This window comes from Saccopteryx bilineata, chromosome 9 (assembly GCF_036850765.1).
Source record: "Saccopteryx bilineata isolate mSacBil1 chromosome 9, mSacBil1_pri_phased_curated, whole genome shotgun sequence".
Classification (NCBI taxonomy): domain Eukaryota; kingdom Metazoa; phylum Chordata; class Mammalia; order Chiroptera; family Emballonuridae; genus Saccopteryx; species Saccopteryx bilineata.
The window spans coordinates 52,715,089-52,787,177 of record NC_089498.1 but is presented as its reverse complement, the minus strand read 5'-3'; the positions used below and the strand labels follow the sequence as shown (position 1 = coordinate 52,787,177).

General features: G+C 37.8%; 1 long non-coding RNA gene across 1 annotated transcript; it reads left to right on the top strand.

The window, feature by feature from the left end:
* Window positions 1-12,260: 12,260 nt before the first annotated feature.
* Window positions 12,261-69,392, top strand: LOC136312569 (uncharacterized). The gene is made up of 3 exons (XR_010727014.1): window positions 12,261-12,320; window positions 32,396-32,495; window positions 69,280-69,392. It is a non-coding gene; the product is annotated as an uncharacterized lncRNA (long non-coding RNA).
* The last annotated feature ends 2,697 nt before the right edge of the window (window positions 69,393-72,089 follow it).

Here is a 72,089-nt window from a genome sequence, read left to right as displayed (position 1 = left end):
AAGTTAATGTGGTGTGTGCATATGTATGTCTGTGTGTGTGGAAGGAGGAGCTGGTAGATGACCTTAGATTAGAGGTCATGCATTAGAGGCTATAGATACAATTCAAGATTCTCTTTTATACCTTTCTTAGCTAATGAGTATTATAAATTCACTTCAACATCTTCAGAGACAGAAAATTCACTCCTTTAAAAGCATTCCACTTCCATTTTCAGAAAATAAAATGACAAAATATATTTTCTATAATATCCTCTATTAGTGCCCCAGAACTAAACTAAATTAGTAGACATACACATGTACACAAACAAATTAAATACATAGAACAAGATAAGGTTTTTCCAAAATTTCTTCTGTAATATCAAACCCAACACTTTCATTTTTCTCTCAGCTGTATTTCAGATATAATCCACTTGAATCCTTACACTATTCTGTGTGGGAATGACAATATTACCCAAATCATGGTTGATTGATACAGAAAAAAGTTCAACTCTCTCATAACATTTCTTTCTACTTTTTCTAATGTTAGAGAAGACTAATTAAGATGAACTCAAATGCCACCAAGGAGTCGTGTCTGCTGGAATAAACTATAAGACAAAGAATAAGTGAGAAAAAAGTCAATCAGATATGAAAATTGAATGTAAGATACAATTGAGAGCCACTTTTTTTTTTTTTTTTTACAGAGACAAAGAGAGAGTCAGTGAGCGGGATAGATAGGGACAGACAGACAGGAATGGAGAGAGATGAGAAGCATCAATCATCAGTTTTATGTTGCGACACCTTAGTTGTTCATTGATTGCTTTCTCATATGTGCCTCGACCACAGGCCTTCAGCATACCAAGCAACCGCTTGCTCGAGTCAGAGACCTTGGGTCCAAGCTGGTGAGCTTTTGCTCAAACCAGATGAGCCTGCGCTCAAGCTGGCGACCTCGGGGTCTTGAACCTGTGTCCTCCACATCCCAGTACGATGCTCTATCCACTGTACCACTGCCTGGTCAGGTGAGAGAGCCACTTTTATAACCTGAGAAAGGGAGTCATGTCTACAAAACAATCTGAGATGCTTAACTTCTCTAGTCAAGAGCAACTAACTTCTTTCAGATACATTATTGTTTTGACACTGTTAAGTTTAACCTATAAGGTGAGTTAGTATTGAAGAGGTGGGAGAGGACACAACTTGTTTTCGAAATTCATTATTAAAATACTCATGAATGTTTTAGGATCTCATTCATTCTAGGCCCACCTGTGGGAAAAAAGTACCAACAAAAAGTTTTTATAAATCTCAAAAGGGAAGATTATAAAAAGGGATTTAATAAGAAGGTCTGCTGGGGAAGAAAGACTAGTGGTGAGCCATGTAAAAGTAACAAGACCTGACATGTGGAAAAAGGGAAGAATTTCTTCAAAAGCAGTGGGGTGAAAGTCTGTGAGTGTCTTAAATAGTGGGGACCTATCCACATTCTTCCTGATAGCTGTGTACCTAGAAATGATCATAATATCCCAGTGTAGTCTGTTTGATACAAACAGTTCAGGGTAAGTTTACCATAAACTTTCTGAGCATCTTGTTTCCTGAGCAGAAGGCAAAACCTCAGAAGGTATGCGTGACAGTGCCATACCCTGAGAGCAGTCAGATCTGCCATTCTAGGACTTCCATCCAGAGGAAAAAACTCCTATGCCTAATTCCATCCCAAACAGGCAGATTTGCTGCCTTTAAAGGAATAGCTAGCTTGGACAATGAGCATTTAATCACTTACACTGTGGACAAAGACAAAAGCTTCTCCCTAATGTCCTGAATTATGTAAAAACTCCAGGTTTTGTACACCCTTGAAGGATGAAGCGATGAGGGACCCCCTTTAAGGGTGGTACTTTAATTTCCTTTCTTCCTGATAGAAGGGATTTTGGAATAAATGAAAGTTGATTTAATAAAATAAAAGAATGTGACATTCCACACATCCATATTGTATAGTAAAATCCAAACTATACATATTCTTAGAAGTAGTAATGAAGAAATTGGTATTTTAGAAAAGTAAGGTGCTTACCCAAACTTAGTAGAACTAGGACCCAGCTCCTGATTTCTGATCCAGCATGGTCCACCCTGACTGTATTTGTTCTTAATGTTGACATTAGATATCATTTCTAATGAATTAATATCTTAATGATTCATATTCACTAGATTAAATGTATATGTGGACAAGTCCTGCCGGGGGTGAGGACGACAGAGACCAGGTTCAGTGACGCAGATCCACTTTATTCAGGAAGTAAACTAGCTTATATACATGGGTTCAGCCAATAGGATGTTACAGCGTGTTCTCCATAGCCAATGGCTGAAAAGATCAGGGAGCTGCATGGTTGGTGCTAAGTCACTTCCTTAAAGCGGATGAGCTTCCTTCCTGGGTATGCCTAGGAGGCTTCTGGGAGCTGTAGTATTCTCACAGCATTGCATCAGCCACAGCTGCTAGTAATGTGCTCTGCGCTCCACCCACATCTATACTTGATAAAAATATTATTGTGACAAAGAAGACAGATATATTTATAAAGACACTAAATATACAATAATATCTGAAATAATATTTATGCACAGGAATTTTTACTAGGTCTTCTTATAAGGTAAGGCTTGGAACAAAAAGATGAAAGGGATGGATTTTTATCCTTACAATATGCTTAAAATATGAAGTGGTTAAAGGCAATTAATAAATGAAAAGAAAATAGTGCATGGATACTCTCAGATACATATTTGTTAAACTTAGTTTTGAGATAGATATGACACACATATCTCTAAAACTTTCTAAACCTCATAACTCTTTCTCACAAAATATTCAACAGGACTAGTATAGATGAAGAATAACTTGTCACAGGTTTTTATATCAATCATGTAAAATAATTGAAGACCACTCTTTAATTCCCCAAAAGTAAAATAATAACTTCCTAAAATAATTATTAAGAAAATAGTATCAGAGATAAAATTACTTAAACTTCAACCCATAATAATTTGACATGACAGACTTAATAAAATGTGTCTTTAATATTAGTACCCATAACATATTGCTAAAGCAGTAAACAAGAAAAAAACATTAGCACTATATTTAAAATCTTATTTGATATTCCAAATAAAAAAATTTTAAATCCTATTATTTTAGTTATCGTTAATAATAATAATTGACCTGAGACACCCATTTTAATTAGTTATCAGTGCTTATGGTGATTTCACTGCATTTAAATTTCCAAAAATATGTTTGATTTTAACATATTTTGACAATCATTTCTTATGTTTTATGTTATACGTGGAGTACTCATTCAAACAAACCTTCAACAAGTTGTTATTCAGTTCTTATTAAACACAAAGTATTTTTATAAAGTAAACCAATCATATGTCTGTTTAAACATAGAATAATATTTGTTAGGGAAAACAAAGAAAACTTCTCAGATAACATTTAAGAAGGTTGATAACAAAGTAGAAGGGTGTTAGCCATTTTCTGTATTTTACTTAAACTCTCTTCCTAGGACGCTGAGATCACCTGATCTCAACCAGCCAAAGCTTGGAATTAATGCACTTCATTCTATGGGCTACCACTTTGAAGTAATAAACCTGATAATGAACCAATGCAGATTATCTTTGCAGCAGAAGTTAGAGGATTGGAAAAGATGAGCAATTTTCTGGCAATCTGGCGGCTGCTCAGAGGAGCTAGAAGTTTGGTGGCGATTGGTGTCATTTGCTGGCAGTTGCCAACCAACTGTGCATTACCTTGTAGAAGAAAAGAGTTTGGGATAGTGGGAGAAGGGAGTGGTTTATATATAAAGCAAACTCTTATAACTTCAGAAGATCAAAGCCTGAACCAACTAGGCGAGAAATGTTCACTTAGAGGGTCATCCAAGAAAAGCTATCAAGGGGAGTTACAAAGCTTGCTAATTCCATTTGAGATTTGACACTAACCAAGAAAAAAAAAAATAGAAACCAAGGGGCCTATTTCCAAATAGTTTAAGAGAATGTGTTACATTTGTCTTTCTTCTGTGGCAAGCACCAGCTATGTGGCCACATTGCTCGAAGACATAGGCCTTTTTACACACTGGTTTATCTGAAAGGATGATTTCCTAAGTAGAATAGTGATAATAATTCAGAAAGAAAGTCAGAAAATCATGACTCTGATTACCCAGTGAAGACTCAGAACCATAACAAAAACATTTTTAGTAAAAAAAAAGCACTTTTGTAAGTGTGCGCAGAAGAGAAAAAGAAAACAAAATAGTCCCACTAAAGAACCACTGACATACAGGGATCATATGTAAAGAATAATTCTTATTTTTAAGAGAAAGATGCTTTTCTACAGAATCTGCATATAAAAGTTCCTCAAAGAACATTTGCTGAAGGAATAAATGGCCATGTAAATAAGGAGGAACTACTCCTAAATTCTAGACAATTTGATGTGCTCTGGGAAAAATAAATATACGGAAGGTGATTGACATTGTCAAATTCTCATTGGACCAATGGGCCAATATTGAAATGTGTTGCTTTTCTAAAGCACCTTTCCTGGAAGTAGCAGCTCACAAGAACCACTGTCCATTCCTTTTGGTATAAATGAGAATCGACAATACTACCAGAAGTTTTTGAGAAGACTAGCTAAGAAATTTTTAAATGCTCAACATCATTAAACATTAGAGAAATGCAAAATAAAACTACAATGAGATATCACCTCACACCGGTTAGAATGGCACTCATCAACAAAACAACACAGAATAAGTGCTGGTGAGGATGTGGAGAAAAGGGAACCCTCCTGCATTGCTGGTGGGAATGCAGACTGGTGCAGCCTCTGTGGAAAACAGTATGGATATTCTTCAAAAAAATGAAAATCGAACTGCCTTTTGACCCAGCCATCCCACTTTTAGGAATATACCCCAAGGACACCATAGAACGGTTCCAGAAGGAGAAATGCACCCTCATGTTTATAGCAGCATTGTTCACAATAGCGAAGATCTGGAAATAGCCCAAGTGTCCGTCAGAGGACGAGTGGATTAAAAAGCTTTGGTACATATATACTATGGAATACTACTCAGCCATAAGAAATGATTACATCGGATCATTTACAGTAACATGGATGGAACTTGGTAACATTATACAAAGTGAAATAAGTAAATCAGAAAAAACTAAGAACTATATGAACCCATGCATAGATGGGACATAAAAATGAGACTCAGAGACATGGACAAAAATGTGATGGTAACAGGGAGTGGGGTGGAGGGGTGGGGAGGGGGTGAGGAAGGAGAGGAAGGGAGTGGGGGGAGGGTAGGGACACAAAGAAAACCAGATAGAAGGTGACGGAGGACGATTTGACTTTGAGTGAGGGGTATGCAGCATAATCAAAGTTCAAAATAATCTGGAGATATTTTCTTGGAACATATATACCCTGATTTATCAATGTCACTACATTATAATTAATAAAATAATAATAATAATAATAACGTTAAAAATATGAAAAAAATAAAATAAAATAAAGGGGAAACTCACGCTAAAAAAAAAAAAAAAGTAGTACATACTAATGGCCTGACCTGTGGTGGCACAATGAATAGAGCATTGACCTGGAGTGCTTGCTAAAGTCTCTGGTTTAAGGCCCTGAGCTTGCCTGGTCAAGGCACAATATAAGAAGCAACAACTACGAGTTGATGAGTTGATGATTACTGCTCCTCCCCTCCTTCTCTCTCTTTCTTGCTTTCTCTCTCCCCTCTAAAATCAGTAAAATAAAAATAAAAGTAGCCTGACCAGGCTGTGGCACAGTGGATAGAACGTTAGACTGGGATGCCGAGGACCCAGGTTCGAGACCTTGAGGTTGCCAGTTTGAGCATGGTCTCATCTGGTTTGAGCAAAAGCTCAACAGCTTGGACCCAAAGTCTCTGGCTCAAGCAAAGGGTTACTTGGTCTGCTGAAGGCCTACGGTCAAGGAACATGTAAGAAAGCAATCAATGAACAACTAAGGTATCACAACGAAAAACTGATGATTGATGTTTCTCATCTCTCTCCGTTCCTGTCTCTCTGTCCCTATCTATCCCTCTCTCTGACTGTCTCTGTAAAAAAATAAAAAAATAAAAAAATTAATAAAAGTATTCAGTAATACACATAAGAAACAATTTATTTGGAAGAGGACCAAAAAGAATACAGATACTTCTAATCTCAATTATTTAATGACTATACATAGAGCTTGAAAAAAATAAAGTGAAAGTGAGGTTTTATATACTGACTCTAAGTCTTTAGAAAAAAACTTAAAATTTGTATAAGATAATATAAATGTTTGCATTATATATAGAAACAGATATTTTGGGAGAAAAACAGGTAGATTGGTGCTATATGTCTAAAATTTATCTTATTCCAGGTAAGAGATACATAATCTGACACATTATAGGTAATAAATACATATTTACTGAGTAGAGAAATAAGAAAAAATCAATAAAACAAGTGAGATTTTAAAATATTGAAAAACGAGCTAGTGAAAGACGTTAAACAAAAAAAATTCAAAAAAGTTAATTTAAAAATTAAAATATAAGTGAGAAAATATTTGACAAAATATATCAAAATACTGAAAATCAATATCATTGGGTAGTGGAGCATAAACAGGAACATTAAGAGATATGTTAACATATACTAAATCATCCAAAAGAAAACAAAAGTTTAAAATATAAGATAATTGAAATGAAGAATTTAAAGAAAGAAAAGGAAAAAAATAGCTCCAGACAAGCCATATGTATCCATAGGGAATTTCTAGGGACAGTCAAACTTCCTGGATTAATACTTTGCAGCTGAGGCAGCTGGTGTTTATTCTTCCAGGGTGGGAAACAAAGGGAGAAAGATACATATGTGATCCTTATGCTTTTCACCTTTATATTTGTGCAGAGAGTCTCACATCTGATCCATCATATCTCTGGTGACTTTATCATTTTGTAGGAACCACTGCAGAGGAGCCAGGGGTATTGTTAATTCCTGTGCTTGTACTGCTGAATAGTAGTAAGACAGTAAGGCCACTACCATCACAATGACTATAATAGCATATCCTCAGAAAACTCCTCAGGTCTCTTAGATCCCTAAGAAAATCAATACACAGTGTGTAGAAATTCATGATCAGAAACATTGAAGCATACTGGAGGTTACTGACTACAAAGAAAACAATAGGATTGATACAGGCTATATGACCAAATGAGGAACCTTGATGCTATACTACACTAAGATTGCCAGGGAGTAAAAGGTCTAATAATAAGGAAGGCCTCCAACTCAAGTTGTTAAACCAAAAGCGTCGGCCTGGCGTGCAGGAGTCCCGGGTTCGATTCCCAGCCAGGGCACACAGCAGAAGCGCCCATCTGCTTCTCCACCCCTCCCCTTCTCCTTCCTCTCTGTCTCTCTCTTCCCCTCCCGCAGCCAAGGCTCCATTGGAGCAAAAGTTTGCCCGGGTGCTGAGGATGGCTCTGTGGCCTCTGCCTCAGGCGCTAGAATGGCTCCGATTGTGGCAGAGCGACACCCTGGATGGGCAGAGCATCGCCCCCTGATGGGCGTGCCGGGTGGATCCCAGTCGGGCACATGCGGGAGTCTGTCTGACTGCCTCCCCATTTCCAACTTCAGAAAAATGCAAAAAAAAAAAAATTTAATTAATTAAAAAAAAACAAGCGTATCACACAGGTTCTTATGTTTTCACTTCACTCATGAAGAAGACACAGAAATAATAAGAAAACGTCATGCTGCTGCACAGATGAGAGTTTGTTGTAAAGCTGAATGAGAATGAGTGAGCATGGTAGAAATGGGGCATGTGAACAGAGACAGTTGATTTCAAATTTTGAAGAAAGAATAATCATGACTTTATATCTTGAGATTCTAAAATGAAAGAACTCAAATAGAGTTTAGAATCTTTATAATGCAAGACTAAATTATCTGCAAAAGGAAGAAATCAAGGAAGTACCTAAGAAAAATGGAACCTTAAAAAAATATGTTCAGAAAGAAAGAAAAGAGACAAAACAAAGAATAATTTTTCAAATGCTCATTGTTTTAATAAATGAGTTATGAAAGTCATAGCAAAATGACATGATTTTCCCCAAACCTGCAATTAAAAATAAAATTAAGAGAAAAGCAGAATAATGAATGAAATAAGTCATTTTCAGGAAGAACTCACTTTAATTAATAATCTGTAAATATAAAGGCTGACTAGAGTGGCCTTCAGAAAGGTGTGTCTGAAATGTGATTATAAATAACAAAAGCTTAAACCTACCCAACTAGATGCACTCTAGAGAGCTGAATATGTTAATAGAAGGTGATGACTGCTCCATACAGAGCTAAAACTTTATGGCGCTAGAAACCAGGTGCTTCTCACCCTGGCGATAGCTAAATTGGTGAGTGTCATCTAGAAAGCACAGAGATTACCGTTTGATACCTAGTCAGGGCACATATAGGAACAGAACAATGTACTTGTCTCTCTCTTTCTCTAAAAATTAATTTAAAAAGTTAAAAAACAAGGATTTAAAACATGTTCATCACTCCTAAAAAAAAAAAAATGAAAACAAACACAAAAAAAGAAACCAAGTGCTTTTCAATACATCCGTATGACTCTCCTGCTCAATGCCTTCCTCTGATTCAAGCATTTTACCTCTTTCATTATTGTTTCTTTACAAGTTTCTTACTATTGTTGTCCATAAACATTTTTGTTGTTGTTGTTGTTTTTTGTTTGTTTGTTTTTTTTTTTGTGACAGAGACAGACAGAGTCAGAGAGAGGGACAGATAGGGACAGACAGGGAGGCAGAGAGAGATGAGAAACATTATTTCTTCGTTGCGGCTCCCTAGCTGTTCATTGATTGCTTTCTCATATGTGCCTTGACCCAGGAGTTACAGCAGACCCAGTGACCCCTTGCTCAAGCCAGTGTCCTTGGGCTTAAGTTGATAAGCCTGGCTCAAACCGCACTCAAGCTGGCAACCTCAGGGTCTCGAACCTTGGTCCTCCACATCCCAGTCCGAAGCTCTATCCACTGCGACACTGCTTGGTCAGGCCTTAAACATTTTTTTTTTGAAATGTATTTTATTGATCTAGTACAGTGTTTTTCAACCACCAGTCATAGACCCATCCACCAGAAATTTTGTGCCATAGGCAAGAGTTAATTACCCTGGTTTTGTATAAAGGCTATAGACCAAATGATCTTAGTTGAATTCGGTTATGCTCAGGGTGACTTCTGTCTTAGGGATCCCTGAAATAATTCTCTTATTTTCACCAGTCTCCAAATGTAAAAAAGTTGAAAACCACTGGGCACATGTAGAAGTATCATTGCACTCAACAGACCAAGATGAAAGCCTTTATTTTTCTAATTATCAACTGTGTAGTCTGAGAGTGAGTTACTTAACCTAAGTTAAGTAAGGTTGTTATGAGCAAATGAAAGGGTATGTGTGAAAATATTTTGAAAACTATAAAACACTATCTTGAGATCAAGCATTTTTACTTCAATTTTTGTAATATTCTGAGTTAGATATCTATGATTTTAAAGGATTGTTTTTAACTTTCATAGCTGAAGTAGATAAGAAACATGTTTCTATAATGTGACCAAGCCTTATGCATAATATTAAATATTGGAATTTTGCAGACCTGAGTCAAGCTGGGTATGGTCTATGGCTGCTGTGACAACGTGTTTCTGTGCCCATTTCTGAAAGGAACCTACCTGCAATGTGGGTTGGCCTTCTCCAAAAATTCCTCTCCACTGAACGCTGGCAGAAGCTGAAGAAATGACTCTATGTCACTAAAGGCACACCAAGCATAAGCTACCTAATTAATAATTTTCAGGGTTGTTTTCCTTTTCCTCTTCGCAGATGTTGAATGGAGTGGTTCTGATTAAGCCATACCACATTGTGAGAAATGTCGCTTCACAAGGGTGCTACATTCTGTATTTTCTCCCACTTTGATCCCTGCTCATTGTCCCCTTTGATCTCTGAACAGGATGTACAAGGTTCACTAATCAATGCTTTCCCTCATTTTGGTTTCTTTGTCTATTAACTGTTTATATTTAAATCATTGACTAGAATAGGTGAATATGTATGACCCGTGTCTTTTTCATTTGGTGTTTATGTCTTCAAAAGACAAAAGGAATAAAGAGCCTTCTAATTTTCAACCAAACTTTCATTAAAAGCACAGTGAAGCAGAACTGCAGATAGGATGCTTATTCCTTTCTCTTTGAAAATTTGGATCACTGTCTAGGGAGTATGAGAAGAAGTAGAATGGAAAATTAGTTCTATTGTTAACCCATCCCCAACCTGTGCCAACTAGAACCCAAATCCCTTTCATCTCAGATGCTGATCGAGAGAAGCAGGCTTAGTGATGAAGCTATGCCATTAAGTGTCCACTTTTCTAATCACTGAAAGGTTCCCTCTCAGAGATTCACAATGTGCTTAGACAGGTAAGAAGGCCATCACTGAGAAAAGAACCCAAAAGACAAGAAAAAGAGAAAAGCCTAAATACTCAGTGTCAAATGATGAGCACAGAACCCAGTAAGTGCCATAGAGCTTAGGAAATGGAGAGAGAGCCCTGAGAGCTGGGGGGGGGGGGGGGGGGGGGTCGGGGGAGACTTCTCAGGGGAAACAGGCTTTGTTGGGTCGTCTTTATTCCAGAAACTGTGCAGAGTTCCAGAGATGGGAAAGCAGAAGGTGCAGGGCCAGGCTGGTCAGAGGAACTAAGGGGTTGTTTCAAAGACTGCCAAGCAGACACTTCCAAACAACAAATAATCTTTAGCTATTATTTTTAACTAGATATGAAAAAATAAGCGAGTTACTGTAACCACTGGGAGCTGCAACTTTCTTTAAGAATGGATCGATTACCGATTACTCTCAAATTTGTATATATTAAGTAAAAGAACACATGCTCTTACTGTCTTTTCTTCCTCTATTTTTTTTCTTCTTGATTTTATGAACTTGATGATTTCAATGGTAATGTTCCAGACAATTGTCAAGGACTATTTCCAATACATGCAGATATTTTTATACTATTCCTACTCTTCATTAACATATGAAAAACCAATCCTTGTCTGAAGGTGATAAATCTGTTGCTATCCCCCACCCTCAAATTTTTATTAGAAAAAAAAAAATAAGGGCAGATGTCAGCAGTCTTGAATTACTCTATGAAATATCCTGTTTTCCATATGCCCTCTATCAATAAAAGCTCATCAAATCAGGCATAGCAGGTGGCTGATGATTGGACACTTTCACCTTTGATTCTGCACACCTACATTCAAAGTAGTCCTTGAGGGCCCTGGCCGGTTGGTTCAATGGTAGAGCGTCGGCCTGGCATGCAGAAGTCCCGGGTTTGATTCCCGGCCAAGGCACACAGGAGAAGCGCCCATCTGCTTCTCCACCCCTCCCCCTCTCCTTCCTCTCTGTCTCTCTCTTCCCCTCCCCCAGCTGAGGCTCCATTGGAGCAGGGATGGCCCGGGTGCTGGGGATGGCTCTGTGGCCTCTGCCTCAGGCGCTGGAGTGGCTCTGGTCGCAACAGAGCGACGCCCCAGAGGGTCAGAGCATCGTCCTCTGGTGGGCGCTTAGCCCCTGGTGGGCGTGCCAGGTGGATCCGGTCGGGCGCATGCGGGAGTCTGTCTGACTGTCTCTCCCCGATTCCAGCTTCAGAAAAATACAAAAAATATATACAAAAAAAAAAAGTAGTCCTTGAACCTTAACCAAAAGAAAAAAAAGTCAAACTTTATTGTTCTATATGAATAATTGTAATAAAACTACTTAAATTTTTAACTTTCACAAAATCACAAAAGCATTGTTTGTTGGATATTTTGAATATGAGATATAAGTGACACTTGGACCTTATAATGTTCAATTACATGAATTTTCAGATGAGGAAACTAAGTCTCAGAATGGTTACATGATTTGCCCAGAACCTGTTACTAATTAATTCCTAGGTTCTCTATACTGTGCTCTTTCTTCTGAATCAAGTTGTCCTTCTTTATTAAACAAGAGAGTTATATTGCTACGGGTTTATCCAGCATTTAAATGCTATAATCTCCTTCTTTGTGACTCTTGGATAAATCAAAGCCTAAAAAGCAGATGACAGAATTCTAATTTCAGTTTGTGAAGGACCACACTGGACTGATCCACTGTGGTTCAAATGTTAAGTGCTAAACGGCAGAGCCAGTTAATGCCCTGGTTGTTTGCCTTTGGAAGTAAAAATATATCTGTCGGTCTCGGCCAAGTTCCTGTGGATATTTGTCCACATCCCTAAAATACCACACACATTTGGCAAGAATGACAGATTATGTCAAGCAAGGCCTAGATCTTGAATAGCAAGAGTATTTCGAGTAAAGAACAACATGCAATGGCAAAGCTCTCATTCTTAGGTATGCCATTTACCTTCCTAAATTTCTATAATATTCTCTTCCTCTTTACTTTTTCTGGCTCTCCCTACCCTCATTCCAAACTCTACAAAATTTACTTCCCTCTTATGTTTTATTTGAGATAACAATTCATTGCTTTTTCTTCTTTCTCCTTTTCTGTATCTTCTAAATTTTCTCTAAAATGACAATATATATCAATTGTGCTATTTTTCTTCTTTCCATTATTTCTTTCCCTTTCTCTTCCTCTCCACTAGTTCTCTGTATGAGTATATATGTGTGTGAGCATGTATGTGCATGTATATGTGTATGCCTGTAGATATCTGTTAGGGTTTATTGGATTTTCTCGGTAGTTACTTTGGTTTAGCAAATGCGCAATTCCAGAGCTGCAAATTGTCAAGAAGAAAAAAATATGTGCCTGGTACTATATCTCATTTTGTTGTACCTATTTTTCCTTCTTGCCTGAAAAGCCATAACTTTGTCAGGCCTCCTTGGCTGGCCTTGCTTCAACTCCCCCAATTCATTATTCATTTGATAGTTTGTTATTTAATTCACACTGTGTGTCAGTCTCATGCTAAATGGGTCTTCTTCAGAAATGTTTCTATTCTCCAAGTTCATGATTTTTCAGGTGTCTTCTTCAAAACACTTACTTAAAAATAAGTGCTTTCTGGGCCCTGGCCGGTTGGCTCAGTGGTAGAGCGTCGGCCTGGCATGCAGAGGTCCCGGGTTCGATTTCCGGCCAGGGCACACAGGAGAAGCGCCCATCTGCTTCTCCACCCCTCCCCCTCTCCTTCCTCTCTGTCTCTCTCTTCCCCTCCCCAGGCCAAGGCTCCATTGGAACAAGGATGGCCCGGGCTGGGGATGGCTCCTTGGCCTCTGCCCCAGGCATTAGAGTGGCTCTGGTCGCAGCCGGGCAACGCCCCTGAGGGGCAGAGCATCGCCCCCTGGTGGGCAGAGCGTCGCCCCCTGGTGGGTGTGCCGGGTGGATCCCGGTCGGGCGCATGCGGGAGTCTGTCTGACTGTCTCTCCCCGTTTCTAGCTTCGGAAAAATACAAAAAAAATAATAATAATAATAAGTGCTTTCTGGAGGAGGGGAGACTTGAGTCGTCAAATAAGTTTAAATCAACTGAACCCAGTCTGATTCCTGGTTCCAAACAAAGTAAAAAAACAAAACCTATTAAAAAGTTTTTCTACAACTGGGAAAACTGAGTGAATTGAGTCAAGTGGGTATTAGAACATATTAGAAATTATTGTTATGTTTTTCAGGTGTGATCATTATAATATGGTTATAAAGAAAAATAACCCTATTCTTGGAAAATATAGGCCATGTTTAAAGGTGAAATATTTCAAGTATTATGATGCCTAAAACTTTATTTCAAATGGTTGTAATATAATAAACAAATTTACCTTTTATATCTACAAGTCGTATATTTACATAAACAAAATATGGTTCTGGAAAAATATATTTAAATACTATATACATACTTATATATACTATGAATAATAATATATTATCTATAAATACATATTATACATTAATATAAATACATGTTCATAATATATGTTTATTAATGTAAGTCAGTATGTATATTATACATATAGTATATAAATATATATTTGGCATAATACATACATTTATATATTAGATATGTCTATAATATATGCATATGCTTTATAGCTGCATATAATAGAATACAAGTATTCTATATATGTGTATCTTATATAAAATTAATGCATAAACATAATATCAAAATGTGTAGTTTTTTTAACTGGATTATATATCATTTATAAAAATACATCAGTAAATATATAATATAAACCCACACAAAACATGGCTGTGAAGATTAAGTAAACATTTTTATTTTCTGAAATACATCTACTAATTTTTGCTAAAACATTTGAAAGTAGGTTACATGCTGGATTCTGACTAGCTCTGGGCACATAGCATTTATAGGTACTGGGAAACAGTTTGTGTAGTATGAGGAAGGGAGTGGGGCTAACTATTAAAGAGAGAATCTCTTCATGGATAACTGAATTAATTTTCAAGGAATGAAAATGCTCTTACCCATTAGACTTTTTGATTCAGAAGAGAAAGACCTATTTGTGAGGGGGGGAGGGGCATGTTGTTAGTAGACCCAATTTGGGGACTTCTAGACTTCCACAGGAAGTAACTCTCTCCTTACCGCACCCCTTAAACTACTGCTTACAGGGAACGCACTACTAATTGCAGAGTGGTAAAGGTTGGGATGCATGATGAAAAGGTTTGTTTTTAGAAAGAAAGTTCCTTATGTCACTTACGTTTTTGTGAAAGATATTTCTGATGCGGGCAAATGAGCCAGACAAAGGCTCCAAACATCTAGAATGTAAAGCAGAATTCAAATGTTAAATGGTCATCCGAAACAAAATTCCAACAAAAGCAACCTTACAACATGTCTATGATAGTAAGGTGCTGCAATTTTATTTTACCTTTTTTTTTTTTTTCTTTTTAGTAGAAGGAAGAGGTTGGGAACATACAGCTTTAGGGAAAGCAAGGTCTCCGAGGTAGTTTCTTTTTGAAGACTTAGGCAAATGATATGACTTTAGTTAACTACCTTTGTTTTACTGTTTATGAAATGGAGATAATATCAATTTAACTGAGTCAGTCGTGAATTATAAATTACTTATAAAAGTAATTATAAACTACTTTGTAAATACAAAGTGCTATATAAATGTTTAATAATAGTCCTTTGAATCACATGGGACCCTCTAATAGAAACTTATTAAAGAGTTCCTGTTTAGCTTGGATTAATTCTTTTTTAAAAAAAAAAATTCCCCTCACATGAAGCAAGGCTCTAAGACTCAGAAAACAGCTACACAGTTATAGAATATTTTCATGAATCAGAAAACATGAAATCCATGGATTGTGCTCCATCCTTCCTTGAAATATGTTTTTTTTTTTCCTAAAACAGAACTGAAATTAACTTCAAAATGGGTCCCGCAGTCTTAGGAGGAAAAAGACGATTAGAAGACTTAGCACAGGATCTCCCTGATATTTCTTAGAACCCAAGAAAGGGTGAATTAATGGGATGGAGCTAAAGCACCCTGCTCATTGGCACAGAGAAAGATGACTCAACATTCATATAAGCATGCCTATAAATTCTCTGCTCATGGAGTAGGTGTCAAGAATTTTAGCATTTCCCTTTGTAAGTTATTTGATTTAATCCTCACATCCACCATTTGAGGGAAACATTACGTTTCCCAAATCCTAGAAAAGAAAATTGAGGCTCTGAGTAGCCAAGTAATTTACTCAACTTCACGTGGACAGTACACAGTTGATCTAGGATGAAAACAGGTTTTTTTCTCTGTACAAAATTTCTTTTTTTTTTTTTTTTTTTTTTTCTGAAGCTGGAAACGGGGAGAGACAGTCAGACAGACTACCGCATGCGCCCGACCCGGATTCACACAGCACGCCCACCAGGGGCGACGCTCTGCCCACCAGGGGACGATGCTCTGCCCTGCCGCGACCAGAGCCACTCCAGCGCCTGGGGCAGAGGCCAAGGAGCCATCCCCTGCGCCCGGGGCCATCTTTGCTCCAATGGAGCCTTGGCTGCGGGAGGGGAAGAGAGAGACAGAGAGGAAGGAGGGGGTGGGGGGTGGAGAAGCAAATGGGCGCTTCTCCTATGTGCCCTGGCCGGGAATCGAACCCGGGTCCCCCGCACGCCAGGCCGACGCTCTACCGCTGAGCCAACCGGCCAGGGCCTCTGTACAAAATTTCTTAAGATGAGAACATAATTTAAAAACTAAACCACATAAATCAAACACTAACCCATGGAATGTGCAAGCTTAAGACTCTTCCTTTGGGCATTGTTGATAATGAAATATTTACAATCTTACCTTTCCAAATAAATCTCGGGGGAGGCATAATAAATATCTCTTATGGAATATATGTGAATACACTGGACAAAGAGATAATTCACATCTCAAACAAGACAGTACAAGACAGTGTGAGATTTCATTATGCTACTAAGAATGGTGCACAATTTATTTTTGGAATTTTCGATTTAATATTATCACACTGTGGTTGACCTCAGGTAACGGAAACCTCAGAGAGTAAAACCACAGGTAAGGAGAAGACTACTGTAATGCATATAAGTGGAAGAAAAGACATAATTTTTTATATCCAATTTTCTCTTTTCTATTCAGAAGATAACTCATCAAAGTGAAAAAAAGTTAGGAGAGTATAGAAATCTAAAATGCAAAGAAAGTATAAAGCCCAATAAAATGTGTTTAATTTTATAAACCCAGATGAGTCACACCCAAGATATTGAAATATTTTTGAAATAAAGTAAAATTGGAGAAAAGCCAAAGACTAGTGATGGGCAGGTGTTATGTTTTGTTTTTTTTTAAATGGTACATATCTGAAATTGAAAATATCATAGTTTCATAATTTTCAAGCAATTCTGACAAAGTTACTGCAATTAAAATCTTGGTTTATAAGCTTACTAGAAGCAAATATAGATTTGTTAAACATTATATCATGCAAGGTAGTGATTTTTTTATTAATAGTATTATTACCATAGAACAGTAAATCAAGGAAATAATGTTAATACAATGAATCTTGATTTCAACAATACAATGATCAAAGTTAAACATTTTTTTGTGGAATGCTGAAGATATACCATGACTAAGGAGCCAGAGTATATGATGCCATGTCCCCATATTCACTATATCTGGGCAAGATACAGGTGTAATAGGAGTGCAAGAATTAGTGCACCTTGTGTGCAAGGCTACTCTGCCTTCTACCTCACAAGAAAAGGTGCCCCTTTTACAAGACACTTCAGTGCCATCTGCCTGAAAATAGAATAACTAGAAATCCATGACAACTATGACCTGCTAGAACTGTACAAAGCCTGTTGTGTATAATCATAAGCCGATCCATTGTGTGTTCCTTCAGTCCAAAACTCTAGAAACCAAATGGCAGATACTGTCAATTTATCTCAGTCCTTCAAGCTATTTACTAAATGAAAACATTTGTTTTTTTATCTAACTCAGTAGGCTCCAAACTATTCATTTCTGACACTTTTTCCCTCTTCTTTTCCAAATGAGAGGAGAGGAAATAGAAAGATAGACTTCCACATGCACCCCAACAGGGATCTACCAGGCAACCCCTTCTGGGCCAATGCTCTGCCCACTTGGGGCCATACTTGCAACCTAGCTATTTTTAGTGCCTGAGGCACAGACTCCACAGAGCCATCTTCAGTGGCCTGGGCTGATGTGCTCTAGCTAATCAAGCCATGGTTGCAGGAGGAGAAAACAGACAGAAAGAGAGAGAAGGGGGAGAGGAAGGAGTGAAAAAAAAAAACACCAGATGGTTGCTTCTCCTGTGTGCCCTGGACGGAATCAAACCTGGGACATCCACACACCAGGCTGATGTTCTATTACTGAGCCAACCAGCCAGGTCTTATGCACTTTTTTTTTTTAAATCAAATTTAACAGTGACATTGGTCAACAAGAGTACATAGATTTTGGGTAAACATCTCCACATAATTTGGACAGTTGATTATGTTGTATATCCATCACACAAAGTCAAATCATCCTCTGTCACCTTATATTTGTCCCTTTTCCCCCAATTCCCTTCCCCCTCCCCTTCCCCCATCCTCCTTCCTCTAGTAACTACTGCACTCATATGTATGTCTACGTGTCTCAATTTTGTATCCCACCTATGTTTGGAATCATACAGTTTTTAGCTTTTTCTGATTTACTTATTTCACTCAGTGTAATGTTATCAAGGTCTATCCATGTTGTTGTAAATGATACTATATCATCGTTTCTTATGGCTGAGTAGTATATACGTATGACATCTTTATCCAATCTCTTATCAAAGGGCACATTCGAGAGATATGGTGGTTTTCATATCTTGGTCACTGTGAATAATGCTGTGATGGTGCATGTGTCTTTATGTACCAGTGTTTTTGAGTTTGGGGGGTATATACCCAATACGAGATTGCTGGGTCATGTGGTAATTTTATTCTTAATTTTTTAAGGAACTACCATAGTTTCTTCCATAATAATTGTATTAAGTTACATTCCCACCAACAGTGAATGAGTGTTTCTTTTTCCCCACAGCCTCTCCAACACTTGTTATTACCTGTCTTCTTGATAATAGCTAATCTAACAAGTGTGAGGTAGTATCTCGTAGGTTTGTTTTTTTTTTGGTTTTTGGTTTTTGGGTTTTTTTGTATTTTTTCCCCTAAGTTAGAAGCGGGGAGGCAGAGACACAGACTCCCGCATGCACCCCACCAGGATCCACCCAGCGTGCCCACCAGGGGGCATTGCTCTATTGCCGCAGGAGCCATTTTAGTGCCTTAGGCAGAGGGCATGGAGCCGTCCTCATGGCCCAGTCCAACTTTGCTCTAATGGAGCCTTGATTGCGGGAGCCTGAGAGAGAGAGAGAGAGAGAGAGAGAGAGAGAGAAGGTAGAGGGGGAGGGGCGGAGAAGCATATAGGCACTTCTCCTGTGTGCCCTGAGTGGGAATCAAACCCGGGACTTCCACATCCGGGCCAACTTTCTACCGCTGAGCCAGCAGGCCAGGGCCTCATTGTAGTTTTAATTTGCATTTCTCTAATAGCTAGTGAAGATGAGCATTTTTTCATATATCTGTTGGCCATTTGTATTTATTCTTGGGAGAAATATCTGTTCATGTCCTCTGCCCATTTTTTTAATTGTATTGTTTGTTTGTTGCTGATTTTTGTTAGTTCTTTATATTTATATATTTTGGATATTAACCCCTTATCTGAGCTGTTGTTTGCAAATGTCATCTACCATTTAGTTGGCTGTCTGTTTGTTTTCTTGTCAGTTTCTTTTGCTGTGCAGAAGCTTCTTAGTTTGATACAGTTCCATTCATTTATTTTTGCCTTTACTTCCCTTGCCTTTGGGGTCAAATTCATAAAATGTTCTCTGTGGCCAAGGTCCATGAATTTAGTATCTGTGTTTTTTTCTATGTAATTTATTGTTTCAGATTTTATATTTAGATCTTTGATCCATTTTGAACTAATTTTTTGTGCAAGGGGACAAACTGTAGTCAAGTTTTATTTTTTTTGCATGTGGCTTTCCAATTTTCCTAGCACCATTTATTATAGAGGCTTTCTTTACTCAATTGTGTGTTTTTGTCTGGCTCCTTTGTCAAAAGTGATTTGCCCATATATATGTGGTTTTCTTTTGGGATTTTGATTCTGTTCTATTGGTCTATCTATTTTTCTGCCCATACCATGCTTTTTTTATTATTGTGGCTTTGTAGTATAATTTGAAGTCAGGTATTATAATGCCTCTAACTTCATTTATTTTTCCTCAAGATTACTTTGGCTATTTGGGTTTTTTTGTGGTTCCATACAAACCTGGTGATTTTTTTGTTCCATTTCTTTAAAAAATGACATTGGGTTTTGGTGGGAATTGCATTAATTTTGTATTTTGCTTTGGGTAATATGGTCATTTTAACTATATTTATTCTTCCTATCCAAGAACCTGGGATATTTTTCTATTTCATTGTGTCTTTTTAAATTTTCTTTAGTAATGCTTTGTAGTTGTCAGTATAGAGATCCATTACATTCTTTATTATGTTTATTCCTAGGTATTTTATTTTTTTAGTTGCAACTGTAAAAGAGATTTTTTTTTAGTTTGTTTTCAGAAGTTTCATTGTTGGCGTATATGAAAGCAATAGACTTTTGTATATTAATTTTGTATCCTGTGACCTTACTGTGTTGGTTTATTGTTTCTAGCATTCTTTTTATTGTTTCTATTTTCTATTGTTTCTATTGTGTCTAATATTGTTTCTAATATTCTTTGGGGTTTTCTCTATACAAGATTATGTCAGACACTTTTTAATATGTGTATATTTATTTATAAATAGGAATGTACTACTTACTAATATATTCTTCACTTTAAGAAACATTAAAATGAAAATTATGACAAAAGAGTCCGACCAGGCTGTGGCGCAGTGGATAGAGCATCAGACTGAGACACTGAGGACCAGATTCAAGACCCTGAGGTTGAGCATGGGCTCATCTGGTTTGAGTAAGGCTCACCAGCTTGAGCTCAAGGTTGCTGCTTGAGCATAGAGTCACTCGGTGTCCTGTAACCCCCTGGTCAAGGCACATATAAGAAAGCAATCAATTAACAACTAAGGTGCCGCAACGAAGAATTGATGTTTCTCATCTCTCTCCCTTCCTGCCTGTCTATCCCTATCTGTTTCTCTTTCTATCTCTCTCTGTCTCTGTCACATACACATATACACAAAAAAATGACAAAAGAAATATGAACAGTTCTAGTATTTTATTCTCCCATTCTACTTTGAAGACTACTGATTTGAACTCCCTAGACTTCTAATGGAAGGATGAAGGTAGTCCTTATTCCTTGTCAGAGAAAAGCATTTTCTTTCCCACAACCCTGTCTGAATGCATGTGTGACTGTGTGTGTGTGTGTGTGTGTGTGTATCCACTCATGCACAAGCACTCACCCAAGCAAGAAAATATGGGTGGGGGAGCATGCAGGAGCTATAATAGATTATTTCCTCAGAATAACTACTTTACTAATCTGCAGGTACTTCACAAATGGAGATTCATATTGGTAAACTACAGAGCTGAATGTTTCAGTACACATGCTTAATTTTGTGGGATGGCCTAGTCTCTAAAAATCACGCTATTTTCTCTAGAAGTAAACTACCTACCCAAGACACTGAGTTTGTTACATCAAGGAAAAATAATCCATCACAGTTCATTTACTCACCATAAAAAAAAAGAAACATTTTTTTCATGAGCTATGCTGTCTACCTATTCACAAATGTTCTTACAGCAATCATTCCACCCTAAACATTCCCAGTGTCACAGTTTATAATGTAGCAAACAAAGGGATTATGACCTCTTTCAGCAGGCTTCCTGCTAGATGGAAGCAGGAATGGGAGATGGATTATATGGAGAATAGGCTTTGTTTAAAATATATTAATCTTTAGTAATTAGTAATTAAAGAAGGAAATAAAACCAATACATGAAAGTTAAATCAGCTTCTAAAAAAATAATCAGTTTTGGAAGCTGATTGAGTCTGACAATTTATCTTCTAAGATTAAAAACTGAAAATATAAAAATAAATTTTCTAACAATTATTCAGTCAACCTCAAATAAAACAATCTGAATCAAAAGACTCTGAGGAGCTCTATAAACAATAAATTTATATGTTGTGTGCATGAGTGTTTATTTTTCAATGAATACAGTTAATAAAATTAATATTACTTCAGGTGCCAGGAAAAGAGAAGCAAAAAAGTACCTGAATCCAGTTTACTGCTTATTTTAAATATTTAAAAATATGTTTTGAATAAACCTCCCTTCTTTAATCTTAATGTTGTTTCTTTTCAAAATATATTTCCATGTATCACAAAGGCCCCATACTTATTCCACTCAGCTTTTACTTTTGTCTGTTTTGTAAGTGCATATTCTGAATTTGAGGGAAGATATCTAATTGAATCTGGCAATAACTGAATAATATATATTTTTAAGTAGTTAGCAATACACTCATTAAAAATAGTCTCCTCAAAATGTGAAAATACAGGTGCTGTAAAAGATAAAACCAGTAGCTGCTAAATTTGCAACTTAAAAAGGCAGATTCAAGATGTGTCAGATTTAACTAAGTCACTACTAGGCTACTAATTTTAGAAATAAAAGATAAAAGGCCATCAATCCACTTTACCCCCAGCAGTTTAATGAAAGTTGTGTGATTCTTATTGATTTGTGGGGGACAAAGTAGTTTACTCCCAGTAAGTCTGCTGTTTTGTGGGTTCTAAGTATCTGACTGTGAAATGAAATGGGCCTATTTGAGTGAGAAAAATGAGATCTAAAACTTCTATGCTCAATTCTAGCACATAGCCACTGAAAGACTACCACTACTACTAACACCTGAACTCAAACATCTATAGACCAAGCTTTCCGTAAAGTGCTTGAAAATTTGCATTACACATGAATTTGCTACTTTTCCTGTCTCCCCAGTTTTAGCCAAAGTTTCTTTTTTTGTTACTTGTTTCAATTTATACTATTAGCTGAGCTTTTCAGTTTTTATTTTGTCCTGATGTGTTTAAAATTCAGAATCACATTGTAGTATGCAAAACTAAATGACACTTCTAATCATTCTTCTGGCAGCTGAGAATTATCTTTGTGGATCAATTGAATTGTTCAATTGTCAAAATTAGATGCATCTATGACTTGCTTAGTTAACTTTCATCTTGTTGGGAAGTCCCTGAAATCCTGACTAAAGTATTCATTAAAATTGTGGGCCAGAGTTCAATTTTGTTCCTTTTGACAAAATGAGCTCCACGTTCAAACAACAGATGTAATGTTGAAAGTTTGCATCCTTGGAGACAGTCTAGGAGACAGGTGGAAAAGTTGTAAACAAGCCTGTGAAGTGCTTTGGTGGACACAGATTTACTTTGAAGATTTCACTGAATCTTTTTAACTTGTAAGCCACTCATGGCACAAGAAAGCAAATTTACTGTGCAAACCTTAGCCAGATACTAGCTACAATGGAGGGAACTCAATAAATTTAGATGTGTGGTTCAGATAATTCTCTTGAAAGTTTAGATAATTGCCTAAAGCTTATTTCAATCTATGGAAAGACTTTACCCCCTCTCATCTTTTCTTCTTTTTTCATAATCCTTCCCACCCCACTCTGATCTTTTTGTCATTCTCCAGATCACCCTCCTTTAAACCTCCTTGTTTTATCCTGAATTCCCACCTGACTTTTGAAAAGACCTTCCTGTGCTGGCAAATTCTTGAAGTCAGAACGTAATGGGTTTCCTTGTTAGGCATCTCTAATGCATTCAATGTTTTCTAGAGTCAGATCTTTGGAAACTTTGTTAGTAGGTTTCTAGGAAAAAAAAACATTTATAAAGAAAGATTCTAATAAAGAGGCACGAGTCAGAGTGCCTATCTTCCAAAATTTGTTATGAAAAATATATATATATTGACTGGCTAATGGAAACATTCACAACTACTGTAAATCAAAGACATTTTTGCCTTGCACTGATTCAAATGTCAAATGAGTAACTGTGAATAATGTTTAGGATTCAGATTCAAATAATTTACATTTAAATACAATATTCCTCACATTTAACTTTCTGAAATATCTTATAATTTTGAGGGATTGGGGGGACAAAAGTCTTTGATCTTTATGTTAAAAAACAGTCACTGAGCCCTTCCTTGGAATACAGCAGATAAGAGTCCAATCTTTCTGATAAAAAGAAGCACATTTTAATCAAACTCAGTAACTTTCTCTCGATAAAAGATGGTTAAACTTTCCTCCTGAAGAATTAGCAAAGTTCCTGGGGTTTGGATTCAGATAGTACATTGTGTTTGAATATCCTCAAACTACTTATCTTTAAACATGTAAGGGCAGTAATATTCGTTCACTCATTCATTTAGAAAAATACTGATGTAGGATCAATTATATGCAAATCAAACCCTCTCTCCATAGAACAGTTAAACTCCATAATGGGGATAAAAGCATTTTCAAAAACAATTATAATGCAAAGTATAAAGTGCCACATATCCTAAGAGGAACGAGATGAGAGCCTTGGGTACACAGAGAGGAAAAGATTACATCTAGTAAAGAAGACCTCTAAGAGGTCACTGAGCTGGATTTCAAATGAATGGGTAAGATTTAAATATCGGAATATCTAGGGAGAAAAAATGCTATAAATCAAGTAACCAGCTTGAACTGGCAAGTGCACTACAGGCTAAAAATAAAATAATTTAGGTTAATTTTGTTACTCAGAGTACCGGAAAGAAAGTAGTAGTCAAAGATTGTATTAAGTTTGAATAAGTTGTGATGAGTCCCTGAGTTTTTAGCTTTGGAGAGCTTTAGTGTCCAGTGTGTGAACTGAATGAGTAGGTAGTACGGAACCATCAAAAGCCTCTGAGAGTTCAGTAATTTTCCACAAGTGGAGAAAAACAGGTTTTATTAACAAATAATTCTTGAAACAACTGGATGTCCGCATGCAAAAAGATGAAAATGAATTAAAACCTTTACCTCACGTCTTACACAAAAATTAGCTCGTAGACCTACATGTAAAGGTCAAAGCTATGAAACTTCTAGAAGAAACAAGAGAAAACTGTTATATACCTACTTTAGGCAAATAATTCTTTGACTGGACACAAAATGTATAATAAATACCTAAATGAAAATATTAACAAGTTGGATTAACTAACAAGTTGGACATTATTAAAACTAAAAATTTATTATTTTTTATTATAAATAAATTTTTATTTTAATGGGGTGACATCAATAAATCAGGGTACATATATTCAAAGAAAACATTTCGAGGTTATCTTGTCATTTAGTTCTGTTGCATAACCATCACCCAAAGAGATATCGTCCTCTGTCACCCTCTATCCAGTTTTCTTTGTACCCCTTCCCCTCCCCCTCCCCTAAAAATTTATTATTTAAAGTTAAAAACACCAGCACAAAAATGTACAGCCAAAGCATATTGGAAGAAACTATTTAGAAATCATTAATCCAATGAAGGACTTGTACCCAGAATAATAATAGGCTCTTACAACTTGATAATAAGACAAATGATACATTAGAAAAGGGGGCGGATTTGAATAGACATTTTACTAAAGGAGATACACTAATGGCTATCGCAAGAAAAGATGCTCAACTTCATTAATGATTAGAGAAAATAAAATTAAAACCACAGTGCACTAGAATCTCAACCCATTAGAATGGCTATAATTAAGACTGTACTGTTACAGTCTTAATTATAGCATTGGTAAAGATGGAAAGAAACAAACTCTCATACACTACTGTAGGAAATGCAAAATCACGCAGCCACTCTGGGAAACAGTCTGGCAGTTCTTCAAATGGTTAAATATATCATATGTATGATCCATCAATTCTACTTCTAAGTATATATCCAAAAGAAATAACAACATGTGTCTACATAAAAACTTGTAAATATATTTTTACAGCAGGATTGTTCGTAACAGCCCCAAACTGGAAACAATCCAAACGTCTATCAATTTCTGAATAGATCAACAAAATACAGTATATCTATACAATGGGATATTATCAACTATTGATAAATTCTACCACATGACTAAATCTTAAAAATATCATGCTAAGAAGCCAGAATGAAATTCCACAAACTGTATGATTTTATTTATACAAACTATTCAAAAAAAGTAAATCTATAGAGATAGAATTAGATTTGCCAAGGGCTGCAGGAAGAGAGTGAGGATTAAATACAAACACACGTAAAAGTTTTTTTAGGAATGCTAAGAAGGTTCTAAAGCTGGATTCAGTGATTGTTGCACAACTTCATAAATTACCAAAAATTATCAATTTGTATATTTAAAATAGGTGAATTTTATGGTATATAAATTATACTTTAATAAACTTATTTGGAAAAGTTTATGAGAGAAATAAATAGGCAAAACTGTGTTCTAGGAAATTAATCTGGAAGGAAATGTTTACAGCATTGGTGGGGTTGGGGGAAGCCAGGGGTTTAGAGAGCTATGGAGAAGGCTCTTACAACTGTCCACATAAGAGGAATGGAAATCTGAACTGGGAGAGCCGCAGAACAAGAAAGGAGAGATTAGATTAGAGGTGGGAAGACATCCCAAACAATTAGATGGGTAGGGTCTAAGAAGGAGAGTGGCCAAAGATAGCTCAACAGTTTTAAGACTTAATGATTTTGAATAATCTATTCATTGGGAGAGAAAAATGATATGTGTTCAATGTTATTTATGTTTTACAAGCACCCCTGGCTCCATGAAAGAACTTCTGGCTTACTAATAACTCAATTTTTTTTATATCTAGCCTGCTTCATATTTACTTTAAAATACCCTTTTTGTAAAAAAATAAAACTGTCTTAGTTAGATATATACCAAATTATTACTCTTTGGGAAAAACAAAAGGTTAGAGTAAATGAATGGTGGTGGTGGGGAAGGGGACAGTCTCAATCATCTTTTAATGTCATTTATTTTTTAAAAACGTGCACTATTTTTATAGTAAAATTATTTTTATTTATTTTATATTTACCTACTTTTACATAGCAAGAAAAAGATAATGTCATATGCTAAGGGAACTCTTAAGTACATTTGCAATATTTATTAATATTTACCTTTTTGTCTTCATTAGGGCAGAAATATTTCCTTTACAGAAAAGTTAAGTGAAACCAGCTTGTTCAAAACCAAAAAAAAAAAAAAAAAAAAAAAAAACAAAAAAAAACCCCTGCTTGTTCATTCATAGAACTGTTTGTGAAGATGTTTTTGTCACTGTTCTTTGTCACATCCAAATCTAGTCCGCTCTCCTCCCCTGGTCACTTCTGTAGGCCTAAAATGCTCTACTTCTTTTCTTTTTTTTCTTTTTTTTCCCCCTTCATGATCTTACAGGCCAGGTTCTGACGTCATACACATGTGTGCTGGAGTCATGGATCTCTCACTTTGGGAAAAAGTATTCATTCTCAAAACCTCTCTTTCTCTCTTTGATCAATAGGTGATAACATTTATCCTGCTGAATTATGGTAAAGACTATAGATGATAGAAACATTGGGCTCATAAAAAATGCTTAATGAATATCAGCTGTTATATAGTTTCCTTTTGAACAAAAGAACAAAATCATAAAGAACGTTACATTCTTTAATATTATGGTCAGATGATTTGCAGAGACAAAACTAAGGACCAAATTCCTGACAAGAGCAGAAATCAATTTGGAGCTATTTCTTCTTCCTCTGCTATTTATATTTGTCTACACTCTGAATCTTGTTTAGGAAAAAAGTCCTGGTTAAAGTGACAATATCAGCATTGGGTCGACCTCATCAGGGAGGAATGTGGTTTTGGGGTATATAACTCCTTGCAGAAAAATACATGCTCACAATTTTTTTAAAAAAAACTTTTTAATTTCAATGTTTCAGTCTAATAAATGCATTTTATGGCATTTATTGGTAAAGCTCCAATTATTGTGGAGCAAAGAAAAAACATGAACTTTGATGTCTCACCGACCTTGATTTCACTCCTGACTTTGACACTAGTGTTAGGATCTAGGGCATGATACAGGCATCTCTACTTCTCTATTTTTTTACCTGTAAGATAGAAATAATAATGCTTTAGGGTATTGACTTCATTGACTACATGAGATCAATTTTATAAAAATCTGAATATAGGGCCTGACACTGAATCAAGAATACCATTTCTTCACTCGTCCTTGTTATTCTCCCTTTCCTTAAGTAATAGTAAAAAAAGAGAGAAAGAGAGAGAGAGAGATGATAGATAAAACATCCTAAATTTTTCAAAACAATTTCATTGTATTTTACATTGTCCTTATAAATGAACATTCATATTTATCATTTCTTATGGCTCTATCTTTGATTCTTAAAGCAGTCTTACAATATGAAGCAGTAAGATTTATTTCACTTGTTAAAATGATGCCTGCTTTTCTCTACTTTTATGCCTTCCATATTACAAACAGAACACATGCTTGACATAGTGAAATAATGCAATTCAGAGATTCGTAAACATAACAGTAATTTTTGACACACTCCCTTGTTCCAATTATAGCCTCTTGTGGTAGCCAATGCTATGCATTCCTCTCTCCTTTCTTTTTTTTTCCTTCTTTGTTTCCAAATGAGAGGAGGGAAAATAGACTCCCACAATGCATCCCAACCAGGATCCACCTCTGATGTCCTGTCCATCTAAGGCCATGCTTGCAACCGAGCTATTTTTAACACCTGAGGCATAGGCTCTACAGAGCCTTCCTCAGTGCCCGGGCAATGTGCTCAAATCAGTTGAGCCATGACTGTGGAAGGAAAGAGAGAGAGAGAGAGAGAGAAGAGAGAGTGGGCAGAGTCTGGAAGCAGATGGTTGCTTCTCTTGTGTGCCCTGACCGAAAATCAAACCCAGGACATCCACCCAAGGAGCTACCACCGAGCCAACCGGCCAGGTCCTCCTCTTTCCTTTCATTCACACATAACCCACATATATGTCTTAGGGGGAAACTTTATTTGCTTATTTTTCTGGGGAGAGAATGGTTCAAAACACGTTATTCTATATCTTGCTTTTGTAAGCTTAATATATTATGAAATTATTTACAATCCTCGTTTAGCATATTGTTTAAGATGAAGAGCAATAAACATAGTTATCTTTCTATGCTTCCCTTTCAGTATTGCTCTTTGCTTTTGTTTGCTGCTTATATTTTATGCAAATTGTTTCTAGAGAGTCTTCTAGAGAAGAAAACTTTGGTTAATTTACTTTTGGAGAATGGGGTTGAGGACAAGGTACAGGAAAAAAAATGTCGGTTTGTTTTTTTCAGCCACTTAATAGAGCTAGAACTCTGGGCTAATTTCTCTGCATTAACTTTTTACATAACATAATTTTCTTTCTCTTGTCAACCTCCATTCTTGATCTATAGAATTTTTGAAGTGAAGGATAGCCTCATATCATCTTCTTACCTCAGTAAAACAAAGGAGGATATATAGAAACCTTTATAATAATCAGTTGAGAGTAATGGTTAAGAACTCTAATTTTTGAGGTCAGAGTGAATTAGGTTTAAATTCTCCCTCTTTTATTTTCTACTAATATGTGATCTTAGCCTCTCTAAAACATTTTTATTACATAGTGCCTGACCGGTGGTGCAGCAATGGGTAGAGCATCAACCTGGGATGCTGAAGTCCCAAATTTGAAACCACAAAGTTGCCAGCTTAAAAGCTGGCTCATCGGCTTGAGCACAGGCTCACCAGCTTGAGCGCAGGGTCACTGACTTGAGCATGGGATCAAGGACATGATCCCATGGTCACTGGCTTGAATCCCAAGGAGCTGGCTTAAGCAAAGCATCACTAGTTGGGCTGGGTGGAGTGCCCCACTCTCAGTAAAGGCACATGTGAGAATCAATCAATCAGTGAACAACTAAAGTGCCGCAACTATGAGCTGATGCTTCTTATCCCTCTCCCTTCTTGTCTGTCTGTCTCTCTCTGGCAAAAATAAATAAATAAACCAAAAAGAAAACAACAGCATCAAACTCATGTAATTATAAAGAGTAAATGGAAAATGAATATATATCACTGGGTTTAATAAGTGGTCAATTTAATAATGAAGATGAAAAGGAAAAAAGGGAGGCATTTTTTTTTTTTTTGTACTTTTCTGAAGCTGGAAACGGGGAGAGACAGTCAGACAGACTCCCGCATGCGTCTGTCCGGGATCCACCCGGCACGCCCACCAGGGGTGACGCTCTGCCCACCAGGGGGTGATGCTCTGCCCCTCTGGGGCGTCGCTCTGTCGCGACCAGAGCCACTCTAGTGCCTGGGGCAGAGGCCAAGGAGCCATCCCCAGCATCCGGGCCATCTTTGCTCCAATGGAGCCTCGCTGAGGGAGGGGAAGAGAGAGACAGAGAGGAAGGAGAGGGGGAGGGGTGAAGAAGCAGATGGGCACCTCTCCTGTGTACCCTGGCCGGGAATCGAACCCGGGACTTCTGCACGCCAGTCCGACGCTCTACCACTGAGCCAACCGGCCAGGGCCAAGGGAGGCATTTTAGATATAACAACTTGGGAAGTCAGAAGACCTTTGGGTGCTTCCTAAATCTTCGGCAATTAATGTTTTGCTGTTCTTAAATTTCTGTTACTCCTGAGAGGCCTAGTCAATGCCCTTCTTGTCTTTGGCATTCTCTGGACCTACCTTGCAAGATATGTTCAAATTCTTCTCTGCCTTTTTTCAAAAACTTGTTTTATCTTAAATATTACCTCCTGCCTTTAAATTTGAGGTCACAATTAATCTTTGCTAATAGAAAGTAGCCAAAACTCCACTTTTAATATCTAGCTGAGAGCTCAGACAATGCTAATTTTTCCCATAGTTTAAGCCCAGAGCTTTACTGCAAGGTGTCCAAAAAAAAAAAAAAAAAAAAAGACTACTGAGACAAGAACCATATTTCTGGTCAACTCAGATTCATTAAGAAATCTTGAAGAAAATGAAGCCAGCACAAAGAAATTTATCATGCTACTAAGAGAGAAGAAAGAGCAAAAAGTGAGATAAAAGATAAGTTGCTATTAATAGGAGGCTGTGTGATATGGAACAAATCACAAGTAAATTATCTGCATTCGGTCTCTTCAGTTGATGAGTGGGGTTGGTACTTATGTACACAGTTGTTAGAATTAAACATCATTATTTACATAAAGTGGCTGGTATCTAATAGGCAATCAAAAAGTACAGGTAATATTAAAGTATTTTTTTTAGATAGTAGTATACATTTTATATTACATAACGGCCTTCCTGGGAAATTAATCGGAAGATAAACACATGGTACGTCAAAATGTACACCTTGATTTCTGTCTCCTGGGAACCGCAAGTTTGCTTGTTAGATGGAGTTTTTAAACTTCATTTGGAAAGGGAAAAAATCCTTTTAGTGCTTTAATGAAAACCTCAGAAACAAAATATGATTCTTGCACTGAGAAGGCAAGCAGGGAGAGGGAAATCAAGAAGTTTAAAGCAAACAAAAGAAAACACTAAAAGTAGACCTAATCAGCATATGTGCTTTGGCAAAGACCAAAGAGATAGGGCTTCAGAGACTGCTGGGAAAGAAGTAAAAGGATTTGGTGACAGCCTGGATAAGGAAGAAGAAAGAGATGCTGTGTGTTTAAAGGATATATGTGATAACAAAGTTCATAGTCATGACAGAAAGCTAAGCTGGTAGTGCCTTCTTTACAATGGAAATAAATTGATCTAAATAAAGTGACTATTCAATGCATTTTACTACTGCTCAAGAAAAGGAGGGCACACATTTTAAGTGATATTGAGGAAAAGAGAAAAATGTATTATTTGCTTGTCATCAGTGAAGAAAAAGTACAGTGAAGTATTCAGATTTTGGCTCATTCTAGTAGTTATATACAGTTTGATTAGAATAACAGATTAATTAGTCTAATCTCCACACTATGCTAACTGAAACTATTTCTTTACAAGTACAGGGGGTCCTCAGGATATGACAGTCTTGACACATGACATATCAAATTTATGATGCTCACTCCCATAAAAACTTTAAAAAATTGAAACGTGAGTCTTTCGGCTTACATCGTTAGAGTCATACTAATTTTCACACTCATTTTTTTTTTGTCATTTCTTCTGTTACTACAATACAATGTACAGTACAGTATATTTATGTCCATTTCATTTTTCTGTGGCTTAGTCATGTTTTTATGTTCTAGGTTTTGATTGTACGATTGTGTTAGGATAGGTAAGTGACTTAGACTAGGGTGTGTTTTGCCTTACAAGAAAAATTCAGGTTACATCACTGTCACAGGAAGGGAACTGGATTGTAACCTGAGGACCCCCTGTATTACTTTCTTTAGTTCTTCAGTAATTGCTATTACTTTTTTTGGAGAAGCTAGGAATGTGGGAGGAATTTTGTGGCAAATGAAAGCAGGGATTGACCTCTAGAATTTCATTAGTCTACCTGACCAGGCAGTGGCGCAGTGGATAGAGCGTCGGACTGGGATGCAGAGGACCCAGGTTCAAGACCCTGAGCTCGCCAGCTTAAGCGCGGACTCATTTGTTTGAGCAAAGCTCATCAGCTTGGACCCAAGGTCGCTGGCTTGAGCAAGGGGTTACTTGGTCTGCTGTAGCCCCACGGTCAAGGCACATATGAGAAAGCAATCAATGAACAACTAAGGTGTCGCAATGAAAAACTGATGATTGATGCTTCTCATCTCTCTCCATTCCTGTCTGTCTGTTCCTATCTATCCCTCTCTCTGACTCTCTCTCTGTCTCTGTAAAAAAAAATAAAAATAAAAATAAATAAATAAATAAAATTTTTATGAAAAGAAATTTAAAAAAAGAATTTCATTAGTCTTTCATCTGCATTGTTTTATTTTTTAAGATACTGTATAATCTCAATTCAGCTATGGATTAAGTCAATGTACAACAGAAGAATAAAAAAGTATGGTCAGTATGAATTTACTTGCTTTAAATAACCAAGAAACCTGAAAACTTTTTTATTTATTTTTTTAAATAATAGTGGGTTTATAGATGGTTAAGACACCAGTAAGATATTGCTTACTGAATTTTCTTTTCTATCTAAATAGAAAAAGCGTCTCAAAGGAAAAGCACCATGTTTGCTTAGAGAGCAGCAGAGTAATCCTGGATTGAATCTCAGATTTATTCAGTCTCCAGTCTTTATGAAAGGTAATATAAAAATCATTTAAATCCCACTATTTACCACTCTACAAACATTTTAAAAATTATTCAATTGTTTTGTTTGTATAATGGCAACTGTTTGATTTTACTACCTAACCTCCCACCACCACACACATACACTTATTTATTAATTGTTTTGGATTTCACTGACATGTTGACTGGCAATCAGAACCTTACTATGTCATTCAAAAGAATGCAGCACTGTACCTATTGACTGGCAAGTTATTTGACTTAACTTTATTTGTGTTTTCTCATCTTGATTAGACTTATCCTTATCTCTATACAAGACTGTTTAGAAAAAGAAAGAAAGAAAGAAAAAGAATTAGATAAAATGTGTAAGCTCTAAAGAACCACTTGAAAGTCCTGGATGATGTCATTATTCCTGGCCTTGATGGGATAAAAATATTATCTTAATCCACTAACGACTAATTATTGGTAAATAAATGTCTAATATATTGCTAGTCTCCTTTGTTAAGTAAAAAAGAAAAAAGAAGGCATGCTAAGAGATTAGCAGGACAAGGATCAAACCCAGAAATGTAGGGCACTAAATGCTCGTAAAGGTTATCAAGAGCATACCAAAGATTAAATACAGAAGAGTTTAACTCCTTAATCAGGTATAGAGTAGTTTTCTGGAAAAATATAAATGAACAAAAGGAAGCACAATTAGTGTTCACAGCCCTTTCCTATAAAAGCCCATGATAAATCCTGGCCTTATATGGGATTTACCAATGCTCTTTTATGTTTTAATCAAAACTACATTCCTTATTCTTATCACTTCATTTCTTTTTTGGTGTGATCTGCCACAAGAGAAGACCTTCTCTTTTTCAGCCTTCTCCTGCAGTTAAAACCCAATATTAAAGGATTCATTGGCCTTGTTCCTTGCTTTCAGTGGGTAATTCCATCTATTTTTCTTAGGAGGTAAATATGAAGATAGGAAGGAGTGAAGACTGTGAAACAGATGCCCATACATGGACTAGGGCAAATGTTACCTAAAGACAGAGAAAATTTACACCCTATTTGTGGTAGAAAGTGAATTGTACCTCCCTTATCTCTCTATGAAAAGATTTTTTTTACCTTAGTTAACATGAAAGGTGTGTGTGTGTGTGTGTGTGTGTGTATGTATGTGTGTGTGTGTAACAAGATTTTAGGGTTTAGAGATATTCTGCATAATGTCCCCAGATCAGGAAGTTAATCGGTCCCATCTTTTCCTTCCCATCATGAAATGCCCAAACTTCTTCTCATGTGACCTTCTTTATCTGTGACATCTCCTGAGATAATGCAGACATTAGGTTGGTGGCCTTTGGCAAATTCTAGACTTCTCCTAGGGACAGGATCTGCTAGGTAAAAATGAGCGTGTTACTTACTACTTGTCTCCTTAGGACTTGTCTTGAGGCATTTCCTTTTCTTTTCCCAGCTTTATTGAGATATAATTGAATAATAAAATCATAGAAGTTTAAGAGGTATAATGTGATAATTGATATATGAATATATTGTGAAATTATTATCACAATAAAGTTAATTAACATGTCTATCACCTCACATAATTACCATTGTGTGTGTATGAGAGAGAGAACATTTAAGTTCTACTTTCTTAGCAAATTTCAAGCATAAAATATGGTATTAACTATAACCACCATGTTATACATTACATCCCCAGAACTTTTTATTTGTTTGTCTGTTTACTTATTTATTTGTTTGTTTATTTATTTATACTTGATTTTAGAAATAGGAAAAGAGAAAGAGAGAGAAACATCAATCTATTCTCGTATGCACCTTGACTGGGGATCAAACCCGCCACCTCTGCTTCTGGGGTGATGCTCTAACCAACTGAGCTATCCAGCTAACTGAATGTTTGTGCCCTTTAACCAACTTTTCCCCATTCCCCTGACCTCTCTGTCCCTGTCAACCACCATTCTGATCTCTGTTTCTATTAGTTTGATTTTTTTAGATTCCACATATAAGTGAGATCATATAGTATTTGTCTTTCTCAAACTTATTTCACTTAACATAATGCCCTCAAGATTTAGCCCATGTTGTCTCAAATAGTAGGATTTCCTTCTTTTTTATAGCTGAATAATATTCCATTTTATACCTATACCACAACTTTTTTAACTTATTCATTGATGGAAATTTAGGTTGTGTTCATGTCTTGGATACTAAGAATAATGCTGAGCTCTGGCTGGTGGCTCAGTGGATAGAATGTCAGCCTCACTTATGGATGACTTGGGTTTGATTTCTGTTCAGGACACACAGGAGAAGTGATCATCTGCTTCTCTCCCCTCCCCTCTCTCTCTCTCCCTTTCCCTCTCCTGAAACCAGTGACTCAGTTGGTTTGAACATGGCCTTAGGCATTGAAGATAGCTCGGTTGGTCCCAAGTGCATCAGCCTCAGGCACTAAAAGTAGCTCGATTGATTCAAACATTGGCTCCAAGATGGGGTTGCTGCATGTATCCTGTTCAGGGTACATGCATGAGTTTGCCTCACAGTCTCCCCTTTTTTCACCTAAAAAAATAAATAAAGAGAATGCTGAAATAAAAAGGGGAATGAAGGTCTCTCTTTGAGATAATGCTTTTATTTCCTTCAGATATTTACCTAGAAGTAGGATTACTGGATCATATGATTGTTCTATTTTTCAGTTTGAGGAACCCCTGTACTCTTTTCCAGAGTGGCATCGCCAGCCAATTTACTTTGGTGCCAACAATGAACATTTGATCCCCTTTCTCCATATCTTCAGCAACAATTGTCTCTCTCTTTCTTCTGTATTTTATATATTGGCCATACTAACAGGTGTAAAATGATATCTTATTGTGGTTTTGATTTGCATTTCCCTGATAATTAGTGATGTTGAGAACATTTTCATGTTGTCCATTTGTATGTTATCACTGAAAAAATATCTATGCTGTTTTCTCTAAATCTATGTATTCTGATTGACCAATATCCCCCTGTTAAATTTAATTGTCTAAACTAAAAAATTAAAAAGTATATCTATGCAACTCTTTTGTCTGCTATTAATTTTTTGTTTTATGAGTTCATTATACATTTTTAATATTAACTTCTCATCAGATATATGATTGCAGATAATTTTTCTTACTCCTTAGGTTGCTTTTTTATGTTGTTCATGACTTCCTTTATTGTACAGTAGCTCACTTGTTTGTTTTTGCTTTTATTGTTTGTGTGACACTTAAATGGCTGGGCAATATGACTGATACAAAGCAAGCAGAAAATATAGTATAGTAATTTTTCCTGATTACTTTTGCTCACTTACATTTTTTTATTCAGCAATCTGATTGGCTTTTCAAATCATTCACACTATTTTTCAGGTTCTCACTTAGAAAAAAATGTGTACTGTTTTAAATAAAATAATAAATTTTAGAAATCTGTAACCTCATTGAAAAAAGTTAAAAAAGAAATTAAATATTAACTTAAATAAGATCATGTTACAAAAAATAAGATCATGTTGGTTGAGTAAACAAGAATGAATTACCACAAAAAGTTTGAACCTTCCTTTTTATTCTCCCTGCCTAATTTACCTCTTTTACTGTGGCTGTTGCAATGGCTCTTCAACTAGTCTCCTTTCTTTTGTATAATCTTTCGAATCTAAACTGGCTGCTGAAAGTCATCTTTTAAAAAATGTGGATTTAATCCTGCCATTACCCAACTGTCCCTTAAAAATTTCTGTGACTACTAATTTCCTTCAGGATGAAATTCAACCTCCTAACCCTGGCATACAAAGCTCTTGGCCTGGGCAGATGGCCAGCCTCATTGCACAACAGCCTCATTTCTCCATGTTTTCCCCAACCTCTGACAACTTCTAAACTATTTTGCAGTGCCCCTTTCCATTTCTCTGACACACTAGTCTCTCTCTGATCTCTGGGACTATTCAGTGACTTTCTTCTGTCTTCTTTATTAAATCCTTCAGAATTCATCACCTGTCCTTCACAGTCTTGCCTGATACCATCTTCCTCAATCTCAGATTGAATTAGATCATTGCCCTTAAATCTCTCATAGCATCTACTGATTTGAATCTTGTTTTGTAAGAAATCATGTTACTTCTTATAACATGAGATCATCTCGAGGACAAGAATGACAGTTTTTTTATCTTTAGGCATTATGCAAAATAGATATTTGCTGAATGGCATAATTAAGGCAGTATCTTAAAAATGATAACTACATTTTATAAAGTACTTATTAAATGCCAGGAACTATGTGTGAATTTTTAAATTCTATCCTCTCAAAAACTCTCAAAGGAGTTTACTATTATTATCCTCATTTTAATAAATGAAGAAATTTAAAAATAAGAAAGAAGCAAGAGTAGAATTCTGTTTTGTTGTGCCAGACTATCGTCTCTAAAAAAGGTTGCTAATATGAATACATTGTATACACTGTAATGAATTATTTCCAGAAATATATTACAATCCAAACTTTTCTCAACCATTGTGAATAACCAGTATTGAATGCATCTCATACAAAGAGCTTAGTCCTTATCCTGATCATAGAAGGCCAGTAGGAAAGAGAGTGGGTCGAATAGCAGGTTACAGAATTTTACTCAGAAATTGAAGATGAAAGTGTTTAGGACCAAATGGGAAGGAAGAATTACTAGTTAAATACCTCAATTGGAAGTTTCCTAGTTCTTTTAAGGGTCATCACCATTGTAAATTTAAGAGCTCTTCTTCTCTTTTTCTTCCATTTCATTACCAAGTTGCCTTTTTTATTTGTTGACTATCTAGGGCTTGAAATGTTGACAGGAAGTCCCATGGAAGTATAATGATTTTTGAATTGGTTTTGCTGGTACTCAGTTAAAGAAATATGGTCCCTCCTGAGCACCTTGCCATTTTCTCTGTTAACATCAATTCTGAGCCAGAAATAACACACAGGTCACACTTTCCAATGAGAGCATCCCCTTTCACTGCCCTATTTCATACTTGCATAATACAGGATGTGTCAATGATCAAACAGTCATGGACATCACTGTCTGTTTCCCTAAGTTCCATCAACCAACATGGAATAGGTTACACAACCAAAACATTTACACAGTTATTTGTGTCTCACTATATTTAGTTTTGGATCACAAATTTTAGTACATCAGCTCTCCTGTATTTATAAGAAGAAAACAAGAAAATATTCAAGCAGGTTAGCATTTTTTCTGACAGTTGGCAAGCTTTGGGTACTTATTTCCTGCTCTAATTTTTTCAGCTACTTTTAAATTTGTTTGTTACTGTGGTAGGTTCTTAATAACAGACATTTCCTTGGTTATTTGTGCAGAAAAACCTCTAAGACTGCACAGTGTAGTCATTCTCAGCATGGTAGTATGTGGCCTACTTATTGATAGAGGACAAATTTTCAAGTGATGAATTTTCTAGTCTTTAAACTCAAAGTCAGTAATTATTAAACTTCTGCCATTTATGAAGTATGCATTTTATTTAATTATAAATTTTAATTCATATATTATTTAATATAAGTAATTAAATAGTTACCATTCTTTTTTAATAAAAAGGTACAGGTGAAATTTATTTTAATAAAATATCATTTCAACAATTATTAAAATCAATTATAAAAAATCATGTAATCAATGTAAAAGACTCTTAGATATTTTACATTCTTTTTGTTGTTATTGTATCAAGTCTTGGAAATCTAGTATGTATTTTATCTCTAAACCACATCTTAATTCAGACAATAATTTTTTTTATCTATATATAGAGTTTATAAAATTTAGTTGGAAGTAGCCAAGTTGTTACTATTTATTTTTGTGCCAGCTCTGGATTGATCTCTTTATATACTTTGTTGCATTTTAGTCTCACATAAACCTTCAAGGTGAGTATGTCTTACCTTCCTCCCCATTTTATAAGCAAGCCTATGATTCCGTAAAGTTAAGATACTTGCTTGAGGTCACATAGTAAATAGATTGAGATTAATCCTGCCCTAAAGCTTATGTTCTTCACATTAAAGAAACAATAAAGAGAGAGCAGTTATATGAACAAAGTGTTATGTTGGCTCAAGTGATTAGAGATCCTTTTGACATGGGGAATTAATCAGGATTTACTGGAGATGGATATTTGTAAAATATCTTAAGGATACAGAAATGATTTGAAGCATACTTTAGAGAGTCATGTAAAGAGCCAGAGCAAAGGCATAGATGAGAAATGCTCAAATTATTCTTGAAGACAGTGAGTGGTCAGATTAGTAGTAGTACTAAAATAGTAAGGTAGAGACTAAAAACAGATAGTTAGGACTGGAGTATTAAATTGAAGCCACGTCATCCTGCTTCATGAAGATTGAATCAGTAGTGAAGTAAGATGCATCAAGTAGGAAGAGACTAGAAATAGTTTTAATAGATTAGAAGGATTTTTGCCATAAAACCCCATCCTGAAGTGTAATGAAACACTCTTGTTTTCCTTTACTCACCATTCACTGAATATTCTTTTTATTTTTCTTTTTTTCCAAGTGAGAGAAGGGGATTTGAAGAGAGAGACTCTCACTTGCGCCCCAACTTGATCCACTGGGCAACACCATCTGGGGCCATGCTCACAACTGAGTTATTTTTATCCCTGAGGTGGAGGCTCCACTGAGCCATCATCAGTGCCCCGGGTTAATGCACTCAAACCAATCGAGCCATGGCTCCAGAAAAGAAAAGAGAGTGAGAGAGAGATAGGGGAGGGGAAGGGGTGGAAAAGCAGATGAAGCAGATGTGTGCCCTGACCAGAATCGAACCCTGGACATCCACATGCTGGGCCAACATGCTACTACTGAGCCAACTGACCAGAGCAAATATTCTATACTGCAAATTTATGTGGGATTTTTCCATACCAACAAGTCTATAACATCAGCTGTGTATTCTATGATCAATTTATTTCTGATACTAGCTGGAATTAACTTCAGGTTCCACAAATTAAAAGCTCAGTTCCACAAGACTCCCCTTGACACCTCACTTCAGACACCAATTGCAAAACCAGGTTGTTAACCATGTATGTGATTGACTGACTATAAATGAAACATTTCCACAACACCCTCCTTGGGTTAGGTTAATTTGCTAGAGCAGCTCACAGAACTCAGGAAAACAATGTACACACTAGATTACCAGTTTATTACAAAAGATATTAAAGAGTAAAAGACAAACAGTTTCAGATGAAGAGATACATAACATAAGGTCCAGAAGGATCACAGGCACAGGAGCTTCTGTCTCTGTAGAGTTGGGTGTGCCACTCTCTGACCATGTGGATATGTTCTTGTTCGCCAACCAAGAAGCTCTCCAAACTCTGGAGAGATATGAAGGCCTAGATGTAATCCACATGGAATGAGCAGTAGAGATGTGTATGAGGGATTTTTTTAAATTAAAAAATATAATTATTTAGCACTTGAGTAGGGGGCGGGATGATAGTAGTAATAACAGAAAGAGGCACTTTAGAGTGGTGAGCTCTGGACATCCTGAATTCATAGAATGGGTAAGTGGTTTAACCACAGCCATATAGGTGGTTAGGTCTCCTGACACATACTCCTGTGATGAGCACCATTCTCTTCTTACCAATTCTTGACACTGTCCTTTAAAGGAAGAATTATAAGCCCTGGCCAACTGGCTCAGTGTAGAGTGTCGGCCTGGTGTGTGATGTCTTGGGTTCAATTTCCGGGTCAGGTCATCCAGGAGAAGCAGTTATCTGATTCTCCACCTGTCTTCCTCCCTCTTCTCACTCTCTCTCTTCCCCTCCCATAAGAGGTGGGGAAAAGAGGAAGATCCAAATACTGTATTTTTCGCTCCATAAGACGCACCTGACCATAAGACGCACCTAGAGTTTTAAGAAGGAAAATAATAAAGAAAAAAATATTGTGAACCAAATGGTGTGTTAAAATATGCCACAATAATATTTCAACAATGTAAACTCAATAGCAGAATTAACCATTAGCACTGTTATTAGCAAATGAGAAGAGACTTTAATGTTCAAATACTCTTCTAGTTGTACGGGAACCCGTAGCAGCTAAAAAAAAAATGAACATTTGCTCCATAAAATGCACGGGCATTTTCCCCTCCACTTTTGGGGAAAAAAGTACATCTTATGGACTGAAAAATACAGTAAATAAACTGAGAAGACCCCATCTGTAATATATCTATCTATCTATCTATCTATCTATCTATCTATCTATCTATCTAGATATAGATATAGATAGATATATCATGAAAGTCATGTTGGAAATGAGACTATTCACTTTAGTTGCTTAAAATTCACTTTACAATACCCACTCAATAATCTAGATTTTATTTCAGTGTACTTGGGATTGAGCTGTTAATAATATCTAAATGTCATATAAATCTAAATAACTATGGATTTAAGTTTGGGTGTGGTAAGACTATAAATATATATAATTACATTTTTCTTATATGTGTATATTTATTCTATACTGTTCACATGAATATTTTTAAAATACCCTTTCACCACTATAACATGAAAAATTTTCTACTTGCTTTCATACTGAGTTTTCAAATGATTCAGTGCTTCTTTTCAATTTAATTTTACAAGCCAAGAGAAACACAAGTAGTCAGAATTTGTTTTACATTATAAAGTAACAGTGTGTTTCTAAGTTATAAAAAGGAGTTAGCAAATTATCTAATTAATGTATATGGCATGGAGAATTTTTCACAAATGTAGTGGAAAGTGAGAAAAAATACTTGAACTAAATTTTATTGTATTAAGCACTATTTGCTCTGTCATTCTCAATAAGAAGTGAATATTTTGGTTAAAACACCATTACTAATAAGCAACTTGTTTGCTTTCATCTTCATGACAAGAAGACTATCCCATTTTGAAAAGAGAAAATTCCTAGGTGTGATTTAAGATTCCATATTTTTATTTTAGAGTAGAAATATGATTTTTTTTTCTCATTCTTCTAGAGATCAGGATTTGGGAACACAAAAAATCCACTTTATTTTTTTCTGAGACCTTCAGTCTCCTTTAAACAGAATATGGTCAATTCCTAGTTGTGGAATAACCGCAAGACAATTAGAAGTTAAATTGTTGAGCAGCCCGCATCTAATTAAAGTCTCTCCGTTTTAACTATTTTATTTTTAGCATCTGAAGCAGTTTGTAGCTTTTCTAGGCTATAATCATGTTTATTTAAGAGTAGTGCAGTCCTTGGTGAGAAAATAAAAACCTACCCGAACTGCTATACTGACTAGAAGAAAACAGGGAAATGAATGGTATGTTTAGTGTACTTTTCAGTTTATGATTTCCTTCAATTTACTGTACAAATATTTCAGTTTGAGTTCTGGAACTCTATGTCTGAATAGGTTTTCTTTATATAATGTCATGAACATGTGTGTCTACATTGATTTAAGAAGTTATCCAAGCCCTTTACTTGGCAGAAAGTTAGAGCCCATAACGTTCTGAAAATGCTGAGTAAGTTTCATTTTACAAGTCATTTTAGGGAGTCACCATGTTTAAAATTCTCAGTTTTTAAAAAATATACAGAAAAAAAAGAACGAAGATTTTTTTCCATATTTCCCAGAGAGTAAGGACCATAACCTCTGAGTTTTTGTTTATTCAGAAGGAGAACCTTCTGAATATCACATTAGCAAACATTTCTTAATTGCCTACTTGACAGGGTCCCAGCCTCCGACCTACACCCTTCCTATGGATTTTTCTCTTTAATTGTTAAAACCACTCTATGAAAACTTTTTTTTTTTAACTAAAATGATGTTTTGAATCTAGCAGTTAAACCTTATAATTATACACTTCTAACCACTCAATATTATTTTTAATGTAAAGAGTGCCAAAATAAACATTTTGTCAAGAGAAATAGTTGAAAAATGTCGTTATTGCCAGTAGGTCTATCTAAATGGAAGAAGCATAAAGAAGTTTAGTGCTTGATCTCTTGAGTCAAGTCCCTACCAATGAGCACTGTTTCTTTAGACAAGTCCCATCCCTTTGCTGTTTCATCATCTGTCAAATGGGGATACTGTGAGTACTTTCTTCCTGGGTTGTTGTGAGGACTATAAATGTTCACATAAATTAAACCTAAAGTAAAATTAAACACTTAGCATACTGTCCAGTGCATAAAGAGTTTTCAAATACTTTTTTTTTTTTTTTGTATTTTTCTGAAGCTGGAAACGGGGAGAGACAGACAGACTCCCGCATGTGCCCGACCGGGATCCACCCGGCACGCCCACCAGGGGCCACGCTCGCTCTGCCGCGACCAGAGCCACTCTAGCTCCTGGGACAGAGGCCAAGGAGCCATCCCCAGCGCCCGGGCCATCTTTGCTCCAATGGAGCCTCGGCTGCGGGAGGGGAAGAGAGAGACAGAGAGGAAGGGGGGGGGGTGGAGAAGCAAATGGGCGCTTCTCCTATGTGCCCTGGCCGGGAATCGAACCCGGGTCCCCCGCACGCCAGGTCGACGCTCTACTGCTGAGCCAACTGGCCAGGGCTAAATACTCTTATATTTTGTTGGTATTATTATTATTACCATCATTATATATTTCAAAAAGTAAGCTCATGCCATAATTCAGTTTGGCTCGCCAGGTACTGTGGGATTAATAGTATTCTATTCTGGTTCTAACCCTGGCCAGTTGGCTCAGCAGTAGAGAATCAACTCTGTGTGTGGGTTATCCCAAGTTCAATTCTCAGTCAGGCCACATAGGACAAGCAACCGTCTGCTTTTCCACCCCTCCACCCACACCCCTCTTCCTCTTCCACAGCCATAGCTCTGTTTGAGCGCATTGGCCCAAGTTCTGCGGAAGGCTCCATGGAGCCTCAGCCTCAGGCACTAAAAATGGGGTGGTTGCAAGCATGGCTCCAGATGGCAGAGCTTCAGCCCCAGACTAGGGTTGCCAGGTGGATCCTGGTCAGGGCACATGCAGGAGTCTGTCTAACTTCCCTCTTCTCACTTAGAAAAGAAGGAAAAAAAATATATTGTAGTTCTAGTGATAGATATTTATTAAACATATAAATGTGCTTTTCAGTTTGGAAAAAATGAATATTTAAAAAAATAAAGAGCATTCTAAGGATGGTATTTTAGAAACTGCTAAATTGAACATAAGCTAAATATAGTAAAGGTGGTGAGTGAACAGGAATGAGACTTACAAAAGGTGTTATTGAAGTGATTACTCCTGAGATGGGACAAAAAGACTTCTAACCCCTCAAGTAAAAGTCAAGTGATTAACTTAACCATGAATTTAATCTTTTGTTCTTATAACACAGTGAGGCTATTACAAGCATGGGTTTACTTGCATCAGAATTCTTTAGGGTGCTTCCAAAAAAAACCAACCAGATTTCTGGACTCTATTCCATGCCTACTAAATCAGAATCTCTGGAACTGATCTCTGAGAATTCATAGTTTTAACATGCTCCCTGAATTACTGTTACATACGCCAGAGCTTGAGAACCACTGTTTCCTGGAGATGAGTTCAGAAGAGAAAGGAACCATGCTGTGTACCTACATTAGCCTGTATGCTTTTCAAATATAATCTATCAATTTGCTCTAACCACACAAATTTTGTATTGCTTTAAAGAGCAAATCATTTCTTTTTTATCTTCACGGTGTTGAGGGTATATGAAGGTTTGACAAATCTTGGTTGGGCAGAGCACAGCTTCTGGCTTTTAGTCCAGCTGAGTTGGCTTCATGTGTCTCATTCTGAAATGTTTTATTGCAATTGCAGAAACTCAAGCACATTTCAAGCGTCTGTCTTACTCAAGTCTGCTAACATCCCCTTGGCCAGAGCAAGCCCAAAGTTAAGGAGTGAGGAATTACACCCGACCTGCCATAAAGCCAAGGCAAGGGTGTGAGTTTGTAATTCCAGAGGAAAATGATAACTTGAGACCCATAAATCCATCTACTGCAGTTGGGGACTATGTTTTAATCATGCTTGTCTTCATGCTTTCCTAGTGATTCCTTGGCACCTGGAGGTGATTTTAAAAAGCACTTTGAACTGACCAGCATAGCTGTTATTTCCATCACCTGTGTGGCAAAAAGGAAATGATGAGACATAACATGGAAATGGCATGTGAGCTGGGGGTATTCACTACACACTGTGCATGTTGATACCAGTCTGGGTCTTAGGATTCATGTGTAAAATTTTAAATGATCTTTTTTTTTTTAATTTATCTTTACTAATGGTAAAATACATAGCATAAAATTCACCATCCTAACCATTTTTCAAGTGGACAGTTTAATAGTGTTAAGTACATTCACATTGTTGTGCAAGCAGTCTCAAGAACGCTTTTCATCTTAAAACTGAAACTCTGTACCCATGAAAGGACAAACTCCTCCCTCCCAATCCCCTTTCCCCCAGCGTCCGACAACCACTAGTCTACTTTCTTTGCCTATGAACTTAACTACTCCAGGTAACGTGTACAAATGAAATCATACAGTATTTGCCTTTCTGTTACTGGCTTGTTTTACTTAGCATAATGCAGGGGTCCCCAACTTTTTACACAGGGGGCCAGTTCACTGTCCCTCAGACTGTTGAAGGGCTGGACTATAAAAAAAACTATGAACAAATCCCTATGCACACTGCACATATCTTATTTTAAAGTAAAAAAACAAAACGGGAACAAATACAATATTTAAAATAAAGAACAAGTAAGTTTAAATCGACAAATTGACCAGTATTTCAATGGGAACTATGGGCTTGCTTTTGGCTAATGAGATGGTCAATGTCCGGTTCCATATTTGTCACTGCTAGCCATAACAAGTGATATGATGCGCTTCTGGAGCCCTGACGCGTGAGTCCCGCATCACCGGAAGTAGTACTGTACGTGAGCAACGCTGTGCTTTGCGGCACCGCCACATACAGTACTCCAGAAGCACAAGATGTGAGTGCATCTTGTGCTCCTCTCACTGACCACCAATGAAAGAGGTGCCCCTTCCAGAAGTGTGGCGGGAGCCGGATAAATGGCCTCAGGGGGCCGCATGCAGCCCGTGGCCGTAGTTTGGGGACCCCTGGCATAATGTTTCCAATGCTCATCTATGTTATAAGAAGTCTCAGAATTTCCTTCTTTCTAGAGACTATATAATATTCCATTGTATGTACCTATCACATTTTGTTTATCCATTCATTATTGATGGACACGTGGGTCGTTTTCACCTTTTGGCTGTTATAAACATGGGTATACAAACTATCTTATTTCTTTTTTTATTTTAGTTTTTAATTATAGTCTATGTTCAGTATTATTTTGCATTCATTTCAGTTGTACAGCATAGTGGTTAAATAATCTTATATTTACAAATATTTACTTTATATCCAATACCCACCTGGCACCACACATAGTAATTACAGTATTATTGACTATATTCTCTATGTTGTATTTTACACCCTCGTGTCTATTTTTTAAAAGATTTTATTGATTGATTTTACAGAGAGAGGAGGCGGGGAGTGAAAAGTATCAACTCATAGTTGCTTCACTTTAGTTGTTCATTGATTGCTTGTGCCTTGATGGGGCAAACTCCAGGTTTCAAACTAGATCCTTAGCATTCCAGGTTGACGCTTTATCCACTGCACTATCACAGGTCGGGCTATTCATGACTATTTTGTAACTATCAATTTCTACTTCTTAATCCCTTCACATTTTTACCCAGTCCCCTAACACCTTCCCCCTCTGGCAACATGTTAGATTGTCTGTTCTCTGTGTCTAGAAGCCTATTTCAATTTTGTTTATTTGTCTGTTTTGCTCTTTAGATTCCACATATAAGTGAAATTATATAGTCTTTATCTTTCTCTGACTGATTTATTTCACTTAGCATAATACCCTTTAGGTCCATCCCATCCATGCTTTTGCAAATGGTAACATTTTATTTTTTTATGACTAATACTCCAATGTATATATATGTACCACCACATTTTTATCCACTCATCTATTGATGGGCACTGGATTGCTTTCATATGCTGGCTATTGTAAATAATGCTGTGATAAACTTAAGGGTACATATATTCTTTCAAATTAGTGTTTTGGGTCCCTTCAAATAGATATATATATATACCCAGAAGTGGAATTAGTGGGTCATGAGTCAAGGTGCTTCATTTCTTATACTCACATTGTATACTGTGGCCAGACTCCGCCATTTGCTGCCATTCAGGCAGCTCCCCTTCATATTATTAAAAACAAAACAACAAGAAAAATAATAAAATTTAGAACAGGGGTTGACAACTCATTTTTTTTTTCTGTATTTTTCTGAAGCTGGAAACGGGGAGAGACAGTCAGACAGACTCCCACATGCGCCCGACCGGGATCCACCTGGCACGCCCACCAGGGGCGATGCTCTGCCCACCAGGGGGCGATGCTCTGCCCCTCCAGGGCGTCGCTCTGTTGCAACCAGAGCCACTCTAGCCCCTGGGGCAGAGGCCAAGGAGCCATCCCCAGCGCCCGGGCCAACTTTGCTCCAATGGAGCCTTGGCTGTGGGAGGGGAAGAGAGAGACAGAGAGGAAGGAGGTGGGGAGGGGTGGAGAAGCAGATGGGCACCTCTCCTGTGTGCCCTGGCTGGGAATCAAACCCGGGACTTCTGCACGCTAGGCCGACGCTCTACCACTGAGCCAACCGGCCAGGGCCAACACTCGTTTATTTACATACTATCAAAGGCTGCTTTTGCACTTCAACAGCTGAGTGAACAGACTGAGATAATATGGCCTGTGGAGTCTAAATTCTAGCTGTCCCTTTACAGAAAGTTTGCTAATTCCTGTGTTAGCAATCAGTCAGCAAAGAACAGCTTGCATTCGTTCTTAACGTATCACTGATGTAGCATTTTAGCAAAACATTATTTTGACCGACTTATAGTGAATCTGAGAAAAAGTAGTTCTACTTCTGTGACATTTCATTGAAACCTTTGAAGCTAAGTTACTTGTATAAATGCTTAACATATTTCATTAAATTGTCTTGTGGTATAAGCCGTGTTGAAAAATATTACCGTGGTTCTAGAACATTCATCTAACTGGAACTGTTAGAATGGAAGGGGTACCAGGCCAGTCAGAGCAAGCATGGAGGTAGGAGAGGAGACTTGAACCCGCTTAGAATGAGAAACTCTAGGGCTGGGAGCCCTGACTGTGAACTGGCACTGACAGGAGTGTCACAGCAACAGCTCCCAACTTTATTTTCCACGGGTAATTAAAAATCTTCTCATTCACAATATCCTTGGCACTTTAGGAATTAAAAGAATTAATGATCCTTAACTATGTGGCAGCCACTGCCTAAACCTCTTGCACGTAGGTATTGTTTCACTTTATCCTAGCCCTTATCCCTAAACCCTGTAAAGATAGGTGTCATCTATTATTATTCCCATTTATATTAATGCATAGTGAGGACTCACAGCCAGTCTAAGGTGGGGTTAGGGCTTGATTTGTGTCAGGCTAAGTTGATGCTGGTACTTCAACTACAGGGATCAGGACCTATGCCTAGCCAAGCTCCTTGCAGTGATTCCCACACGGACCCACCTAAGATAGTCTACCAATACAGACAGCAGCTGCAAAACACTGAAGCAGCCCCTAGAAGTGCCACACAGCTGGATCAAAACGTGACAAACTGGTCTCGCCCAGAGATTTCTTCAAACAGTAATAAAGTGAATTTGTGCTTGTGACTAAACTGTCAAAATGCAAATCCGGGAAGAGAATATACTATAAGACAGGCGAGGGTGGGGAGGGCTGAGGCTTTGAGACTATAGCGTTTAATATTCAACGTCAGTGACCATCCTCTGAGATTAGGCTTGAAGGTTTTTTTAGCAACATCATTCTGTGATTCCGAGGCCTCACACTCTTTAACCTGTTTACTTTTTTCTTTCGCCCAGGTCAGCCTTACCAGGAATTTGCTTCACGCAATTCCTGTTGATCTTCTATTGTTGGTCAGTCATTTCACATCTTCCAGTCGCTCTCCACTAAAGCTTCTTGAACAAAACGTTAAGCCCACTGAAGGACAGGCACTTTATTTCCTAAGCTTTTGGAATCTGCTTTCACTCCTTTGCTCATTCCTTCCCCTACAGCCTCCCTCCTCGTACTTTCCAATTTATGGGATATATATATATATATATATATGTATATATATATAAACTAATAAAAATTAGGAAATATTTCAAAATAAATATAAAGTGATAAAAAAAGAAGCATTCCATTTTTTTTATTAAACAAGAACATCAGAAAAGCAAATGACTAGTCAAAGAGAGTTGTTCGATTATGCAAATGAGATGCAAGACTAACTTTTATTTCATTGGTGAAAATGCACTACACAAAAGGCTGAAAGTACTGGACTATCTGCACGTTCCCTGATCCCCTGATTTTTGTGTGTGAGAGAGAGAGAAGTGTCAACTCATTTTTCCACTTAATTATATACCTATTGATTGCTTATCAGATGTGTTCTGACCAGGGTTGAAACCAAAGACTTTGGGGTGGAGCCCATGACCTCAGAACCCCAGGACTATGCTCTATCCATCAAAACACCAACCAGGGCTCCAATTTGGGATATTGATAGGTACAAATGTTTTATAGTATCCTTTGGCCTTGAACACCCATCTACACACAAATAGTTGTCTCTGCAAATTTCTTTGTTACTCTGCTCTCCAGCTCAGGCATGCTCCTCCTAGCATTTGTGATGGCATCCTAAAAGATCTTTCCTCTCTTGGCTAATTTTCACTCTAATTCACTCACCTTAGACACTGTGCCAAAATACCCTCTGAAGCTTACCAGTCAATCAAGCTCTCCCTATCTGCTGTGTTAAATACTTTATTTTATTGTACTTCACAGATGTTGGCATTTTCTAAAAAATGAAAGTAGGACACTTCATCAACAAAAAGATCTTGGCTAGCTTTATTCTTCTTTTTTTTTTAGCGAGGGAGAGAGAGAGAGACAGAGTCAGAGGGACAGACAGGGACAGATTGACAAGAAGGGAGAGAGATGAGAAGCATCAACTTGTGGCAGCACCTTAGTTGTTCATTGATTGCTTTCTCATATGTGCCTTGACCAGGGGCTCCAGCAGAGCCTGTGACCCCTTGCTCAACGGTAACCCTGTACTCTAGCTGGAGAGCCTGTGCTCAAACCAGATAAACCCACGCTCAAGCTGGTGATCTTGGGGGTTTGAATCTGGGTCCTCAGCATCCCAGGTTGACGCTCTATCCACTGTGCCACAGCCTGGTTATGCTGGCTAGTTTTATTCTTATACTTGCTTTATTGTGGTGGCCTGAAACTGAATCTACAATGAATCTGAGGAATGGCTGTACTGTATAAACTTGTAATCTCTACATTAGCATGTGACAGGCAGTGTAGCTGAACTCTTAAGAGTATAGCTCTGCACTCAAAATGCTTATAATTTAATTCTGGTTTTACTATTTACCTGTGAGACTTGAGCGTGTTGCTTTATGTCTTTAAGCTTCAACTTCCTCATTTGTAAAATGGAGCTAATAACTACCTTCCTTATAGGACAGCTATGAGAATTCAATGTGAAAATATCTATTTAGCAATTTAAGCACCATTCTGTGTTACCTTCCTCATAGGAATTGTTAGTGACTAGTGCTCATTATTACTATAAGCATCATTATAGCTTTAACATAGTGACTGAATTTATAGTCTGAGCATCTTATATTCATCTCTGAAATTATCTGAATTTCAGCTCTGAATCCAGTCAAATACAGCCCTATGGTGTTTCCTCAGTAGGTGTTTCTGTGTTTTTTGGTTGCCTGTATCTGGATGCCTTCAAAAGCCCCTATCTGAGTTTGTCTAAGACTTTACCAATTTTATAAGAAGGCCACATCTTCCAAGCAGCCATTTCAGATCTTTCCAAATGGATATGATTCTTTATATCCCTTCTTTAAGCACTTTTTTGGTAACTTCCCTTAATAAAGTAATTTGTAATATCTAGTAATATGTAAGGTTGTATAAACATAATTTATTCCTAATATTTATTGTCAGATCTCTGCAAATAATGGAAAGGGAGACTGAGGTGGTGTTATTCAGAATTTTACTTTTTCTAATTCCACAATAGAGGCACAGCACAAATAGTTTTCTCTAGCACTTAGCATTAATTAGGACTTTTGTTACATGCAATACTTTTTTATTTAAAGAAAGAAGAAATTTTATCATAAGGTTTCAGGACTGAATTACAGAATCTAGTTCTCAAATAAGAGAACCAAAATTTGTAAAATTGTAAGAACTCTCTTTCCTCTCTCTCCATACCTTTTTTTCTCTCCCTCCTTTTCCTCCTCCCTTTCCCTCCCCAACCCTCATACACAGAATTAAACTGCCCCTGCTGATATATTGCATTGTTCCAGTGAATTGCAGAGATTAATCTGCTCCAGCTGAGGCTTAATTGCAAATCTTTGGAAATAGAATCCAATGGGCCAGATTTAGATCAGATGCCCATCCTTAATCCCATTGCAGTGCCAGGTAGTAAGGGTCTCACCCCTTTAGATCAAGGAGCAGTTCCCAGAGGAAGTGACCATCATTGTGAACCGGGCTGATGGTCAAAGGTAACTACTAAATTTTTCAACAACTTTTGTCAAGTAATAGACATCATTAATAACATCTACTATCTTTAGGAATACTGTCATGGTGTTTGTACTGTTTCACACATTTTGGAAGTGGGGAAAAATTATTTCCTAACTATGGGTTTAATATTCATGTTAATAGAGGTTCTGCTTTTCATTTATTATAAAGACAAATGATAGGCTTTAGTAAGATGATACTAAATCAATGATAGTATCCTAAATAAGTCCCAGGGTTTATTTATACTGATGGTTTTATATCATGACCCAGCCCTTTCTTAAACTATGCAAATGGCTCTACACAGGTGGGCTCTACCATAAAAACTAGTTAACTAAAATTTCTTTAAAACATTCAATTACAAAAAGCAGTGATTTGCTACCCACCCCCCCCCAACACAGCATAATAATGCACTCTCCCAAATTGCACCCTAGAATGTCTACAGGTCTGGCATCTTGGGAGCTTCTACACACAGTGATAGTATTTAATTGAGGAATTTAAGTGCTGCGGGAAGGCAGCAGTGGGAACTACAGGAGGCAGCAGGGTATGCTCAGCTGATGCAGAAATACTTAGGAGAAGGAGAAGTCACATTCAGCAAAGGCTTCTGGGCCCTAAGGCAGCCTAAAGAATCAGCATCACAGCCCAGATGGGTATCACATGATAATTGATTCATTTGGAAGTAGACATAAAAAAACTATACTCTGATAACCTTCTGTTATCAGAATTATTTAGGGAAGAAATTGAAGATAAAATAAGCTAAATTTGTGACCCATATGTGCCCATAGAGTGAGGCCTAGGGAAAATTATATTATTATTCATCCTTTCATTCTAAGAAATGGAGCAAATAGAACTTAAAGTTGTAATGAAAACCCCAAATGCTACCTACATAGGGGTAGGCAATCCCAATCTAGACAACCAAACACTTCTAGTGCTTGACATACCACAGTATCTTTAACAGCATTCATTATAATCACCTATATTATCCCAAGACAATTGCTGGTTATATTTGTTGAAATTAAGAGGGTAGATATCAGATCTAGGAACACAGGCTAATACTTAATGCATGCCTTATTGACGATGCATTCCAAAACCTGGTAACCTATTCTTGCAGTCTTTATAAACATCTTGCATTTTTTTATCCCCTTATTTTTTGGGCATTATGAAAACCTAGATCATCTTTTCCCTATTCTTACATTCTAGCATTTGTCACATCAGATTGTCTCTGTTTATCATTTACCTTCCACTAATAGCAAAGTCCTTAAGAACAAAGCTTCTTTTTTACTGTTGTTTTATAACACATACACACATACTCACACCCTAAATTAGTGTTTTCCAAACTTTTATTTCTCTGTGAATATTTTTTCCTCATCTTTGTCCCTGTCTCTGTGCTGCTGGGTACCTCCTGCCCCAAGGATCTGGCTCTCATTGTGCTCTTGCTTGTTTTCAAGGTGAGAAATCACAATGGCCTCCTGCCTTTCTTTCCTACTGAGGGTTATTTCTCAATATTCTTTGGTGATTCCTCACCTCTGCCTGCAACTCTATGACTAGCCCCTTCATTAAATTATTTTCAGTAAAACCCATGAGTGAAATTCTGTTTCCAGCTGTCAATTTATCTGAAGCAGAATGGCTTTGTTATTTTTTCCTACTACGTTGAACATGTGATTCACCTTTCCTCCTAATTTGTAATATATTTTAATATTCAGTATCCTCAAAATTTCTACTATTAGCCCATAAAATTGGTTCCAAGATAAAAAAAAAAAGAGAGATTTTCAACTACCTTACTTTAGAGTTTGAAACATATTTGTGCTCAGTATTATCAGTTTGGAAGTGTTAAGACCACCTGTTAATAAAATTAACATTTTATTTTTTCCTCATAGTGATGAGAAAGACAAGGTAAACCGGAAACCGTCCTACGTTCTCTGTCCTGTATATGCCGCTATTAAATCAGCAGGTCAGATTTCAAAGAGTGGCTAACATAGTTCCTTAAAACCCTAAATTTATTTTTTTCTAATTATTTTCTTTTTTTCTACACATCGTGCCATTATTGAATAATATAGTATTTTTTTATGTTCAAATATGGCCGATAAGAGCCCATCTGAGCTGACTGCTTTATCCTTCTGACATGTCCCATTAGTGTCTTAGCACCTCCTGTTTTTTGGCCCAGCAAAACATCTGTGGCTTACTTTGTCCTTTGCCTGTCCCGGACCTGGAATCAGAAATTTATGTATTTATTATTTATTTATTTATTTTTACCATTTTTATTTATATTTATTTATTTATTATTATTATTTTTTTTTCTGAAGCTGGAAACAGGGAGAGACAGTCAGACAGACTCCCGCATGCGCCCGACAGGGATCCATCCGGCACGCCCACCAGGGGCGACGCTCTCCCCACCAGGGGGCGATGCTCTGCCCCTCCGGGGCGTCGCTCTGACGCGACCAGAGCCACTCCAGCGCCTGGGGCAGAGGCCAAGGAGCCATCCCCAGTGCCCGGGCCATCCTTGCTCCAATGGAGCCTTGGCTGCGGGAGGGAAAGAGAGAGACAGAGAGGAAGGAGGGGGGGTGTGTGGAGAAGCAAATGGGCGCTTCTCCTATGTGCCCTGGCAGGAATCGAACCCGGGTCCCCCGCACGCCAGGCCGACGCTCTACCGCTGAGCCAACCGGCCAGGGCCAAGGAATCAGAAATTTCTTAAAGAGTGTCCTCTTCCCACCAATATTTTTCCAAAGAGGTAGATTATGTTTACAAATCAATATCTGTACACTAGGGTATGCTTGTTGCTACTGGACTGTCACAACTTTTAGATTTTTTTTTTTATACAGAGTGCTAGGAAAAAAATAAGTATTTTTTAAAACATGAACTCATAGTGATATCTCTGATAAAAATCATCAATGGACATTAAGACATTGTTGGGGACAGGAAATTCACATGGTCTCAAATCATCACTCCTCAGGTAACTTATTGATCATAATGGGGAAAGAGACTTATTATAACGGGAAGGAATTAGTGTATACCACCTGCAAGAGGTCATCAGTAATGGAACTGTTCAAGAAGGTAGCTAATCAGACATGAGCCAGGAGAGGGGGCAAGAAAGGGGAAAAGAATATTACCTTAAACATAACCATCATCTGATAACCAGATGGCTAACAGAGGTCCCAAACCCCTGAGCCCAGGGCAGTTACACACCCTGGGAAGCATGTTCAAAGGGATTGACAAACAAGGCAGTGACCTATATATGACCTTCCACTTGGCACACTAGACTGAAGAAGGGCAAAAGTATAGAAAGGAACATGCTTCAAAATGCAAACATTTAAGGCCCTGGCCAGTTGGCTCAGTGGTAGAGCGTCAGCCTGGCGTGCAGAGGTCCCGGGTTCGATTCCTGGCCAGGGCACACAAGAGAAGCGCCCATCTGCTTCTCCACCCCTCCCCCTCTCCTTCCAATCTGTCTCTCTCTTCCCCTCCTGCAGCCGAAGCTCCATTGGAGCAAAGATGGCCCGGGCGCTGGGGATGGCTCCTTGGCCTCTGCCCCAGGCGCTAGAGTGGCTCTGGTCGTGGCAGAGCGACACCCGGGAGGGGCAGAGCATTGCCCCCTGGTGGGCAGAGCGTCGCCCCCTGGTGGGCGTGCCGGGTGGATCCCGGTTGGGCGCATGCGGGAGTCTGTCTGACTGGCTCTCCCCGTTTCTAGCTTCAGAAAAAATACAAAAAAAAAAAAGCAAACATTTCAGACATAGGACTTCCCACTACAGGCAGAGATGTGCACCTGTAATGGTGAGGAGCAAGTTGTCAGGGAGGGTGGGGAGCCAGAGGCAGAGAGGGTGCACAGTTCAGCGTAATAACCGAACTACCAAGTCAGTACTCAGACCGGGCTGAGCTGCCCTCTTGGGAATTCACCAAGTGTACTTTCTCTTTGCTAACTAAGCAGCTAATTGCTTTGCTATCTCTCATCTGAAATATTTCTCTTGAGAAGACATAAGCCAAGGAACCCAGAAAAATATTGCAGAACAAGCAAATCCTATGGGCCTCCTAAAGTGATACAGCTGGGAGTCATACCAGCTATGTAGTAAATTTGCCCAAAATATTTCATCAGAAATCATCACAAGTAAATTCTCAGATTAATACAAAACCATTAACTGGCCTGACTTCTTCTTAAATTTCTCCTTATAGTGTCAAGAAAAAGTTAAAAAGTGGGGCAACTTCACCACTACACAGAGTAAAAAGACATGACAATAAAATGGCAATTATGGTTGTTTTTTCTGTTCAGTTTTATTTTAGAACTAGAATGAAAAGTAAAAGTGGTAAAGGGTATTTGGGGGGGCTGGGGAAATCTGACTACAGGCTGTATATTAGGTAATATTCTTTTTTTTTTTTTTTACAATTTTTTTTTTATTTATTCATTTTAGAGAGGAGAGAAAGAGAAAGGAGAGAGAGACAGGGGGGAGGAGCTGGAAGCATCAACTCCCATATGTGCCTTGACCAGGCAAGCCCAGGGTTTCAAACCAGCGACCTCAGCATTTCCGGGTCGACGCTTTATCCACTGCGCCACCACAGGTCAGGCCTTAGGTAATATTCTTTATCTAGGTGAACTAGATTGGGTTTGATAATGCTATTCTTATTAGGTAGGAGCGTGTTTCCATTCAGAAGAAAGAAATATTTGCTTAAATGTTTAAGGTGGGACATAGCATTATGTTTGTGGATCTACTTTAAATGCTTTAGCAAAATGTGCATAGAAAAGAGAAAAATCAAATGGTAAAATGTTTACAGTTATGAATCTAGGTGATAGATGTTCATTGTAAAACTTTTTCAACTTTCCAAAATAGAAAAAGTTAGAGGAAAAGTGTAGAATCATGCTGAATATTTTCAAAATAGGGGAAATTCAGAAGCATTAGTCAACTTGGAGCATTTGCAACATTTGATTCCGGGGCGGGGGGGAGAAACTCATAGAGCCAAAAGGAAAAAGATTAATATTGTTTTTCAGATTAACATTTTGAAAATCACATATTAAACTAGCTAACATTTACTAAGTACTTATAATGTTCCATAATTACAGAAGGTACTTCATAAGCAGAGTTAGGGTACAGGTTACCTAAACTTTGCAAAAGTCCTATGTCAGGGGTCCCCAAACTTTTTACACAGGGGCCAGTTCACTGTCCCTCAGACTGTTGGAGGGCCAGACTATAAAAAAAACTATGAACAAATTCCTAAGCACACTGCACATATCTTATTTTAAAGTAAAAAAACAAAAGGGGAACAAATACAATATTTAAAATAAAGAACAACTAAATTTAAATCAACAAACTGACCAGTATTTCAATAGGAACTATGGGCCTGCTTTTGGCTAATGAGATGGTCAATGTCCGGTTCCATATTTGTCACTGCTAACCATAACAAGTGATATGACACGCTTCCGGAGCCATGACGCATGTGTCCTGCGTCATCGGAAGTAGTACTGTATGTGAGCAACGCTGCGCTTTTCACTGACCACCAATGAAAGAGATGTCCCTTCCGGAAGTGCAGCGGGGGCCAGATAAATGGCCTCAGGGGGCCACATGCGGCCCACGGGCCGTAGTTTGGGGACCCCTGTCCTATGTGGTAGGTACTATTATTCCTAATATAAGGATGAAGAACATAAAGATTAGTGGATTTGGTAACTTGCCTTAGGTCCAAATCAAGTCTATGATAAAGACAGAGACAGAGCTCAGCCAGAGACTTAAAGTGTTTCTTCATTTTATTCTATTAGATGAGAAAGGCCGGTTAAGGGCCAAGTCCGCGAATTCTCAGTTGAAACTGCTTCAGTCTATCATCAACTATTTTTCTGATCTGGGGAAAATTGCCTAGAATGAGCATAATAATGATAATACCTACACTGTAGATTTGTTTGAAAGAACTAAGTTTATTAAAAATCTTAGGATAGTACTTAGCATGTTGTAAAGGCTTGATAAACAGCCATGAGCATGGACCATGCTCATCATTTTCATATATGTTCTCATTCTTAATGTATTCTGTGCAACAATCATGGAAATAGGTTCTTCACTTCCTTTTTATAGCTACTAAAAGAAGGCAAAATGTACCTACCATAAGTAGAGCCTAAATTTAGACCTCTGTCAAAACAAAGTCCATGTTCTTTCTGCTATAGCACAGGATTCTCCAAGTATATTATCACCCTAGCACATTCCTTTAAGTTTTGACTTTTATTCTTTCATTTAGTGAAATGGGTACTCCAAAAAAGAGTTCATTACTCTTTAAACTTTATATCATCTTTCCTTAATTATATAACAAAGGATTATCCATAAACCCTCTCTTTGTTTTTAGTTCAAGAGAATTAACTTTCACAAGATAGGAGTTAGTATAAGATTTTATAAAGTAAAAATTATAGTGGGAATTAACGATTTTTAGAATAGCTCGTTCTGGTTTAAACTTTAAATCCAGGAATATGCAGCATCCATTAAAGTGCTTTTAACTCAGAAGCATTTGAAGGCAACTTAGCAGCATTTATTTTATAAACGTAATAATGAAGGCCAAATAACAATCATGATTAGAGCCTATAATTAGAAGTTCAAGGTTATATCGCTAAACATACTTATACTTACATCATTGAAATTTAAAATATGGCAACAGAATCAATAAATGTTTTGAAGATACTCTTTTAGCTGTGAAGTGATAAATGCATGAAATTAGAATTAGTGAACTTGCTGGAGCTTATATGCTATGTGGGTCCTGATGCACAAGACCTTTTTGCTGAAATATATGAGTGTTTTATTGTGGTTTTCCTCACACAATCAGTAGAAATTGTTAACCTTTTTTTTCCTCCTGCAGTTTCATGGCAATATTTTTTTATACCTGTTTCTAGTATGCTACATTATGTCTAGGAGCTGTTGCTTTATGTTGGAGAAGAGATAAAGAAGCTTAAAGATGAGAGGATGTAAGAATCAGCACATTATTTATTAAGATGTCAAGTGTCAGTTATTTTTTTTTTAATACTAATTATAGCAATGACCGTCTCCTCGGAGTTCATATTTGGTGACCTGACACTTCATTCAATACGATCAGTTAGCATATATTTTCTATCTAACCCATTCAGGGCATTTATCAGTTTACATTTGGGTCATTGGAAAATCCATATTAAACTAATAAGGGCTGAGATATGAAGATGACGGTAAGATTATGATAGCATAGACAGTAAATCACCCATCAAAAGCCATTCTTGTTTCAATAGCTAACTCCTCCTTTTTAAATTTTCTAGTTTAATTTCTAGGATAATTTATCAGTGAAAATATATGCAATAATAAAAGTACCAATTGGTAATGCTCTGTACAGACTTTCAGCTAAGAAATGGAACAGTGCAAATGAGAATCAGAAGTTAATAAAATGTTAGTCAAAAGTGACAGAAATCAGTCACAATAAAAGGCTTAAAAATATACAATTATTTTCATGAAAACTAACCATTCACCATTAATTAAAAAGAATGTCTGATGTGTTCCTAATAGATTGTTTTTACTACTTTTCCCCATTCCCAGTTTTTGTTTCCTGTCCTCTCCCCCTGGTTCTTGCTCCTCAGTGACATCTCTGCTCTGCAGATGTCCCAGCCCTCCTTTCTTGTCTGTCTGAGCCAGAGCTTGTCATCCCATCACAGGCTTCGTTAGACTCAGAGCTCAGCATCTCTCCCTTCATTCCCAGCACCTCTGCTTCAAATATGAAATTTTGCTAGCAATTAGAATGCTACACAAACAGCTTTTTTTTTAAAGAAGGTTTGTCTCTGAGATTAGAATGTTTCTATTAATTATGGAAATAAAAGCAATAACTTGATCAGTACTCACAGGAAGCAAGCTATTTTACATTTTTAAATGTAAATTTTTAAGTGTCCACTTGGAGAGAACTTATAAATGTTATTAAATTTCATATCTATGTCATTCTCCCTCCCCCATGGCAACGTAAGACTTTGTGTCTTCTTTAATCCTCATATCCTCTACTTTGCTTTTTATAAAAATAAATACAAGTCCAAAGCATGTCTAATGAATTCCTTATGAATATACTATTCATCAGAATTTTCTGGGAGGTTTATTTAAAATGCAGATCTCACATCCTCCTACCTACATACTGTGGTTCATTCAAAAGCTATGTACTTTACATTTAATGTAGGCACCAGGGTGATTCTAATGCAGGCAACTCACTTGGAGAAATTCTCACACTCTTAGTAGGGTCGTGAGATCAAGACAAATATTATCAGAAAATTTGTTGCTTTAGTAAAATAACTGTGTGTTGGTTCCTAATAAAAATTTGAAAATCTTGCCAAAAAGATTAATCTTAATTAGAATGCTGGTATGAAAACCAACAACCATAGAAGGGATTAGAGAATTCAATTCTGTAATAAAGACAAGAGAAATATGAATGGGCAATAAAAAAATCTAAATAATGTTAACTTCATTACTAAATAGTGAAATGTTAATTCAATAATATGTGCGCTATTTCGCATTTGTTTGTAAAAAAAAAAAAAAAAAAAAAGTAAAGCTTGGTGGTATCTACCACTGGAAAATTTGCAAGGAATTGAGTCCCCTTGCAAACATTGATAATATAAATGTAACAAGGCAGAGACTATGGGAAAGCAATTAGCAATATCTATCTAATGTTTAAGACTCATTTAAGCAAAACTTGTAAATATGCACACACAAAAAATATAAGAATGTTTAGCAGTACATTGCTTGAAAGAATGTAAAATAAGAAACATGTGTTCATGATTAGGGAAATGATTAATAACCTAGGAACATCCATGCTATAGAATAGTATGAAACCTTTATAGAAGAATGTGGCAAGCATCCATATATTTTATTTTGAGTACTCTCCAAGACATATTTAGTGAATAAAAAAACTAATCAAAGACAATACAGGACTGTCCCATTTATGCAAGAAGGAGAGATATAAAACACTTAATAGTTCTGACTAGGAAAGTGAAAGGGTTTGGGGGAAGGGAAGGAAATCATGAAGGAAGACTTTCAATCTATATCTTTTACAATATTTCTACCAAAAACATATTCATGTATCATTTTTTGAGTTAAAAGAAAATGAAGTGAAAGACAATAAACACAAAAGCCCCAATATAAGCAGAAATTAAACTATAGCAAGCTACACTAATTCTTAGAAACTGAAAGAGGTTTGCTTATGGGGCAATCTTTTCTTTTTAATATGTTTTATTACTAATTTTTCAAATGTAGTAGTCCTTATAAATTAAGATATAACTATGAATAAATAAGATGAAGCATATCAATAAAAATTTGGTAAGCCCAGTTCTATATAAAAATTATCACTACCACCTGACTAGGTAGTGGTACAGTGGAGAGAGCATTGGACTGGGATGTGGAGGACCCAGGTTCAAAACCCTGAGGTCCCTGGCTTGAGTGTGGGAATATCCAGCTTGAGCGCGGTCTCATCCGGCTTGAGTGTGGGCTCATCCCGTTTGAGTGCAGGTTCACCAGCTTGAGCGTGGGGTTGCTGGCTTGAGTGTGGGATCCTAAACATGATCCCGTGGTCGCTGGCTTGAGCCCAGAGGTTGCTGGCTTGAAGTCCAAGGTCGCTGACTTGAGCCCAAGGTCACTGGCTTGAGCAAGGGGTCATTTGCTCTACTGTAGCTCCCAGGTCAAGGCATATATGAGAAAGCAGTCAATGAACAACTAAGAAGCCACAACAAAGAATTGAAGCTTCTCATCTCTCTCCTTCCTGTCTGTCTGTCCCTATCTGTCTATCTCTCTCACTGTCTCTCTCTCTGTCTCTGTCACACACACACACACACACACACACACACACACACACTAATTATCACTACCAGAAAAAGAATTTTTGCCTGCAGGAATTATTGGTAAGATATTTGACTATAGATCTGAGGATAGCAACAGAACCTACAACTATGAAAATACAATGCTTTGTTGGGATATTATGGCTGACTCAAATCTTTTCATTTTGGTTTATATTGTTATAATAGAGTGTTTATCCAATAACTCTAAAGATATAAATCAACCTAGAATTTTTATTTTATTAAAACCAGTTTAGGCCTGACCTGTGGTGGCGCAGTGGATAAAGCGTCAACCTGGAAATGCTGAGGTCGCCGGTTCGAAACCTGGGCTTGCCTGGTCAAGGCACATATGGGAGTTGATGCTTCCAGCTCCTCCCCCACCTTCTCTCTCTGTCTCTCTCTCCTCTCTGTCTCTCTCTCTCCCTTTCTCTCTCCTCTCTAAAATGAATAAATAAAATTAAAAAAAAGTTTAAAAAAAAAAAAAAAACCAGTTTAAAAACAATGATTTTGTTCTGAATTGTTCTTGCTTCAAGAAATTCCACAGATTATAAAATGTCACTTTAAATTCAGTAAAATATATCTAGACCATTTCAGTATTGCAAAGCATGAATCAGTAAAACCTGGGTTAATATAGTTTTACTATACTTTCCTAATTAAAGGTTTGTCTTTAAGTCGTTGCTCATTCTCAGGATAGAGACAAACTTGTATTCTTACTGTATAATCATTGGTGGTTTTCTGCTTCTAATATTATTTAGAGTCAGAAACAGAAGTAGGTATAGCCCTCTCTGTGTGTGCTTAACATCTCATTTCTTTTTATTTGTTTATATTACCGGATAAGCAGTTGTGTTCTAGAATCTTCTGCACTGTATAAATAAAGATCCTACAGTATTTCTATAACGCAAACCACAAGCCCACTCTATACAAAAATTAAATGCAGTAAGTTTATGTAACACATTTAACAGATTGCCTAAGCTGACAATCCCTTCCTATGATGTGCTCTCATTGAAAAGCAAAACGGACCAAATTTTCACAAATGCTAGTTTTAGATAGGAAAGGTCAGCACTGCAAAATGAAACCAGTATCAGATTCCACTCCTAGAATAGCAGTTCTTGAACTTTGCAGCATGTTGGAATCATCTGGGATGTTTTAAAAACACCCTCTCCTCAGGCTTCATTCTATTTCAGTTATATCAGAATCTCCACGTGTGGCCCTGGACATCAGTACAGGCATACCTCATGTTATTGCACTCGGCTTTATTGCTCTTCACATCCATGTTTTTACAAATTGAAAACAAGACTCCACCAGTGAAAAGATTACAACACATTTTATTGCAATACAGACTTTACTGTAGTGTTCTAGTACCAGACCCACCATATCTCTGAGGTATGCTTGTAGTTTTTAGAGCTGCCCAGGTGATTCAATAATCAGCGAAAGCTGAGAACCAAAGTGCTAGAGAACATTAAAGGCTTTCAAAGCAGCAACACCAGCAGACACAGCAAATGAGAACGTCCAGAGGTAGTATAAGTGATAATGCAAGGTAAAAGGAGCCAGAGACCTTGCTTTGGATTAACAGAGCAGTTGGTGTTGTGTTTGAAAAAAAAAAAAGATTTAGTGCACTAAGAAACATAACCCTTAAGACTTTGACACCTGTGCCTTTTATTGAAAATGAAATAATTAGAAGTTAGGCCACCTGTGTGTATTTTCCCCACCTCAAATGAGATCAAGGTTCAATTATTTAAAGACTAGAGTCCAAGGAATTAGAAGACACTAGAGATCAGCTTAAGCAGGTGGTTTACTGTTTCTCTTTCTTGGATACTTAAACAACTTTCTGCGTTCAACTCTGTGCCTTCTGCAACCGGCCCAAGTCACCTGGTGGCCACTGAGCACCGTTTTCTTGGTGATGGACTATGTGTCTGCACAGTCACAAAAGGCCTCTCTCCCTTTCCTTCCTTCCTTCCTCCCTCCCTTCCTTCCTTCCTTCCTTCCTTCCTTCCTTCCTTCCTTCCTTCCTTCCTTCCTTCCTTCCTTCCTTCCTTCCTTCCTTCCTTCCTTCTTAGCAGGGAGAGAGAGAGATGAGATCATCGAGCTGCTCCTGTATATGCCCTGACTGGGGAATCAACCACCAACCTCTGCTCTTTGGGACGATGGTTCAAACCAACCAAGCTATCTATCTTGACTGATTTTTAGAAAAACAGAGGGAAGAGAGAGAGGGGAGGGGAAGGAAAGCATTCATTTATTGTTCAGCTCAGTTGTGCGTTCTTTGTTGTTGTTGTTGTTGTTTGTTACTTCTCGTGTGAGCCCTGACTGGGAATTGAACCCACAACCTTTTTCTTTGGGGCTAATGCTCTTAATCTACTGAGCTAACTAGCCAGAGCCTATTTTTATATTCCTCAATAAATTTTCAGAAGTGTAATTGCTGGAATATAGGATGTTTCTATTTTTAATTTTTCAGGAAACTCCATACTGTTTTTCACTGTGGCTGGAATTTACATCACACTAACAGTGTATAACTGTTTCCTTTTCTCCACATGTTCACCAGCAGCTTATTTCTTGTCTTTTAAATAATAACTATTCTAACAGGTATAAGGTGATATCCCATTGTGCTTTGGATTTGCATTTCCCACATGACTAGTGATGTTGAGTATCTTTTTCCACAACAGTCTCTTGATATCCTTTGTATTTCTATGGTATCAGTTGTAATGTGTCCTCTTTTATTTCTGATTTTATTAGAGTCTTCTCTCTTTTTCTCTTGGTGAGTCTAACTAAGGTTTGTCAACTTCATTTAATATTTTAAAAAAAAACAGCTCTTGGTTTTTTTGTTGTTTGTTTTTGCCTTTATACTCTCTGGTTTGAAAAACTACTGATCTTCAAATTGCACTCTATGCTCTGGGAAGAACCTCCTTAAAGTCTGTACACAGCAATATTAATAAATGTTAATGTGTGTATTCTCTCTCAGACCATAAATTTCTCTGTTAATAATCATTTAATTAGTACTTCATTAAATCTTGCTAGGATGGATATCTTCAGTCTTCAATGAATAAATCATATCATGCTAAATTCATTTTTGTGTGTGTGTTTTCCTTAAGTGAGAAGTGGGGAGGCATAGAGACAGACTTCCTGCATGCGCCCAACTAGGATCCACCTGGCAAGCCCAGTAGGGGGCATTATTACCCATCTGAGGTTGTTGCTCCCTTGCAATCAGAGCCATTTTAGCACCTGGGGTGAGGCCATGGTGCCATCCTCAGCACCGGGCCAACTTGTTCCACTGGAGCCTTGGCTGAGAGAGGGGAAGAGAGAGATAGAGAAAAGAAAGAGGCAGAAGGGTGGAGAAGCAGATAATTGCTTCTCCTGTGTGTCCTGACCAGGAATCAAACCCAGGACATCTGCATGCTGGGCCAACTCTCTACCACTGAGCCAACTGGCCAGAGTCAAAGGTGGATTTTAAAGTGAATTTAACATGCCCTGGCCAGTTGGCTCAGTGATAGAGCATTGGCCTGATGATGGCCTGGTGGTAGACATCCAAGGTTAGATTCCTGGTCAGGGCACACATGAGAAGTGACAATCTGCTTCTCTTCTCTCTCTCTGTCTTTTCTCTCTCTTACCCTCTCACAGCCAATGACTTGGCTTATTTGAGTGTTGGCTTAGGCACTGAGGATAGCTCTGTTGATCCAAGCATCCTGCCCTAGAAGGGGGTGCCAGGTGGATCTCAGTCAGTGTGCATGTGGAAGTCTGCCTTTCTATCTTCCCTCCTCTCAAAACAAAACAAAACAAACAAAAAACAAGCAACGCCCCCTGCCTACCTTTCAACTAATAGAGATATAATTCATCCTGTCTAATTCAGTTATGTTTTAAGGGATAGGGATTGGATGGGTTTTTAAAAACCTATATATTATTCTTCTTCTTCTTCACTTTTCCCATTCAGTGGTAAACTTGCTATTAGAACTATTGGAATTGGTCCCAGTCTTGACACATAGTTCATAAAAACTTCCCAAGTTAAGAAGTGCCTTAATCATTTCACACCTAGCTGCAATTCTTTGCAGGCAAGCCCAGGAAAATCAGAGTCAACATGGTGTTCCACAAATACACCTCAAGATTGAGGTGGAAACCTCAATACTTCTGCTACTTTGTCTGAAGACAGAAACTGATAGTCATGGTTTCCAAACCTGTCCCCATTAGAAATACCTGTCAAAATTCCTAAGCCAATGCCACAACCATAGAGCAATCGATTAAAATCTCTAGGAATTAGTCACAGTTATTTTCAGTTTCTGAAGCTCCCAGGTGGTCCCAATGTGAGGACAAAATTTGGAAACCACTGATAAATGTCATTCATAGAATTTGTTTCAATTTATTTGGGGCTATTGTTTGAGTTTCTATCCACATGTTGAAAATATTATTCCATTTCTGTTAGTAAAAAGAGATTTCCTAATGATGAAAATATGTTTTATTATCTATCTATGGATACAAGTGACGTGAAATGGGTCTCTGTGGTTACTTTATCTCAATAATGAATTAAAAACTGAAGTGAAATTTCTTTTTCTGAAAGCCAGGAAAAGTCAAATCATCTGTCAAAGTCTTCTTAAAGCCATCTAACCATTATACAAGACAAATAGCAAAATATATAAGATTATTTTACAACAGAAGAAACATTTTAATATATTTTATTATATTAATTTTAATTTTTTCTTCGTGATTCCTGTTTTTGATTTGTTTATATTTATGTAATATAATACTTACCTAAACCCAGAAACAGGCCCTGGTCAGTTGGGTCAGATGTCGGGCATCAGCCCAGTGTGTGGAAATCCCAGGTTTGATCCCTGGTCAGGGCACATAGGAGAAGCAACCATTTGCTTCTCCATCCTTCTCCATACCTCTTCTCTCTCTTCTACTCCCACAGCCATGGCTCAAATGGTTTGAGCAAGTTGGCCCTGGACACTTAGGATAGTTCCATGGCCTCGCCTCAGGCTCTGAAATAGGCGAACAATGGAGCAGCAGCCCCAAATGGGCAGAGCATTGCCCTGTAGGGGGCTTACCAGGTGGATCCCAGTTAGGACACATGCAGTATTCTGTCTCTCTGCCTCCCTGCCTCTAACTTAATAAAAAATAAAAATATAAAAATAAATAAATCCTGAAACAATGACTAAAAATGTACACAAGAGAGTAATTTTGTCCAAATTTTATTTAATTATAATTTTATTAATTACCTAATTCTTTGTAATTAGATAATTAAAAATTATTTAACGCACTAAAATAGTCTTGTTATAGAAAAAATGATGTAGTTACTGAGCCTTATATTTATGTATATTATGAATAATATAGAGGCATATCTATTCAGGGGAAAGAGCACAGGGGTTTACTGACTTGTTCAACAAGTCCTTGATGAGCAAACACTTTAGGTAAACCCAGAACTGGCTATATAATAGAAATGAAAAAGATCATTATACTTAGGTAATTTATAGTTTAATGGGAAATATATCCATTTAACAAATAAACATAAAAATAGCTTATTAGCTTTGGAATAAGAGCTAGATAAAGAACTTATGAGAGTGCCTAAAACATGTTAGCTTGACCTGTAATTAAGGATGGTCAGGGAAGATTATCCTTTAGTAGGTAAACTGAGACTTTGTGAGACAAATTGGTATTAGGTGTAAATGTGGGTGACTTGAGTAAAGTGTTTATCTCTGTTTCAGTTAAGCTCACACAAGTCTGAAATTTAATAAAAAGCTTTTTTTTCAGAAGTATCTGCAAACATATAAACTCTAACACCTTAAAAAATTAAAGTTTCAACTTCTATCAGCATTAACATAAAGTAGGCTTTGGAATCATAAGCATTCAGATCTGTCATCACTCTGCTACTTACTAGCTATGTGACATTGTTTGGCAAACATCTGTCAGGCTTGCTTGCTGTACTTTGCCTGGTTAGTGCATGAGCAGGTAGCTTCACCACGTGTGTATAGTCGATGTAAAGCTATGAGTACTTGCCCTCAGGGCTGATTGCAGACTGCCTGGCCACCACTGTGAGGGGTAGTTTTTTCTGTTCATTCACCTGCTGCTGTGAGAAGTGGTTTTCCTCTGCTGGTTTGCTCGTCCGCCATTGTGAGACTCTATTAAACAGGAATAACTCACCACTTTCTGTCTTCACAATTTCTCTACCATCTGCCCGAATCCAGTGTGGACCTGCCTGACCTTGGCCACTGGCATTACATCTGGCATAGTGGGCAGGATTTTGATCAGATTAGTATGAAACCACCAACACCCTTGAAGGGTAGGGTAGAGGAGTGGTCATTGTTCTCCAGCATATGGTTCCCTGTGGTTATCCTTTTGGGGAATGTGGGCTGGCTGTTTTTTACAGCCCTGGGAGAAGAAACTGAGATCTCTGTGCAAGAGGTTATCCAAGGTCAAAAGCTCCAGGACAAGCTACAGACTAAACACTGACAGTGGCATGAACTGCAACAGTTGCTTGAGAAGGAGGAAGACTGCTCTTGAGAGCTGCAGTGTGATAAGCAGGCTGAACTCCAGTGGTGCCTAGAATTGGAACAGTTTCTTGAGAAGGAATTGCAGTTTTGTGAGCTCCAGCTTGTCCTACAAGCAGAATGTTGGCAGCAACAGTTGTTGGAAAAACAATTGTGTATTCAGGAGCTTGAGTTCCAGCTTCAGGATGAGAAATGGCAGCTGCATGAACTGGAGCTGGCGTTGAAAATGGAGCTGCATTCATGCCAGCAGAGTGGTTCTGAGTTGGCAAAGGAAAGTGTTTCTTCCTTCTCTTCTGAGGAAGAGGTTTGAGCTGAAACTGCCATGCGCAGATTCAGAGCCTGGCCAGTGGTCACCCAGAAGGTAAAAACCTAGCAGCTAAGAGTGCCTCAGGGCACAACCCTCTCCACAGGTAGTTAAGCACTCTGTCATCCAGCGCTACACCCAGGCAGAGCTGATGGTGTTAGGGGTGAAATTTAGGCAGAAACCCACCGAGCCTCTGCCAGCCTGGTTGCTGCAGTTGTGGGACATAGAGGTGAATAGCATCATGCTCTCCAAAACAGAGATAGAGAAATTGGCTGCCATTACCATGCAGTCCTCCTTGAGGAAGCATCTTTAGAATTGCCATGACAACCCAAGAAACCATACCCAATTAGGATGGGTGATGGATGCCATTTGTAAGATCTGGCAGAATGCTGGTGACTGGCTGAGGGCAGTGAGTCAGTGGCAGACATTTATGAAGCTGCAGCAAGTCCTCCAGGAATTAGGTCTCAAGAATGCTTCTTTCAACTCGAGGTTCCATGGGTCAGATGAGGAAGTGATTATGGCAGGGATGAGGGACTTTATTCTCTGTAGCACCCTGTCAGCCCTTTTTGGGTCACTAGTGGCTGTCTTTGACCTCTTTGTGACAGCCTATTAGTGCAGTTACACAGATGGTAGCAGATTTGGGCAAGTTGGAGGCAGCATGGAGTCATAAAGCTGTGCAAGTTGCTGCCTATGCTGTCCCCCGGCTAACAAGAGAAACAGGTAGGTATATTTGATTGTGGCTGGAGCAGATAAAGAGAAATTAGATGGCAGGTCTAATAGAGTTCTGTTAGAGCTTTGATGGCAGCTTAAGCCACAACATAGATCCCAGTCACTGAAAAAGCAGGGGAACTGGGAAGCCCCAGCAGCTGCCAAGAAAATGGCTGGCATTCAGATGGCATGGTTGCAAGATTACTTGTTAGAGACAGCTGAGGAATAAGAAGATCCCCAAGACCTGTTGTTCCAATTTGAATAGGGAGAAGGCCAAAGGACCCATCTAATAAGGATGGGTAGGGGGGCCAGAGACCCCATGTAAAACTGGCAATTCAATTCATTGATCCCCTTCCCCTTCCTTTTTTTTTTTTTTTTTTTTTTTTTTTTGTATTTTTCTGAAGCTGGAGTGGGGAGGTAGTCAGACAGACTCCCGCATGCGCCCGACTGGGATCCACCCGGCATGCCCACCAGGGGGCGATGCTCTGCCCATCCGGGGCGTCGCTCTGTTGCATCCAGAGCCACTCTAGCGCCTGAGGCAGAGGCCATGGAGCCTCCCCAGCGCCCAGGCCATTTTTTTCTCCAATGGAACCTCGGCTGCAGGAGGGGAAGAAAGAGACAGAGAGGAAGGAGAGGGGGAGGGGTGGAGAAGCAGATGGGCGCTTTTCCTGTGTGCCCTGGCCGGGAATCAAACCCGGGACTCCTGCACGCCAGGCCGATGCTCTACCACTGAGCCAACCATTCAGGGTCCATTGATCCCCTTCTGATGTGCTGCAGATGTTGGCATTAGAAGATAATACAGGAAGTCCTTGGGTTATAACAATGTTCTGTTCCTACAACAGCAATGTAACCCAAATTTTGGTGTAAGTCAAAACACACCCTAGCCTAAGTCATTTACCTATCCTAACACAGTTTTAAAATCATAATCTAGAACATAGAAACACAACTAAGCCACAGAAAAAAGAAAAGAATATAAATATACTGTACTATACACTGTAATGTAGTAAAAGAAAAAAGTGACAAAAAAAGTGTAAAAAATTCTTACCTTTATTTCTGTGGTTGGCTTACATACTGGAAGGGGCATCACAAGGAGGAAGAGAATGAGCTATTGGCAGGAGGAAGCTGGAGATGCAGGAGAAGCTGCAGAAGGTGCTGGAGACACTGGGTCAGGTGAATCAGGATTGCCTCAGGAACATGCAAGAGATGCTGGAGGTGTTTCTACTTGTACTACAGGTATTTCTCCTTGAGAGGCAGCTGATGTAAAGGGTACCTGATCTGTTACAGGCCTCTCTACCTTCTTAAAGAATTGTTCCAGCCTTAGCCTGGAAGGTTGATGACTTCTTTTCTTCCAAAATCTGCCTTAACACTCATGTCTCTATTTTTTTCAAATTTTTATGGGAGTGAGCATTGTAAACTTGAAATGTCATATGTCAAGACTGTCGTAACCTGAGTAAGCCCTGTAGGTGCTTTGGCAACAGCTCAAAGAACTGTCAAGAAGACACAGATCTTGAATATATTTGACTCTGCCAGTCCCTGTGGGCTTGAACCTCTGAGTTGTTTGAATGGAGCTTGTGGCAACAGACAGAGTGCTTATGAAAAGGCACTGAGGTCCATTATCAAGGAGCTGTGTGGCTAGTTGCCTGTAGTAGACTTTCACTTTTGGTATTTGCAGAGACAGCTGGGCTGTCTATCATGGACTGATCACTGAGCCATTGTAATGAACTCAAACTATAAACAGAAGGGGGCACTGGCTCCCTTATTGGATAGACATGCCACCTGTGGACAGTATGAGAGACCCTGATGGGGAGTTGCTTTTACCTAGTTGCAGATACACACAAAGGACATTTTATGGCTTCAGTGGACATAGCCCTGGTCTCTACAGGCCCTCCTACCTATCATGGGCTAAGGGGCTAGAGGTAGGGCCCAGTTAATTCTCTGGGCAGAGTGCTCAGGGAGACATTGTGAAGGGCACCTTTCTAAATTCTTGTAATTTTTGTATAGCTTGGGCTGTTGCTGTAGTCTGTTTGTTTATGTAATGTACTTCACTCTTCACACAGGGACCATCACAGAAGATACCTGTCCTGTAAATTGTGAAGTGACCAACCCTAAAGCGGTGGAATGTTGGGAAAACAGCTGTATTAGACTTGCTTGCTTGTACTCTGCCTGATTATAGCAAGAGCACTGGCAGTGCCATGTGTACATAGCCTATGTAAGGCTATGAGTGCTTTCTCAGACTCATAGACTGTGGATTGCTTGCCCACCACTGTGAAGGATCCTTTTGCATTTAGTTTGCCTGCTGCCATGAGATGTGGTTTTCCCCTGCCTGTTTGCTCGGCCACTGTTGTGAGACTCTATTAAATGAGAATGACTCACCGCTTTCTGGCTCCGCAGTTTCTCTGCCATCTGCCTGAATTCGATGTGGACCTGACTAGCCTCAGTCACCCACATTATAGACATTAAGAACACCAGTTAAGGACTCTCAGCATTTCTTGTCTCATTGCCTGTTGAACATTTACATATAGTGAACATATATAGTAAATAAGTATATATATCTGCTGAGGTTGTGAAAGAATCATATGAAATAACATACCTACCCAAGCTCAAGTACTAGTGTATGAGTCCTCAACCAATAGTTATTCTTTCCACATATCCCTTGTATGGATATTCTGTTGGGAGTAAAGCATTTTCTTTAAAGGATGTGTAGTAGTAGGTTCCAAAATTAGTTGTACAACATCAATCACAGTGAAAGAGCTTTAAGAAAACACAGATGTATAGACTCAATCCCAAAAGATCTTGGAAGGGGCCCAGGTATCTAACTGTATTTAAGCTTCCCTGGTATTTCAGATGATGAGCTGAGTTTAGGAACCACTTATCTAAGAAAGCTACAAAATAATTATCCCTTTTGAAATGTAATCAGAAGCAAATATAGAACTGAAATTTAATACCTTGATTTCTTGAACCTAAACTAGCACAGAAAAAGCCCTCCCTGATGGCACAGGATATATACTCTTATAGTTTAATTATAGCATCCTGGACTGACAAGTACACTGAAATAGTTTTCACTCAAGGACACTGAAAGATCATCCACATTGGAATCAATGCATAGTTGTAGCACAAGGACCACTTGTTAAGCCCTTACTTCATGCCAAGCACTATCCTAAAATCTAAAACTATGCAAAAAAGTCAACCCTCACTCCAAGTTCTATCTCAGTGCTTTGAGTTCATCATCAATTTCTTGCTCTAAGAAAAACAGTCACTTAAACACCAAAGTTAGGTATCTTCCATGTCTCAGCTATTTTTAGCTCTTTACAAAGAACCCATGATCTAATTATATCAGACTGTTTTCTTCTTTTTATAAAAGATCAAACCACTCAGCCCTCATTTGTTAATAAATAGCAAATGGCAACCATAAATGTAGTTGACACCACATGAGGTAAACTTTGAAGAATGGACTTTAAAAAAAGAAAACTATAATCAGAATAAAAAGCAACATTTGCCCTGGCCAGTTGGCTCTCAGGTAGAGCACTGGCCTGGCGTGTGGATGTCCTAGGTTTGATTTCTGGTCAGTGCACACAGGAGAAACGACCATCTGGTTTTCCACCTATTCCCCTTTCCCTTTTCTCTCTCTATCTCTCTCTTCTCCTCCCACAGCCATGGCTCAGTTAGAGCAAGTTGGTCCCAGGCACTGAGGATGGCTTCATGACCTTGCCACAGATGCTAAGATAGCTAGGGTGCCAAGCAATGAAGCAATGACCCCAGATGGGCAGAGCATTGCCTCATAGGGGTCTTGCTGGGTGAATCCCAGTCAGGACACATGAAGGAGTCTGTGTCTCTGTCTCCCTGTTTCTCATTTAAGAAAAAAAATAATTTATGAAACACAGGATACTT